Consider the following 69862-nt stretch of genomic DNA (forward strand, 5'->3'; position numbering starts at 1 on the left):
TGGTGGCTCACAACCATCTGTAGTGGGACTGATGCCCTCTTCTATGTACATGAAAGTAAAATGCTCATATGTAAAACATGCAAATAATTAAGAAAAAGTTTAAAATTCTGTCCTGTAATCAATGTTCTGCTTTCATCGTTGTGTTACTCTTTACTCAAGCAAGAGGGTGAAGGAGGAGATTAGAAAAATGGAAGTGGAAGGTAGTGCTGATCTCAGCGCCTGTGCTCCACAGCACAAATACTGTGACAGCCTGAGCCTCCTCAGAATTTACCAAGCTCACTATTGATGGCCTTGGGAATCTCAGCAGGCCAAGGCGAGGCGAGGGCGACACCTGGGGGTAGGGTGTGGAGTTACCACGCCTGAGTGCCTCTTGAGTCGGTCACCCACATTCATGACCGCATCTGCCAACACCATGCTTGCATCAGAGTGACCCCACTGTTTCCCTGCATTCTGCTCGGCTTCAGTCGTGATTATCCTCAGCCAGGTTCAACCGGAGTTGGCTAATCAGAAACTTTTAGGCTTTATTCAGAATTTTAGAAAGTGTCAGGATGAAGCCCTACTGGAAAGTAAGGCAACTGCCCCTGCAGGCCAAGGGAGCAGATCTGTCCTGCCAGGGTGGGTTGAGGCAAGGCATACTGTCAACCTGCCTTCTCCTCTGGCCTCAGCTGCCTGTGTAAACGTCACTGAGTGCTGGGAGCTGGGGCAGAACGTTAGGCGACCCCTAGGCTTGAGCCTCAAGAGGTTGATTTATTTTGCTGTGATTTGCACGAGGTGTTATATTTACCTCAAGTGGAATCCAATCATGACAGTGAGCAAATCACCCAGGAGGCTGAGGCAGGAGAATCTCTGGTGAGGACAGCCAAGGCTACACAGAGAAATTTATGTGTTGAAAAACAAAAAAAGAATGATCCTCAAGCTGGAGAGACGGCTGGGCCATGCAGGGCACTTGCTGTTCTTGAAGAGGCTCCAGGGTGTTAGAGGGTAATTGTTTTAAACTTCACTCTTCGTGGAGTGGACACCATGCAATGATGCTCTTCTGGGGCACAGGCACCATTCCGCTTTCCTGTGACAGTTCCTAGGGAAAGCCTCCATTATCGCCTGGTGTGCTGTGCGGCTGGGGTGTGGGTTCTTGCCTCTGAGTCTGAGGTGGGGAGGGTGTTTTTGAATTTGATGCCAGACTGGGCATAGCAAGACCCTAAAACAAGAAACAAGACAGAGCCCTCCGCTTCCTTCCACGCTGCTGTGTCCTTCCCTTCCCCTCCCTGTGAGACACTGTGCAGTCTGATGTCACTGTCAGTCAGCGCTGCCTGCGTGTGCCTGTGCGCAGTGAGTGCACTAACGATGTCGGCAGTTCTCCTCTCTGCTCTCCCTCACCCCTTCTGACTCACATCCTCGCTAAGCCAGGAGCCTACAGGCTCAGTTCTGCTGTGTCTGCACCCACCTCAGCAAGTGCTGGAATCCGGCATGCACGGCCATGGCTGGCTCTGTATTTGGTGTGGCAATCCAAACTCAAGAGTTCCTGTAGAGTGAGCACTCGGCCTCGCTGGGCCGTCTCCTTAAGACATAATTCACAGGGCCAACACGAGGGCTCCACAAAGGCACTGCCATTCGAGCCTTGTGATGTGAGTTCAATCCCTAGAAGCCATGCAAAGTTAGAAGAAAAGAAGCAACTGTACAGAGTTGTCCTCTGACCTTCACGTGCGCGCACGCACGCGCACACACAAACACACACAGAGAAGCACACAGAATGGGCTCATGTAAGATGTACAGTTCAGTGGTCTCTAATATGTTCATGAATGTGCATAGCCACCAACACAGATATTGAATATTTTCGCCATCTCAAGAAAGGAATGTGGGGCATAGTGACTTTTAATAAATGGTAGTTCAGAGCTGTCTAGTACCCACTAGACAGTGGTTATACATTGAAAGGAAAGCACAAAATGACGGAATCCCTCAAAGACCACTGAGGTAAACACTCGGCTGGCGCATTCATGTGGACACAGGCTCTGTGTTTTTGCATGTGGGATGTGGGAATATTTCTACCACACTGTAGAAGGGAAATCTTACCAAAGAGAAAGAACATTACTGGTCAGAGTGAGTAGCTGTGCTTCCTAGGACACCACTGGCCTGGCAGGTCACAGCTAAGGAAGCAGTTATCAAGTGTTTAGTGTGTTTGCGTTTTTAAATAACCACACACTTGAATGTGCCTTTCACTCGGGTGCTGCTGGGCAACAACCATAGTGATCTGGGAGTCAGAGTTGACCGGCAGCATTCAGACTGGTAATCTCCTTCCTGTTCCAACAGGTTTGGCAGATCCCGGAAAATGGACTGACCCTTTCCCTGACTGAACCTGTGGTGATTTTAGAAGGTCACTCAAAAAGAGTTGGCATCGTGGCCTGGCATCCGACGGCCCGCAATGTGCTTCTCAGTGCAGGTAGGAGCCCGAGGTTGCCTTGCCCTTGCCTTGTGATGGGCAGCGACTGGTGGGACTCCGCCTAAGCCCCCAGGAGCTGTGGCGGGCTCTAAATGCCTCAGTTTCTACACTTGATGTGTGTGCTCTGTGGCCTTTCCACACGCCATGTTGTCCTCTCCCGCAATGTGGATAACATGCCATGGTGTCCTCTCCTGAGGTGTGGGTAACATGCCATGGTGTCCTCTCCCGAGGTGTGGGTAACGACCCCACACTGCCCTCTGCTGGCAAGGTTTCACTTAACAGCTCAGCTCCCAGCTCTGGACACTGATACCCTTCTGAATTTTCTGTTAAACTGCTCCCCAGTGAACCCTGGCACCCTCCATCTCTACTTGGCACTTCTCATGACCTGATTTCCAAGATTTGTTCATTCATTCCTTTCCCTCCCTCCCTTTCTTTTCCCTAAAAGCAACGGATGTGGTGGTGTAGTAAGGTTAAGGCTAGCCTGCTGGGACGTGACTCATTCATGAAGTGCTTCAGAACCTTGTTAGGGAGCCCGTGCTGGGCAGTGCTGTTATCCCAGTGCCAGGGAAACAGAAAGAAAGGCAGCTCCCTGGGTCGGAATGACAGGCCAGTGAGAGAGAGATTACCTCAAAAAAGACTCATGCTAACCTCTGGCCTTCACACAGTGGGGCCACCCACGTGCATGCGCACGCACATACACTCCCATGTAGGAATACAGAAAACAGTAAGGTCAGCTTTTGGGGTACTAGAAATAAGGTGTTCCTTGGTTATAGGTATTTGTCAGAGCTTACCCTAGATATATGTAATGACGTTGTGAATTACACCTTAATAATACTGGTTCATTTTGTTTTAACATGGTGTTGCAGTTGGCCAGATTAGTTTTTTTTTTTTTTTCTTTTCTTTTTTTCAGAGCTGGGGACCAAACCCAGGGCCTTGCGCTTGCTAGGCAAGTGCTCTACCACTAAGCCAAATCCCCAACCCTCAGATTAGTTTTTAACTAAGGCCAGGGTCTGTTTGTGGTGGGTGAGGTTAGGAATGTAATGCCAGGCGTCTCCTGATGTGAAAGGCCTGTTTACAGGAGACATCGTAAGGTGCCAACTTAGGCACTGTGACCACCCCTGAGCCCTTCTGATGATCTCGAGAACATGGTCAGGGGCAGGGCAGCCAGCTGAGGGACAGCTTGTCGGGAGGGACCTGCTATAGCTCACTCTTTTCCTGTTCTCCCATGCAAGCAGAGGAGACTGACCACCTGGCTCCATTAGTCCAGCTGACCCCCAAAACGAGACTTCTGCTCTTCTGCGCTGTTGGGTTGACAGAGGGTCTCCCGGGGCTGCTTAATAGTGTTCTTTAACAGAGAATGTGTCACTCTGCCTAGTAGGTAGGGCCTCTGATCGCCAGCACCTTCCTTCCCCTGCCCCGTGCCCCTGTGGGGCTGCGGCTTTCTTGGGCATGCTGCGTGGGCCTCTCTCACCCTGTGACTGATCTGCTTGGCGCAGGCTGTGATAATGCCATTATCATCTGGAACGTGGGGACAGGGGAGGCCCTCATCAACTTGGACGACATGCATTCAGACATGATTTACAACGTGAGCTGGAGCCGCAACGGCAGTCTCATCTGCACAGCGTCCAAAGACAAGAAAGTGAGGGTCATCGATCCCAGGAGACAGGAGATCGTAGCGGTGAGTGTCCTCAGCACTCAGCCCTGGTGGCCGATCTGTAACCTTCCCCGGGCTCTGAAGACTGCCACACTGTCCTTGTGGAGTGAGTGCATCAGCTGAGCGGGGAGGTGGCTGCCCGAGTCTCTTGTCTCTCTAGTCATGTCCAGCCTTAGCTCAGCTCTGTCCCTTCATGGTGGCCTTAGTCAGAATAGCCCTGGCTGGCCCTGGAGCACAGACATGCACTGGCCTCTGCCTCCCCGGTGTAGGGACTAAAGGTGTGCATGGGCAGCAGTGCCTTTCAGCAGCTTAGAGCGCCGTAAGCTTTGCAGACCTGGGTGAGCTCACTCAGACTGTCTGGGGTCTGCGCTGACTGCACCCCAGTTGATGCCCACCTGACCCAAGAACACTATCCAGGTGCCCTGCAGACCTGCAGGAGGCCCTGCTGTTGGCTTAGAGACAAGCGCTGTCTGTCCACCGAGCATCTTCCAAGGGTGGGTGCTCGGGCATGCTCACTAACTGGAAAGGCTGGGAGCAGCTGTCCGTATGTCCTGTGACGCTGGAGAGCCTGTAGCTGTCCCCAGCCTGCGGCTCACATGTATGGCAGAGCCCTTGCTTGTGCTTAGTGACTGCAGTGTGTGGGGGGGCAGCAGCAGAACATGGTGGGAGCCGGCTCCTCCGTCTGATGCTGGGGCGTGGATGTGACCAGACCACTTAGTGATGCTACTTTCCCTCAAGGCACCATGGCCTCAGGGTCCTGCCCAGGACAACTCAGGCTGGGCCTGCAAGGGGTGGGTAGGGAGTTTGGGGTGGTGGGGGCAGGGGTGTCTCAGCATGGACTTCCCACTCACCTTTCCACAGTGTAGTGAAATCTGTGTCTGCTCCCCCTCCTTCCCAGGAAAAGGAGAAAGCACACGAAGGAGCCAGGCCCATGCGCGCCATCTTCCTGGCTGACGGCAATGTCTTCACTACTGGTTTTAGCCGTATGAGCGAGCGGCAGTTGGCACTCTGGAACCCAGTAAGCCAGTTCTCTCCCTTTCCGATTCTGTCAGCTTGAGTGGGGCTTTGGGCTAGCACGGGGTCACGGGCTTCTCGGTGTGATTCGCTAAGCTCTTGCCGTCTTAAGTTAGCAGGAGGGTCTCATCTTAGGAATGCACTTGTGGAGCTCCCAGGGTTTCCACTGATGCTGAGATCTGGGACATAAGATTTGTGTGACTCATGAGGACGGAGCACACAGTCCTCCTGAGGGAAGTGTTCAGAATGGGCATATGCACTTTACGCTCCCTGAGCTGCATGAGGCATGTGAGAAGGAAGTGGTCCACAGTGCCACCTGCTGGGGTGTGAGATGGATTGGCTTCTCTGTTCTGTAACTTTGTCTCCGTGTATTAATCTTGTAATAAGAAGGGGGCTGGAGAGATGGCTCAGGGGCCAAGAACATTGCTATAGCAACTGTCACCTACCGTACTGTCCGTCACAGCTCCAGCTCCAGGGGATCGGATGCCCTCTTCTGTCCCTGCAGGAAACTGCACTCCTACACAAATGGTTGGCCTGGAACTCCCACGTTGTCCTTTAAAAACCAAAATCTTTTTTCAAAAAGAAAACAGCTCAAAGGAGAAAGGGTTTTCGTGTGGACCCATACTGATGTCTGTGTTGATGGCCCATGCTTGTCAGGGAGTTTGATTTGCAGTGTTTACATGTGTGAGGTCACCCATGTTGTTCAGACTTTAGGTTCTGCTGGGAAATGAGGCACTTATAAGAATTTGTCTTATTTTAAAAGTGTACATGCATGTGCGTTTATGTGTGTTTTTTAACTTGTTTTCAGAAAAACATGCAGGAACCAATTGCTCTTCATGAAATGGACACTAGCAATGGGGTGCTGCTCCCTTTCTACGACCCGGACACCAGCATCATTTACTTATGTGGGAAGGTAAGGAGCGTGTGTCTGACATTAGATCAGTGTAGGAGGGCGGGGCTCATCCCTCAGGACCTGGAAGCTAGGCAGTGTAACTAACACGTCTAATGCTTTGTAAAGTGTGAGTGCGTGTGTGCACGCGTGCATGCATGTGGGTGTGGGTGTGCGCATGTGTGTGCGTGTGCATGTTCACGCGTGCTCATCCTCTTTCAGACCAGGTTTCTGGCATTGGGTAGCTTGCCAAAAATAGCTGACCACTGTAAACATGATGATTACAAGTTTTTGCTTTGTTTTTCATCTGTCTGTCTATCTATCTATCTAGCTAACTAGCTAGCTAGCTATCAGTGTGCTCTGCTGCATGTACACCCCCCATGCCAGAGGAGCGCATCAGATCCCACTACAGATGGTCATGAGCCACCATGTGGTTGCTGGGAATTGAACTCAGGACCTCTGGAAGAGGTCCATCTCTCCAGCCCTTACCGTGGGGTTTTACACACTGCACTGAGAGCCTTTGGTGCTGTCCAGAGTAGAGGAAGCTGCTAAAACACTGATGCTTCTTCTAGAGAGACCCTGTGTTCATCTTCCCTGGTTGTCTGTTGTTGCTGTGGCCAGGGATTGAGGCCTGGGATGGGCAGCTGCTTCTTGGCTTTTGAAGCCAGTGCTCAGGACAGTCGTGGGCCACTCATATCCTTGCCCTGTTCCTGAGCTGGTTTCTAGGCCCAGGAGCCTTCTACAGGAAGTGCTGGGGAAACAACAGCTTATAATTCAGGCGAAAGTGTTTGGAGAGAGAGCAGTGGGCAGCCACTGAAGTTAGAGTTCCATGAGTTCTGGGTGGTGTGAGTACTGCCCACTTAAACGAAATGTCTCCTCTAACACGGGCCCTGACTCATCTCGGTCCTCAGGGTGACAGCAGTATCCGCTACTTTGAAATCACGGATGAGTCCCCATACGTGCACTACCTCAACACCTTCAGCAGCAAGGAGCCTCAGCGAGGGATGGGCTACATGCCCAAGCGGGGGCTTGACGTCAACAAGTGTGAGATCGCCAGGTAAAGAATCGAACCCCCCCCCCAGGTGTCTAGATGTCAGCACACAACAGGTCAGTGTGTGTTTGCGGTTGACTGTAGCTTGCGACCTGTCCTTGCAGTGGAGCACGGCAGCTGCACAGCACGCCTCAGTGGCCTTCGTGCTGAGTCTGTAGGCTGTGTTCCCTGGAAGGCAAGGGAGCAAGAGCCTTGCTATAAAATGTAATGCGGTGGTGGGTGTCCCCCTGCCAAGGTGTCCCCTGAGAGAGCACGCCATGCCACAGACCTGGTATAAAGGAGGTTTATTTGGAAGGGGTTAAGGCAGACAGGCAGGAACAGAGCTGTGAGGGCAGAGAGGGACAGAAAGGAGGGGAGCGAGGCCAGCGGGGAGCGTGTGGGGTTGGATGGTTGGATGGATGGATGGATGGATGGATGGATGGATGGATGGATGGATAGATAGATAGATTAGAGTAGATAGATAGATAGATAGATAGATAGATAGATAGATAGATAGATAGAAAGAAAGAAAGAAGTTCTGCGTGGATGGCTCAGTCAGTAAAGCTCGGGTCTTACAAGCATAGGTTGAGCTCAGGTCTGCAGAACAGAACCCCTAACTAGTTATACACTGCAGTGCACACAGTGGTCCCAGCCAGCCTGGTTTGTGTGGCAGTGTCCCAGGCCACTGTGGGACCTTGTCTGGGACAAAAGGTAGAAGGCAGGGGTTGGGGATTTAGCTCAGTGGTAGAGCGCTTGCCTAGCGCAAGGCCCTGGGTTGGGTCCCCAGCTCGAAAAAAAAAAAAAAAAGAAGAAGGGGGCTGGGGATTTAGCTCAGTGGTAGAGCGCTTCGTTAGGAAGCGCAAGGCCCTGGGTTCGGTCCCCAGCTCCAAAAAAAAGAACCAAAAAAAAAAAAGAAGAAGAAAAAGAAAATAAAAGTAGAAGGCAGGGCCAGCAGGATGGCTCAGTGGGTAGTCATTTGGCACACAGACCTGAGGTCTGGAGTTGGGTCCTAGGGACTCTAAAGTAGAATAGGGGAGCTGACTCCATCGTTGTCCTCTGACCTGCACAAGCAGAAGTGGCAGTAAGTTGTAAAAAAGGACAAGAAGGCGAAAGGTGCCTGCAGACCAGCCCCGGCAGTTGTCCTCTGAGTTCACGTGTGTGCCAAGCATGCAGTGCCTGAGCTGGCAGGGCCCAGGGGCTGCCTCCTGTGAGGTGTGTGCTCTCCTGTGTGGGGACACAGCGAGTCACTGAGGCGTGGCTGTGCCTTCCCCCATACCCGGCACTTGCCGTTGCTGCAGCCATCTCTCAGGCTTCTCATGCTTGCTGCCCCGGCTGCGTGGACAGCTGTCTGCGTCCTCTGGAATGGGAGCACCAAGCCGCTCAGCCTGCAGCAGCAGCAGCTGAGGTGGTCAGTGGAGAGAGATGCGCTTCAGGGCCCACAGTCATTGCAGCCTCTGGGCTGTCACTCACTGCTTCTCTCTGCAACTTTGCCTTTGTTTCTCCTTTGAAGATTCTTCAAGCTTCACGAGAGAAAGTGTGAACCTATTATCATGACGGTCCCCAGGAAGGTAAGTGCCGGGGTTTTGGTTCTGGTTTGAGTGTGTGTGGGTGTTAGCCTGCATGTGTTCTACCTGCTGCTTGAGAAAGTCAGAAGTGTCCTGGAACCAGGAGCGCCATGAGGTGCTGGGAATCAGACCCAGGTCCACTGCAGGACAGCAAGTGTGTGTAACCACTGAGCTGCCTATCTTACTTAGGGCTTCTGTCACTGTGACGAGACCTCATGAGGTTTACCATGGTCAGATCACCTCACTGCTGAGCCCACTGCCAGGGCAGGAACCTGGGGCAGGGGCTGAGGTAGTGAATGGGCAGGGACTGCCTTCTCCTCAGTCCACCTGCCCAGGGCTGGCCCCACCCACAGTGGGCTGTACCTTCTTACATCAATCACCAGTCAAGAAAATGCACCTGCAGGCCAGTCTGTTACCTGGGAGTGTTTTCCCACTGAGGCTCCCTCTTCCAAATGCCGCTAGTTTGTGTAGAGTTAACAGCCAGCAGCTCCTCAGCTCCCCAGCTCTGAAGAACTCAGATCACCGTGCATGTGTGATGTGCCTGCCTCTTCCCCGCCATTCCAGCTGTAGGAGACAGTGAAGGCCGGGGACGCTTACCCTGCATACACGCAGCACTGGACTGGGACCTCAGCCTTTCTTCTTGCTTACCACATATTCCCCAAATGCCTTACAGTCTGACCTCTTCCAAGATGACCTGTACCCTGACACAGCGGGGCCAGAAGCAGCACTTGAGGCGGAGGAGTGGTTTGAGGGGAAAAACGCAGACCCCATCCTCATCTCTTTGAAGCATGGGTACATTCCAGGCAAGAACAGGGATCTCAAGGTCGTCAAGAAGAACATTCTAGACAGCAAGCCAGCTGCAAACAAGAAGAGTGATCTCATCTGTGCCCCTAAGAAGACCACAGACACAGCCAGTGTGGTAAGGCGTGTGCTGGGCCTGGGCTGGGCCTGGGCCCCCATCCTCTGGAGACAACCCCCACCCCCACTCCCACCCCAGTTGCTTGCTCCCCAACCTCCCCAGAGTGTGGTCCAGGGCGGTGCTCAGCACTGGGCGACTGTGGTGTGCTAGGCCAGCCAGCGCTGGCTTTTGTAATGCTACTGTGCTGTCTGAGAGTGGTCAGGACCGAAGCTGGGCTTTCTTAAGTGCCTTTTCCCAGCAAAACATCACGGGTCACAGAAACCAGGAAGTGGGTGTTCCTGGAGAAGGAGGTGACATGAGACGGTGTTACACAATGCCCTATTGACCACGTGAGGCTAGCAGTACCTTGGCTAGAGCTTGGGTTCTGGGCATCCTACCACCAGAGGGCACTGCTGCCTCGGGAAAGAATGGGTGGAGGGTTGTGGAGAACCTAGCAGAGCAATGGCTGAAGTGCCTTAGGCCACAACTGAGAGACCAGCATCTACCTTGGTGCTGTAAGGTTTCCAATGAGTAAGTTTAAGTGAGAGACACTGGGCCCTCATCAGCATCCGATCCGGGCAGAGCTGCTCCGACAGGAAGCAGGGTGAGTGGGCTGTAGGCCTGGGTGCATCCAGGCCTGCCCTGGCCTGGCTCTGGAGTGGAGGCTCTGCCCAGTAGGTGCAGGTAGAGGACTGGGAGCCAGCTGAGGCACTGTGTTTTCTTCGTGAGCTCTTGTCTGTCTAGAAACCTCCATGGTGCCTCAGGAAGACCCGGTGTCCTAGGGAACACAGCTCTGTCCCGAGAGTGCGAGAGGGAGGCACTGAGTCTCCACTCTGCTATCAGAATTAACAATGGGATGCACTTCCCTAATGCCGTCTGGTCACCTTGTTCTGCTTGTTTCTTAGCAAAACGAAGCCAAGCTGGATGAGATTTTAAAAGAGATCAAATCCATAAAGGACACAATCTGCAATCAAGATGAGCGCATTTCAAAGCTAGAGCAGCAGCTGGCCAAGATGGCTGCCTGAGGTCGCCACCCCCACAGCCGGCAGGGCAGCTGCTCACTGGCGTGCTCCAAGGGAGGGCAGAAGGGAGACACTGCCATTTGGAGACATTCCATTTCAGATCTGTCAGCCAGCGATAGGCCACATTCCAGTAAGAACTCCATTCCTCTCCCAAATTTCCGAAAACACGGAAGCCGAGCTTTTCACGGGAGCTGTTGGTGTTTGGCAGGTCTGGTGACTTGCTGAGCTTCACCGCGTCGGAAATGCCGGGTACTCTGAATCTTAGAAAGCAACCCTCCCCACCCAGCGTCCCCCCCACCCAGCGTCCCCCACCTGACCAGCCCGAGGCCGCCTCTGCCTGCCTCTTCCTTTCTAACATTGCCAAACCGGAAGTCGCTCTTCTCCTTTGTATTTTGCTACTTTGCAGTATTCGTGTGTGTGTTTTTTTTTTTTCCTCAATTCAAAAGGGACAGCACTGTGTACGTTTATAACTAAATGAAGATGAGATGATTATTTTGTATAAACTCACGAGAGGTTGGGGATTTAGCTCAGTGGTAGAGCGCTTGCCTAGGAAGCGCAAGGCCCTGGGTTCGGTCCCCAGCTCCGGAAAAAAAGAACCAAAAAAAAAAAACCTCACGAGAACAATCAGCACAGCCACACAGGGCTGGCTCACAGCACAAAACCTGGGCGTCTAAGCCTGTCCATAGGAAGACTTGAGAAATCACGTGGACCCACACACTGCCCTCATCCTGATGAGTCTTCGATCAAAAGTTCATGCCCCCTCCCCCCGCCTCTCTTTACTACAAGTTGGGTGGTTGCACAGACAGGACTCAGCTCCTTGATTGACGCTGTGCCTCGGTGATTATACTCTAACCCAAACGAGCTTGCGTCTCTGCAGTTTTGTTCTCCACAGACGGTTGCCCCGTCCCTTCCAGCAGTGTGGGTCACTTCCGGGCTGTTTTGGACAAGGGCACCCAAGGCGAGCAGATATCCGTGTGTTGAGAGTCCTTGTCCACCAAGGTAGCTCACCTGGCCCTTGGGTCTAGTATGGGGCTTGAACCCAGGCACTTTGTACACAGCCTCTGCCCCAGGCGCCATTTCCCTTGCTCTGGTCTTCCCTCCCTCCTATGCTGCCTCCTGTCTCAGGCTCTTGAATGTTACAGCCGAGGGAAAGGTCCAGAACAGAGTAGAGAGGGACGTTCAGAGAGGGCCGTGGCTGGTCACGCACAGGCCCCTCTGTGTCAGAGTGCTCCCGACTGGAGCACAGCAGTTCCCTGGCCGTGGCTGGTCGAGGGCAGCTGGAGCCCAGCCCTAGCTCACAGTCTTACGTTGCCTGTCTGTGACAGCAGGCAACCCGGGCAGTGATCATGAAAGGCAGGCCTTGGCAGGCGTTGGTGCCAGTGTGGGCACAGTGCTGGCACAGCAGTGCACAGGTCATCAGGACGGAGGCAGAGCAGCAGCACGTGCAGCGCATGCTCAGAGCCTGCACTGACTGAGCTCTGTCGTAAGAGAAGCTCTGAGAAGACCTAGGTGGGTCGCAGGCTCCGTGGGTTTGTGTCCATCTTGTGTTTTAGTGTTGGGTGGTGAGACGTAGAGAAGACTGGGAACACTGGCGTTGTCTGCATGCAGGGAGTGCTGAGGACCTGTGTCAAGATTCACAAATGTTCTGGGGTCAGTTGAATTAATTAGGTAAACAATTGTAGAGGCTGGTGATGCAGCCAGAGGCGATGTGGTTCAGAGAGGAAGGCGTGACTGTAGGTGTGCCAGGCTGAGTAGGCACCTGACACGCTGTGGTGGCTTCTGTTTCCCTGTTTTGTCTTAAAGCCGTGGCACCGGAGGAGGGCAGTGAACTGCTCCTACGCCCACTCTTATAGAGTGGCCATAGTGTTCTGTCAAACACTCGCTTCCGTTTTCAGAGATAAAAGACATTGATTACAACCGTGTGCTGTGCTTCTTTCCCGACTCCCTCAGCTGTCTCTGAGCAGCCACACCCCTGCTGGACACAGGCGCCCTGCGCTGCAAGGAAGGTGTTCAAGAGACACCGGTGCTGTGGTCTGGATTCTCACACACAGAGCTGCTGGGCAGACCCCGCCTCCAGCCTTGTGGGCCAGTGTAACCTGAAGCCAAGCCCACCTTCTGGTCTCTGACCTAGTTTGGGGGAAGGACAGTAATCCCACTGGGAGTGAGACACCCAAGCTGGCCACTTGGCCTTCTGCAGGGACACCATAGCCAGTGTGGGGAGCTCCCTGGATTTTGTTTTTCTTTTAAGACAGGGTATCATGTAGGCCAGGCTGGCCCCTAATGTGGTGAGATCTTGTGACCTCAATCTCCCGAGTGTCTGGATTTCATGCCTGCTTTACGTGGTGCGGGGGATCCAGGACCTCTACCCATGTTCAGCAAGCACTTTACATACTGAGCCACATCCTCAGACAGACTTGGGGTTTGTTTTCCTTCCTGTTGTTTAAGACAAGGTCTCAGAGCCCAGAGCGATGCATACCTGTAAGCCCAGCACTCAGAGCAGAGGCAGGGCCAGCCTGATCTAAATAGTGAGTTCCAGGACAGCCCGGACTACTTAGACCCTGTCTCAAAAAGATTGTTAAAAAAAAAAAAAAGACGAGGTACAGTTACCACAGGCCGTCTTTGACCTTGCTCTGTGGCTGTAGATAGCCTTGAGCCTCCTGCCTCTGTGTCCTGAGTGACAGGGTTGGGCGGTGCTCTCACAGCAGCGTTTTCAGGGGACGGGAAACCTTGGCTGTGCTTTCACTTAGCAGGTCCTCCGTGTCCTGATTGTACCTTTCGACTTCCCCTTTTCTGTTACCCCATCTCCCGATGACACTTCAGTTTTCATGCAGGAGAAACCCCCTTGTTTACCTCCCTTGGTACTTAAGATGAGCAAGAACCGGAAGGCCCTCCCCAGGTTCCTTCCTCCCGAGAAGGCGGGCAGCCGCTGGGTCACAGGCCAGGCAGGGGAGGGAAGTTGGCGGGCCTCTCTGAGGACCCCAGCTGTGGGGAGAGGCCTGGTGGTCTGTTTACGACTGACCCATTGTCTGATTTTGGCCACCTTGACTCTTTGCCAGACCTAACAGCATCTTGTGTCGTCCCCAGACAGCGGACCAGACGCTGTCTAGAGAGAACTTACTTTTTTAAGGTCACTTCCCTCCCTGTACTTAGTGCTCCGTGTCCTGTCCAGAAACACTTTTTGTTGGGTCTTAGAATCTTAACTCTGAGTGGCCCTTTCTCCTCCCAGCGCAGTAAACAGTCCTGTCATTGTCACTGGATCATGGACACAAGTCGTAGTCAAGGGCACACTTTTCATTGGTGTATGGGGGGAGGTTATATGTTGCCCCTATAGGCTACTGTTAGGAGTCACCTGTGCACAATGACAGTGCCTTTCTGGAAGGCAGGCTCACAGCTGGGGCCAAACTTAACTGTTTGTAGTTTCTTAGACTTCCCACGTGAAAGCTTCTCTCCGACACACCAGTGAGACATGAGGTTGAGGATTAAGAACTGTCCCCACAGTTCCTGGTCACACTCCCATAACACCCAGTGGCTACTTAGTCATTTCAGAAAGGCACGGAGTTAGAAACGTTAGAAAAATAATAAGTTACAGCTGGGGCTGGAGGCAGTACACAGCAGATAGGATTATCTGCTGTCACCCACATTAGGTGGCCTGGTGCTGGGCAATCTGCTGTTCCCATCTGTCCTTCAAAGGCACCAGCACCCGTGCGCGGACTGATGTACACATCACAAATACACATAAAGATAAATCTTTTAAAAATGGAGAGTAAGGTACAGTTGCTACTGTACGTGTATATAACTGGCTGGATGTGGTGGCGTACACCGAAATCCCAGCACTCTGGAAGAATCAGAGTTCAAGGCCAGCCTGGTCTACACAGAGAAACCTTGTCTTGAAAAACCAAAAAAGCTAAAATAACGACAGGTTGGTGGGTTTTGATGTGTTTTGAGCAAAGGTCTCGCTCTATGGCTTTGCCTGGCACAGAACTCACTCTGTGGACCAGGCTGGCCTTGAACTCTCAAAGATCCACCTGCCTCTGCCTTCCCAGGTGCGAGTACCCTGTTGGTAGTTACAATTTAAAGTATCAGGCAGAAACCCAGAGGAAGACTTTAGCGAAAAGAATCGTGAAATTCAAATCCCAGTGTCCATGGAACACACTGGGGCAGGACAGCCGACTCAGCAGCTGAGGGTGCGTATTGCCAGTGCAGAGGAACCAAGTGTAATTCCCAGCACCCACATCGGGAATCCAATGCCCACTCCTGGCCCCTTTGAGCACCCAAACTTTGCTGCACACACCCACAGAATGCATGTTATTTGAACACGCCATACATTTCAGCCATTTTACTGAGTGCTGGGAGACCTGCGTGATAGAGACTGCTTTGCTACAATGTAAAACCCTGCTGTCATTGTTTGCAAAACCAGCTCAGGGAGGAAAGGGCTGGTTCGGTTTCAACAGCTTATGCATCATCCAGGGTAGGAACTGAAGGCAGCAGGAACCTATTGGTGAGGGTCTGTCAGGGTGCAGAAGCTCACAGACTGTGGTCCAGCCAGCCCAGCAATGGCTGTCACCTGAGGGAAAGCCCAAGAATCCAATAGCTGTGGTATGAGTGAGGCTGGATGTCTCAGCTGGTCTTGGTTCTACATCAACATTCTGAAGAAGTATGTGAGGCCAATGAAAGAACTCACCAGCAGCCGGTTATATGAGAACAGAGGCAAGCAGGCAAAAAGAAAAAGCTTCCTTCTTCCTTGTCTTTTGTATAGGCTGCTACTAGGTGTGGCCCAGATTTAGGGTACATCTTCCCACCCCAAATGATCCAATCAAGAAAAGTGCCTCACGGGTGTGCCCACACAACAGTGGTCAAATTGACACAGGAGAGCAGTCGTCACAAGCCAAGAGGCAGGAGTAGGTGCAGAGGCCGTCAAGTGCTGCTTACTGGCTTGGTCAGTTTATTAAACACCCTAGGACCGTTAGCCCACCCATAATCGCTGTGCTCGCCTATGTGGATGTCCATCATGAAAACTCCCAGACTTGCCTGTAAGCTGGCATTACGCAACTGAAAATCCTGTTTCCCAATGACTCTAGTTGGTGTCAGGTTGACCAAGGGCCCCTCCTCACTCTGACGTACAGACATAACACTGTTCAAGTAGGATTTTTTTTTTCCCTTTCTCGTTTGTTCCCAAGAAGGCTTGCTAAATATAAAACGATATAACTGTATAAAAACACAATAACGTAAAACATCCCCACTTTTAGAAGACCCACAGCCTTTAAAGTGTCAAGTCTGAACCGGTCTCTAGAAACCATCCAAAGCGGAGCTGGAGTTGGCTGGAGTTAACTTGTACTTGCAGAGCTAGGATCAGTTCCCAGCATCCACCTGTTGGCTCACAACCATGTGTTAACCCCAGTCACCGTAACCCTGACCTCAGTGGACGCCAGCTATGCACGACGTGCACAAATAGACCCACAGGCAAAATTCTCGTGGGCAAAATAGTAAAACAGTAGATTTTTTTTAAAAAAAAAATCTCTTATAAAGTCTCCTTCGAAGTTCAAAGACTCTAAAACATCCAAAATCTCTAAAATTTCCAAAGTCTCTGTAAACTCAAAACAAATACTTTTTTTTTACTCCCAAGAGGATGGACCCAGCACATAGTTCTGATGAAATCAAAGCCTAACTGTGAAAAATTCAAGGCTTGACCTCTAGGACCCACTCATGGTCCCCTGGGCTCCACGGACCCAGGCGGCTTGTCCAGCTCTGCCCTCTGCAACAGATGACAGTTTGTCTCATAGGCTCACGCCAACTCCACGCCTTGGCTGCTGCTGTCTGACGGTGATTCCACAGTCCTGGCATGCATCTCCAAGATGTTGGGGTCTTTACTGCAACTGAGCTGCACCTCCATCCATAGCCTCTCTGGAGGACCGTTCGGGGAGCCTGACCCTGCCACATAGTGTCAGGTCTCAGCTGCTCTCTGTGATCCTTTGATCCTTTCAAAACCAGATGCACCTGGGAAACTCTGGCACATTACCAAGTCTGGAGACCACAGACTTTCTGTGTGCTGACTCAGAGGAAGTAACCCCAAGATTCATGATCCTCAGTGATGCTGGTCTCTTCAAATCACTGCTGCTTTCTCAGCTCCAGATGACCAGCATCAATTGGCCCAGGAACACAAAGGTTCACTTTGGTGGTGCTGGTCGCCTGGTACAGCTGATTCTTCTGCTTCTGCTGACCAGAACGGCAGATTCTTAAAGCTCAGTGTACCAAATGACCCCATAAAAGCGTTTAAGGGACTCAAACTTCCCAAGCCAGGAGAACAAGCATTCAAGACCCAAACCTAAAGGGACTATTTCGGATTCCAACAGTTACCCCTTCTACACCCATGATGATTGCATGTGCAGCTAAGACCCTGCTGGGTCTTCAGAGAAGGGCTGTGTCCATCAGCTGGTCTGGAAGGGTAGTCTGCCCTGCCAGGCACAGGCTCCAGTGGCTGCCTCAGGAAGGTTGTAGGAGGCATGGATTTTTTTTTTTTGCATGTCTTGTTTGCTTAGAGGTGTGTGTGTGTGCATGTGTGTGTGTGCATGTGTGCATGTGTGTGTGGGTGTGCATGTGTGTGCATGTGTGTGCGTGTGTGTGCGTGTGCATGTGTGTGCATGTGCATGTGTGCACGTGTGTGTGTTGGGATTTTAATTCGTAGCAGCATGCTTGACTTTGCCCACACTAGAGCTTCAGTTGTGGGGAGAGACCGTTGGCCACTTTCTGCTGTTTGAGCCCCACAGTGAGCTGGAGAAGACTTGCCCTGAGGAAATGACCTACACTGCGGTCTCCAGTGTAGAGAGCTTCAGGTGCTGCCCATGTGGGCATCCAGACTGTGGGTTTGAAAGGGAACCTTCAGTACCAGGTTCCTGTTTGAGGAGGGGAATGGAACCTGGTGAGTGGAGGGGGCAGTAGCCGTTTCCCCTTCAGATGACTCAGATAAACCCCCAAGGCCCTGGGGTGGAAGGGGCTGGGGGTGAGGATGAAGCCCTCCCCTAGCTGAGCCTTCCAAAGCAAAGTACCACTTTTCTTACTCTATTTTATGACACCTTTGCATCCTCCCCTGCAACAACCCCCCAGTACATGGAAAATCTTGGGAATATGTAGATAGGCAAAGACTATCTGACTGGCCAGGTCTAATTTTTTTCAAGATTTATTTTTATTTTTTAATTATTATTATTTGAGTGTGAATCATTTGCGTGTGTATGTGTGTGTGTGTGTGTGTGTGTGCCAGCCACAGGCTGTCCTAGTGTCTACAGAGGACTCAAGCTGGCGTTAGAGACAACTCTGAGCTGCCGTGTGGGAGCTGGGAACTGCACCCAAGTCCTTTGCCAAGCAGCCAGTGCCACCCATCTCTCCAGCCCCCTTATAGTTGAGCAAAGCCGATGTGTGCTGAACCTCATCAGTGGTCTAGCCTGGGAACCAGTGGCTGTTTATAGGCCTGCCAAGAGAATTGTTACTTATCCCACGTCCTTATCTTGGTGACCCTGAACATGAGGAACACTGGGGTTAGGAGAAGGACACCCAACACGCACACACCCTTCCGAGAATCCCGTCCGCCCTCCTAACATTTTTCCTTTCTGAAAGATGAAGTTCTATGAACAGTGTGGGTGCATCTGAGCCCAGCCATGGGGCCCACCAAGCCTGGAACTATCGCCGAGGCCACATAGAATCCAGCCTGTCTCTGTGACTCGGCGGCTTTTAAAGTTTATCCACCACGGGGCTAGAGAGAGGGCTCGATTTATGAAGTGTTTGATGGCCAAGCTTGGGGCCCTGAATCCCACAGAAAGGTTGGGCATAGCAGCATACGCTGGTGGGTGGTAGGACTTGAGAGTCCCCTAGGACTTGCAGAACCCTTGAGTTCCAGGTTCTGTGAGACTCGGTCTCTAAATAAGTAAATAAATAAGATGTGGAAGCCGATTGAGGAAGGAGCGCCTGTGCCTGTGGTACACAGACACACTTGCAGGTGAAACACACGCACACACACACACACACACACACACAATTTCACCTGCACCTGTGGTACACAGACACACTTGCAGGTGAAACACACACACACACACACACACACACACACACACACACACACACACACACATTTCACCTGCACCTGTGGTACACAGACACACTTGCAGGTGAAACACGCACACACACACACACACACACACACATTTCACCTGCACCTGTGGTACACAGACACACTTGCAGGTGAAACACGCACACACACACACACACACACACACATTTCACCTGCACCTGTGGTACACAGACACACTTGCAGGTGAAACACACGCACACACACACACACACACACAATTTCACCCACACCTGTGGTACACAGACACACTTGCAGGTGAAACACACACGCACACACACACACACGCACACACACACACACACACAATTTCACCTGCACCTGTAGTACACAGACACACTTGCAGGTGAAACACACGCACACACACACACACACACACACGACAATTTCACCTGCACCTGTGGTACACAGACACACTTGCAGGTGAAACACATACGCACACACACACACACACGCACACACACACAATTTCACCTGCACCTGTGGTACACAGACACACTTGCAGGTGAAACACACACACACACACACACACACACACACACACTCTGCACCTGTGGTACACAGACACACTTGCAGGTGAAACACGCGCACACACACACACACACAATTTCACCTGCACCTGTGGTACACAGACACACTTGCAGGTGAAACACGCGCACACACACACACACACAATTTCACCTGCACCTGTGGTACACAGACACACTTGCAGGTGAAACACACGCACACACACACACACACACACAATTTCACCTGCACCTGTGGTACACAGACGCACTTGCAGGTGAAACACACACATACAATTTCAAAAATAAAATAAAACAGTTTTTTAAGCCCGGGTTGCACTGGGATGGACAGACTTAGCATCTGACTGACCATCCGGGTATTTCCGAGATCCCCTTAACGACTGGACAAGCCTGTCCAGGAGACGCTCAGGCCGGAAGGGCTAAAGCTGCAAGACTGAAAAATGCAGAGCACCAAGGCACTGCTCATTTCTCCAGTTCTGATCCACTCCTGTACCAGGGGTCTAATCAGCCTGTGTCTGCCTCCCTCCTGAGTAGACCCGAGGCTCCATCTAAAAAGCCTTTCTTCTGTAGCTCCCCTCTCCAGGTGGTCAGATGGGAATTCCAGACCAGTGTTATTTCCAGGGGACATTGACACAGCAGCCAAGTTTATTGGTGCTGGGGCCGCCACAGTTGGTGTGGCTGGGTCAGGGGCTGGCATTGGCACAGTGTTTGGTAGCTTGATTATTGCTTATGCCAGGAACCCGTCTCTCAAGCAGCAACTCTTCTCCTATGCCATCCTGGGCTTTGCCCTGTCTGAGGCCACGGGATTCTTCTGTTTGATGGTCGCCTTCCTCATCCTCTCCGCCATGTGAAGCTCCATAGGGTCACCTGGCCGTCCCTGCTGCTTTGACGCCATGCCAGTCCTGGTGTTGGGGTGTGTTGAGCTTTACCATTAAACAACAACCTTTCTTTTAAAAAAAAAAAAAAAAGAAGAAGAAGAAGAAGCTCAGGCCAGCTCTGGTTGCCTGGTGCTTCCTCCCTGTTTAATGAAGTCAGTGGGTTTCAGTTTCCTCTCCCAGCCCTCAGTGGGGAATGACTCGGGCAATGTACAGTTAAAAGTACGGGGCAGACACAGCCATGCGGGCCATGGCGGTGTCCCTGGAACTCAGTGTGGCCAGGAGCCTGTGAGCCCTCCCCGCACCCCATCCCGAAATCGGCTAAAACGTGGAAGGCTGGGTTCAGGGCAGGGATGAGTACTCAGGAGACACGTGGCCGCCAAGCAGAAGCCACAGTTCCACTTTTTTTTTCTTTTTTTTTTCCGGAGCTGGGGACCGAACCCAGGGCCTTGCGCTTGCTAGGCAAGTGCTCTACCACTGAGCTAAATCCCCAACCCCACAGTTCCACTTTTGAGATGGGTTCTGTCAGCAATGACCACTGATGAACACCCGAGAGTACCCGTTCCCCAGGAGGCCCAGAAACAGACCTCAGTTCCCAGGCTAGCCCACCACTGGCCTCCAGCACCGGTCAGGATTGTAATTCCTGCCCCACACCCCAGTGGCTCACAATTTGTGAGGGGCATAAAGATATTGCACCCTCCCAAACTGATCATAGCAGGCTGGGATGCAGGGAGGAGCTAAGATTTCAGGGTCTAATTAGGCACTTTTGTATCTTTGCTACCTACCAGCAGATCACTCTGGGCAAGATACTTCACTCTCCTGGACCTAGTATTTCTTACCTCTAAAATGGGGTCAGCCGTTAATACCTCCTTATGAGATAAGTTTAATGGTTAAAGAGGCCAAGACAGGGCTTGGCTATTTCTTAGTGTTGGGTGCTGTGCTAGGATAAGGAAATGATGCACCAAGTAAAATAGACAGGGCTTTCCTCCCAAAGCTTCCAGGAAGACAGGCACACATCAAGCAGGGGAAGAACTGGGTGCTCTGGAATCATGGGAGTGGGGGTGGTGGTGATGTGGGAAGGCTTGGGGAGGCACAGGAATTAGCGGCGATTGATGATTAAAAGGAAAAAAAATGCCCCAGGCAGAAGAAACACAAGCCACAGCCTCAGAGATGAATACTGTGTTTATAAATAAAGTTTTATTGAAATGCAGCTCATCAATTTGTTTATACAGCCGGTGTTATGACTTTTTTTTTTTTTTCCTGGAGCTGGGGACCGAACCCAGGGCCTTGTGCTTCCTAGGCAAGGGCTCTACCAATGAGCTAAATCCCCAACCCCGGTGTTATGACTTAACAGGTCGCCTGGGGCTGGAGAGATGGATCAGTGGTTAAGAGCACTGACTGCGGGGGTTGGGGATTTAGCTCAGTGGTTAGAGCGCTTGCCTAGGAAGCACAAGGCCCTGGGTTCGATCCCCAGCTCTGAAAAAAAAAAAAAAAAAAAAAAAAAAAAAAAAAAGAACCAAAGAGCACTGACTGCTGCTCTTCCACAGGTCCTGAGTTCAAATCCCGGGAACCACATGGTGGCTCACAACCATCTGTAATGGGATCCGATGCCCTCTTCTGGTGTGTCTGAAGAGAGTGACAGTGTACTCACACGCATAATATAAGTAAATCTTGAAGGAGGAGGAGGAGGAGGTGGTGGTTCACTGTCTGGTCCTCTCCAGAAAAGCTCTTTTGTAGGTAATGGGTTGCTCTCTGGGAGTTCATTCTATAATTCCTGAACAGTCTGACAGACCCTTCCAGAGTCCTCCACAGAGATCTGGAAGCCAATAGGATTGGTGCCAGTCACTTGGCAGCCGCAGGAAGGAGCCTGGTTGTTAGGAAGCAGGTGGTCGGACTTGTAGGAGCCTGACCCTGGTGCGTGTGTACGTGGTGGGGGTGGGGGGCAGTAACGATAAAGTCTATAAAGTCCTCGACCTCCTCAAGATCTCCTTCCTTTATGAAGTAAATACGGTGCTGAGGGTAACACAGCCCCACGGCTGAGGGCTAGCACACGAGAGGGCTCTGGGTTCAATCAGTAGGACCTGAAAATTAAAACACATGAATATGACATCATCATGGGCATTTAAAATATGTGTATATTTAAATAAAAAAGTAGGGAAAGGGAAGGGCTGTCCATACCCCTTCTGGGGACAGCCACATGAGCTCAACACCAATCAAGCCCTCGGCGCCCATACAACTAAGCTTTGCTGGTTACATGTGTCTGTGTCTGGCTTTTCCCTTGAGGGGTGGGACCTGCTTTAGAGTATCCCCCACCCCCCTTTTATTTGTTTTGAAGCAGGGGCTCACCGTAGCTTCCTTCCTGAAGTTCAGTTCATAGACCAGGCTGTCCTCAAACAGAGATTCACCTGCCTCTGCCTTCCGAGTGCTGGGATTAAGGTGTGCGTCATCGTGTCTGGCCCTGTTTGTATATTCTTTGACGTAGAGCCTTGATCTATCCTGGAACTAGAGGTCATCCTCTGGCCATCGCCCACAGAGTACCAGAATTACAAGTGTGTGCCACCACGCCCAGCTCCTCAAATCTCTTATGCAAATGATTGCTGCTGTGGTCTACAACGGATTTTGAATCTTTTCAAGCTCCATTTCTAAAAAGCAGAGCAGAGGCTGGCCTGCAATCCCAGCTACGCGGGCAGTAGGATCGTGAGTTCAAGGATTGCCTGGGCCGCAGACTGAGTTCAAAGCCAGCCTTGGGGAATTAGCAAGGGCCTATCTCAGCTGGGAAGGGGAGCGCTTGCCAACATCCGTGATTGGTAACAGGGATTCCTGTGCACTTTGAAAACCCACAGTATGCTAATGGAAACTGAGTCGAAAGAAAAGGAACATTTTTGTAAAGTTTATTTAAACAATGATTCATAAATTATTAAGCTTGGGGCTGACAAGATGGCTAAAGGTGCTTGCCAACAAGTCTCATAGCCTGAGTTCAATCCTTAGGACTCAGAGGGCTCCCAAAATTTGCCCTTTGACCTGTACATGTGTACATGCACACACACACACACACACACACCACACTCCACACACACACACATACACCACACACACACCACACTCCACACACCAAACACACACCACACATACATACACCACACACACACACACACACACACACACACACACACACACACCACACACATACCACACACACATACACACACACATACACACACACAACACACACACACATACCACACCACACACACCACACCACACACATACATACATACATATACGCACACACACACATATACACACCACACACACACACACCACATCACACAGACAGACAGACCCACACACAGACACACACACACCACACACACACACACACACACACATAGTAAAAAATAAATCAAGAAGCTTCAAGCCAGACAGCGCTCAGGAGCCCTGCCAAGGGGACTTGGAGACACCAAAGGAAAACTGAGATCTGACTGTCTTGGAGGATTCCTACTGATTGATCAGAACTGTATTGGCTACTTCTGATTGGTTGAGTGTGAGTTCGGACTGTCTTTAAGGAGCTCCAAGAAAAGGCTAAGTCTTCGCTTGTGTCTGTTTGCAAATCAAGCAGGGCCTGTCTGTCCGTGACCACCTGTCTGTCTGCCCAGGGTCTTTCAATCTGCCTCCTTCCAAGTTTGCTTTAACAAGCACGAATATGGTGTCTAACACCTGCGCCACATCTCACCTAGGGACAGCCTTCCCTGCGTGGGACTTAGGTGTTTCCCTAATCGTTCTTTCCGGCTGGGTACCAGGTCTCCTGGGCTCCATTCCTAGAGTCCCAGAACTGCTCAGAGTGAGCATGCACCCCACAGGTGTCAGGTACAGGGGGATGTGGCTTCATGGCCTCAGAGAAAGCATGAACTGGAATCTACATGAACCTCTAGGAAGCAGGTCTCCCTGCTTGACAGACTCTGACAGGGATGGGAGGCCTCAGCTTCTGCCATGTAAGCAGGCTGGGGTGAAGCTGGGTGGCAGAGCACTTGCTGGCCAAGAACAGGTGTGACTCCCTCCCCTGCTGCTCACGTCACAGCCCAGATCTGGGTCCCGTTGGTGCAGCTCATCTGTCTGTCCAGGCGGGCTCAGCTCTGGGCTCCAGCGCTGGCTTCCTAAGGCAGCTGAAAGGTCCTGACATGGCTGACCGGAGCTGGATCTGTCTGCCTGCCTGTCTGTCTATCTGGTTAGTTGGTTGGTTGGTTTTGTTTTATTCGCTTGCTTGCTTTATTTTAAACACTTTTATTTTGCGTATTTACGTTTTGTGCATATATGTGCATGCACACACACACACGTTTGTGTGTGTGTGTGTGTGTGTGAGAGAGAGAGAGAGAGACAGAGAGAGACAGAGACAGAGACAGAGAGAGAGAGAGACAGAGAAACAGAGAGGCAGAGAGAGAGAGGGAGGAGAGAGAGAGGTGGGGGGGAGGGAGGGAGAGGGAGAAGAGAGAGAGAGAGAGAACAGCTTTTTCAGGATTCAGTTTTACTCAGCAGATTCCGGGACTTGAACTCAGGTTATCAGGGTTTGGCGGCTCGCCCTGGAGTGTGCATTTGCTGGAGGGTATGTGGTAATGGTCTACTGACCTGTTTACTGGCTGGCCTCACAACCCATAGACAAGAGGAAAGGCATGAGACTAGGGCTGGTGTCCAACCTGCGATGTAGGAATGGATAAGGGAGAAATCTATTGTGGAACGGCCCTCCCTGCCCAGGGAGTCCTTGACTGCTACTAAAGGGCCTGTTGGATTATTCATGGAGAGGTTAAGACAGGGTCTTACTCTTTAGCCCAGGCTAGCCTCAGACCCACAGTACTCCTCCTGCCTTGGCACTGCTGAGATTAGAAGTGAGAGAGTCACTACACTTGGTTATGCAGGACCTTGTAAGAGGAAAATCCTCCTATATCCCCAGAGGAGGAGGACCCCAAGGCCAAGCTGAGCTGTAGAGACAAATGCATGTGACATACACGAGCGTGTGAGCACACACACACACACGTACAAACCTATGTGTACACACACATGTATACACACACACACACACACACACACACACACACACACACACACCACTCCACCCACAAGCCCCAAAGATGTGGATACTCTGCAACTCCTAACCCTCTGCCTCCCATTCTCCATCTCAAATGGAACCGAGACCCGCCCTTCCATCTGGCCTCTGTCTCCCATGGCAGGGTTCTTTCTGTCTGCCTCTCTCCCGTGCCCATGGAATGACGCCATGACTCTTCTCTGAGGTCATCTGCAGAGGTCACCTCACCAGTAAGGCCCCGTACCTTCCTCGAATTTTTCAAGATTGTTATCAGCCCCAACACAGCCATCACGCTGCCCACCCAACTTTAATCAGACTTGTCACCAAAGCTGTCACAAACAAGGGGGTGTGGGGCGTCACGTGACCAGCCTGAGTAACCGCATTCTCGCTTCCTTCTTCCACACCCTGCCGTTGGGGGTTGGCGGATTGGGACCACAAGCATCTGGCAGTGTGGACGGGGCCTTGTCACTGAGGCAGAGTCACTTCTGGGCCCCGAGGCAGCTGCCCCATGCTCTGCTGGGCACGGTAAGTCTGGTTTGCAAAACCATGAGGAGGGAGTGGCTGGGGGCCCAAGGGACCAGAGGCTCTTCTTCGAATTGGTGGTACCTGGGCCCTTCTGAGTGGCACTGACACTCTGGGCCGAGGTCTCCCAGGAGACCGGAGCTTCTCCACCCTTAGCTGGAAATGCTCACCCAGCTGCCGTCTGTTTACCAGGCCGTGCCTGCTGCCTCGCAGTCTCTGAGTGGAGACTCGGAGAAGTCCAGGCCCTCTTCCTAGAAACTATCCCACCCTTCCTTTCATCCACGGGAAACTCAAGGCCAGTGCTGAGTCTAAGTCTCAAAGAGTCCAGAAAGAGTGTGGTAGAGTTTGTCTTGAGTTTAAAGGCATGAAACATTCTTTGGGATTCTCTCTCTCTCTCTCTCTCTCTCTCTCAAATCAGATATGGTCTCCATTTGTTCATTAAGTTGGCCTGTAACACTATGTAGCCCAGGCTAGCCTCTTGCCTTGGCCTCATGCTAAGCTCACAGGCAGGCGCCACCATACCAGCCTTCTTTGATCATTCTACATTTTTGTTTTCATTTAGCATTAATAATAGCTATTGCTATTGTTATCACTATTGTCATTATCTCTCTGTGTGTGCACATGGCATGAGCACTCGTGTGCACGAGCAGGCATGTGTGGAGGTCAGAGGATAGCTCAGGGGAATCAGTTCTCTTCCACTGTGGGTTCTGGGAACTAAACTCAGGCCGGCAGTCGTCCCCAGCAAGCATTGACCCTGGGAGCCGCCTAGCCTCTACCCTGACCCTATGTTGTTGTTTTGCTGCTTTAATTAAATCAGACTGAGAAAACAGTACTTGTTCATAGGAAATTGTTTTTAAGTTGATCTTATTCTTTTTAGTGTTACACATATGTGTGTCTTGAGTGCTTGTGTGTTTGTGCGTCATATGTGTGCAGTGTCTTATGAGGCCCTTGGGACTGGAGTTACAGATGGATGTGAGCGCTGGAGATCCAACGTGGTCCTCTGGAAGAGCAGCCAATGCTCCTAATCGCTGAGCCCTCTCTTCCAGGCCCAGTGTTTTCTGAGACAATCTCATGTAGCCGAGGCTGGCCTCAAACTTACCGTGTAGCGGAGGATGACCTTAATTCTGTGCTTCCATGTTTCGAGTACTATGATTGTGGGCATGTGCCTCTGCCACGCCTAGTTCACTGATGCTGGAAATCAAAGCCAGAGCTTCCTGCAATGCTGGGGGAGCGCCCACTTCGCTGGTCACATCCCTAGTCCATTCTGGGGAGCTTGTACTTGGTAGGGGCTGAAGACCCATCCCCCACTCCTGCAGATTTGTGTTGTCTTTGCTGAGTGAGGTTTGGGGTTTGAACCCAGGCTCTTTTGCAAGCTCAGCAAGTGCTCTGTGGTTGAGCATCCCCTAGCCCTTTGCCCTGAAGAGGACTCTGGGTGTTTGCTGGTCTCCTTTTCCCATAACTATTTTCCATCTGTAAAGGCCTGGCCTCTTGGTGTCCGAGGGTTAGAGAGGTGACTTTCTGGGTGCCTCCGTTGGTACCACACCCTGTGGGGAGGTTCCTTCCTCACCAGCTTGGCCAGTAGCCAGAGAGCTGAAACTGGGGAACAGAAGGGACTGGGACCTCCTGCCGAGCTCTCCAGAAAACCTGGGCTGGGTCCTGGGTGGGTCACCAGAGGGGCTTTGGGGTCACCCAGATGCTCCTGGTGGATGGTACAGTTGTTTATAGGTGGGAAAACCAGGCTCCGAAAGGAGAGGTAGCTACACATGACGTCATGGCCAAGAAGGCACTGAGCTAGGATGTAGCACAGGCCTTCTGGCTGCAGGACCCTGGACCCATGGTGACAAGGTCTCTCAGTCCCCTTTGCTGTATAGAGCAGGAAGCAGGGAGAGGAGGACACTGGAAGGAGACGAGCTGTCTGGGCTTTGTGGGATCCGTGCCTCTTTAGAAAACCAGGCAAAGCTCTCCTTCAACTAAATTGTGCTAAACCACAGGTCTCATCTGCTGCTGGCTGGTTCCAACAAGCCAAGGCTGATTCCTGGAGTTAAGGCGCCCCCAATTATCTAACACTGTGTGTGTGGCCTTACGAGGGGCCACGGGATATTAAGGAGATGCACAGGATATCTACTAGTAAAAAGTTGCAGGGCCCAGGAATGGAGGTGCACACCTTCAATCTCAACACTTTCTAGAGGCAGAGATGGGCAGACCTCTTATGAGTTTGAGGCCAGTCTGGTCTGTCTGCATAGTAAATTCCAGGGACATACAGTGAGACTATGTATATAGATGGATAGATGGATGGATGATGGATGGGCGGATGGATGGGTGGATGGATGGATGAGTGGATGATGGATGGTGGATGGATGGATGATGGATGAATGGATGGATGGGTGGATGGGTGGATGATGGATGGATGGATGGGTGGATGATGGATGGATGGTGGATGAGTAGATGGATGGATGATGGATGGATGGATGGATGGAGGGATGGATGTGTAGATGGATGGATGGATGGATGGATGGATGAGTAGATGGATGGATGATGGATGGATGGATGGATGGATGATGGATGATGGATGGATGAGTAGATGAATGGATAGATAATAGGCTCAAGTGTCAAGACACACAGCTCTAATCTCAGTATTTGGGAGGCAGAGGCAGGAGACTCAGTAATTCAAGGTCATTCTGGGCTACAGCAAGTTGTAGGCCAGCCTGGGCTGTACAAGCCTACCTTGGAGCAAACATAAAGTGGGAAAGGGAATTGTCCTTGATAGGTTGGCAAAATAAAGGCAGAGGTGTCAGCTGGCAAATACGAAGAAGCTGGAAACGATGGCAGAGACGGCAGAGACAGTGTGCGTGTGCAGCGCTGGGGGTTCGGGGTGCAGGTGGCTGTGTGAGCTTAGGGAGTTCATGGCTTCACTGGAATGGAGTTTTAGGAACCAAACGTCAGGAAGGTTTACAGAATGGAAGATGCTGGACCAGGCCTTGAGTGGATCCAAATGCTCCAAGAACAGATGGTGTGGGACTGAGATGGGCTCTGAGGGGGGACTGCCTGGCTTCGAGCCCTGCTCCTGGCCACCCGCTGCAGACACGCTGGGCATGCAGTGGGCCTTGGAATGACAGCTCCCATCCTTCAATGGGGGAATGCACCAAGGACTCACAGACAGACAGGTTTAGAGCAGCGCCCAGCACATAGGCGTCACTCGGAAGATGTGACTCATGAACCTGAGGAGGCCGAGTCTGAGGATGGTGTCCATAGAGACGGGCTTCTGGGTCTCGGTTCTCTAAGGAAGCCAAAGGTCAGTCACGGTCCCGCCCCGAGGTTGGGGATTTCCCAGGACGAGGCAGGGGTTAACAGGGAGGCCCTTGGCCCTAAATGCAAAATTCGGAATTATGACAATGAGCCATGCTCAACTTCAGTACCAGCACTGAGGAAGCAGAGGCAGTTGGATCTCTGTTAGTTCAAGACCAGCCTGGTCTACATAGTGAGTTTCCAGACTAGCCAGGGCCCATAGTGAAACCCTGCTTCAAGATGATGATTTTTTGGGGTTGGGGATTTGGCTCAGTGGTAGAGCACTTGCCTAGGAAGCGCAAGGTCCTGGGTTCGGTCCCCAGCCCTGAAAAAAAGAAAAAAAAAAAGATGATGATTTTGGTGGTGGTGGGGACGACGACGACGACGAAGATGATAACTGACTTTTATTGCGCGTTTACCGTCTGCTGAGCATCTCACAAGGACCACCCCCCACTCACCCTCGGCAGCCCAACGAGGAGTGGATTCTCTTCTTGCCTCTGCGAGCACTGACCTCATCGACAGTACGGCTTATGACGCTCTGCCCTCGTGGCAACTGTTAAAGTGTCAACCACTCTGGAAAACCCACATTCTGGGTTTTGAATTTGATCCACCCTGGGCTACGGATTCTTATTTATACCCTGTAGGCTGGTGTTAGACAATGTTGCCCAGCTGTAGGCTAAGGTGAGCCTTCCCATCATGCTTTAGGCGGGCCTGGTTACTACCTAATAACATTTGCCAGGTCAGGTGCGATGACATTCATTCTGCCGTGGACTTACAGGGATTATGCTGTAAACTGAGGCATGGATGGGATATCCGTGCCTCTTAGAGGTAAATTGAGCTGTCCGAGGTCACACAGATTTGGACTGTGTCCCACCCACCAGGATATTAACCCCTCCTGGGACCTGGGGGTGCCTGTGCCTCAGTCTCCCCTGGTTGTTGGTCCAGGCTTTGCTTGGTGTCTGAGACTTTGAGATGATGTGCAGGGTCCACAATTCATGAAGGAATGAGACCCCTAGAAGCTTGTTCTTCATAACCGCCAGGGGTTTTTAGGGAGGTAGTTACTGGTTAGGGGTGAAAGACAGGAAACAGGCAAGCATGTAGAGAAGTCGGATGTGGCTGTCTTTACCCTCGGGGAGTTCAGCCCAGCCCCACTATTGTTTTCCTGTCATCTGAAAAGAGAAGGGCAAGGTGTCCCTCCAAGGCTTGCTTTCCTCTTCTGAATTCTGCCGCTTCTACGCTTCTGCGGAGGAGATGGGGGAGTTCGTCCCCACCCACGGTGGAGGTGTGATGTGGGCTTGACAAGAGTCCCTCACACTGGCGAACACACAGAGATCTCAGGAGATTTCCACCAGCGAAGCTCCTGGAGGGCGGACTCCCGCCCACCTGCCGCGGGCGTGGCTCGCACTGGAGCTGCGAGATTCTGTCCCTGCAAAGGACAGATGCTGCAGTGTTCCAGGGTCTGTCCTTTTGGGGTACACAGACCACAGGGACCAGCCTGGAGTGGCCAGTGGCCATAGTTTGTTGGAAACTGAGGGATTTCCGTGATGTCTGACTTCCGGGTCAAGCTGGGCTTCCTGAGGGAATCTCATCTCTTCCTTTTCCTGTGCCGAGCAAATGTTCTTTTTACCACAGAGGCGCACTCGCGGCCGCGGAGGCTTATCTATTCCCCAGCTCTTGATTTATTTATTTACTTTTACACCTGAACCTCTTCCTGCTTCTGCCTCCCAAGTGCTGGGATTGCGGCTGTCCATCCGCGCGCCTGGCCACATTTAAAAAAAGAAATTATATGAATTAATTCATCTACTTATTTATGCGAGACAGGGTCCTGTTGTGTTTACCGGGCTGGTCTCGAGGTCCTGCGCTAGGGTGGTCCTCCAGAGTGGCTAACACGCCAGGAGCCTCCACCCCCACACACCCTAACCCCCCCACCCCCCCTTCCTTCCCTCAACAGGGAAGAGCTCTCTGTTCCCGGCTGCCCACAGTGGCAGCAAGCTCATCTCCATGGCCTCTGAGTCTGAGGCCTCCCTGTGTGTCCCCCCACAGAAGGGGCTCCCTGATTCCTTCCCTTCAGAAGCCGACATCTGGGACTCTCCGTGGGACACCTTTGAAGCAACGTCACTCATTTTCCATATGAGGCTGCTGAGGGTCAGAGAGGGTGCTCAGAGTCACTGTCCCTAAGGTGGGACTGTCTTCACCTTTGGTCTCCTGTGTGCGCAGGGGACTGTGGGTAGAATAGATGGCCGCCTATGGAGAGAGCTCTTGACTTTCAGACCCTCCAAGCTGCCTTGCCCCCAGAAACTCGCCTTGGTAGCGCCCCCACCCTCTTCTTCAGGAAGTGGTTGAGTCTCTACCTTCCAGGAATCGTGGGGGAGGTGTGCGCAGGCGCGTGCGCGCTCGCACAGAGTTGGTGTCGTAATGATGGCATGGACCTCGGCACTGGTGGCTTCTTCCTGTATTGTCCTCCCCACAAACCCCTAGGAAAGTGGGGTCGAGGTGGAGCCAGGTATTCGTCCCTAGGAGTAACCCTGCTCAGAGAGGCAAGCACCTTCTCCAGGTCACACCGCTTTCAAGATGCAGTGTCTGGACCTCCTCCCACCCTGCACCATAGTCTGCTGCCCTTTCTAGGACCTTGGTGGTTCCTGAACAATGTGGGGTCTGGCTCTTCCCCCAATCAGGACTCAAGCTCCCAAGCAGCCCCCAGGCCTGAGCTGAGCCCTCTGCCAGCGTCTCTGCTCTTTCCCTAGGGCGGTGTTCTCCGGGTAACTGTCCTCGCAAGTGCCTTATGCTTTTGTTTTTACAGTTTCCTTGTTAGGTGTAGTCAGGCAGGGCTTGATGGTGCACACCTTAATCCTAACGCGGGAGGCAGAGGCAGGTGGATCTCTGCGAGTTCAAGGTCAGCCTAGTCTACAGACAGAGTTCCAGGAAACCTTGTCTAAACAATAAAACAAGCAAACAAACAAAAACTCAAAACAATGCATTAAAAAGTCAGTGCATTTATAAGAGCACTCTGAAGGAACCTGTGAAGGAGCTCAGACTGAGCAGAGTAAAGAAAGGCCCACAGGTTAGAGTCATCCTGTCCCTCCCACTTGCCTGCCAATCACGCAAGTAAACAAGAAATGACTGATGGGTGTGGATGCTGTCTGCAGATGAGACACTATTGGAGGGTTGTATCCCACTAAGGGGCTCTGTGTGCAGGGTATCAACCAATACCCAGAGCCTGCCACTCACCACAGGGTTTTAAAAGATCTGGAACTGGAGTTCTAGACAGTTGTGAGCCAGATGGTTGTGAGCCACCACGTGGATGCTGGGAATTGAACTCAGGACCTCTGGAAGAGCAGTCAGTGCTCTTAACCACTAAGCCATCTCTCCAGCCCCTCAGGCCATCCTCAAAGTGATGGTGAGGTGGGTCTAGTCATCCCCATCCTCCAAACAAGGACACAAAGGGAACAGGATAAGAGAGGGATGCACTAAGGGAGAGATGCTTAGTGGTTAAGGGCACTCGCTGCTCTTCCAAGTGACCTGAGTTCAGTCCCCAGCACCCACATGGTGGTTCACAGCCATACACGTAGTGCACAGATGCACCTGCAGGCAGGCAAAACACGTGTACACAGAAAAGAAAAATAAATCTTTTTTTTTTTTTTTTTTAAAGAAAAGTGAATGTAGTAAATGAGTCGTCCTTTGCTGGGCTTAGAGACACAGCCCTGCCGTGCAGAGGCAGGAGAAATTGCTCAGTGCAAGGCCAGTCTGCATTACAAAGTGAATACCAGGCCAGCCACAGTTACTCCGTCCCAAACAGAACAGCAACAAAAACAGGTCAAACCCCCATTTACTATGCCCCAGTGGGTTGGTTTGCCCACAAATACATTTTCTATTCTTTTTGTTTATTATTATTTTTTTTTTCTATTCTGAGACAGGATTTCACTACATGTCCCTGGCTGGTCTTGAACTCACAGAGGTCCACCTGCCTCTGCCTCCAGAGAGCTGGTGTGTCTCCATACCCAGTTCAGTTTTTTTTTTTTTTTTTTAACTTTTTTTCTTTATTTCATATGAGTGGAGCCAGGGCTTGGCACATACTCAGCAGGCTAATGCTGAGTCACAACCCTCGCTTGCTTCTGCTTTGAGGGGGTTGCTTCTTTTTTTGTTGTGGGGAGGGTTCGAAATGGGGTCTCACGTAGCCCAGGCTGGCCTCAAACTCACTGTGTAGTGGAGGATGAGCTTGAACTCCTGAGCCTCCTGTTTCTGCCTCCCCTGTGTTGTGATTATGAACATGTGTAACCCTGCCCAGACCCTTCAGGCTTCTTTAGAAATTTAAAAATATGTAAATATTAGTGCCTTTCTTTCTTTCTTTCTTCCCTTCTTTCTTTCTTCCTTCCTTCCTTCCTTCCTTCCTTCCTTCCTTTTTTCCTCTTACATCCTGACCACACTTTCCCCTCCCTCCTCTCCTCCCTTTATTTTTTTTTTTCCTCTTGAAACAGAATCTCATTAAGCTACACAGCCTGGCCTTGACCTCAGTAGGTAGCTTGGCAGTCCTGCAGTCCTTCTGCCTCAGGCTCTCAACAGTGGGATTGTAGTCGAGAGCTTAGCAGAAATAAAATATTTTAGGGACGGAGAGACAGAGTTCTGGGTGGTTTAGAGCACTGGCTGTTCATTCGGAGCTGGGTTTGATTCCCAGCTCCCACATGGCAGCCAACAGACAACTGTGTCTTCCGTTCCAGAGGATCCAAACCCCTCCTCAGACACCGTGCATACACGTGGTGCACAGACATCCGAGCAGGCCAAACACGCATCCACACAACAATAAAATAAATAGATTGAAAAAACGTATTTAATATTTAACCGCGGATCATGGTAGCTCTGACTGATAATCTCAGCACTCTGGAGGTTGAGGCAGGAGGATCACTAGTTTAAGGACAGCCTAGGGTGAGACTCTTGTCTCAGAAATATAACGAACAAATAAAATCGAAAAGTAAATGGAGGGGCTGGGGGTGGGGTGGGGAGGAAAATAAAACTTAACCAAAACCGCTGGGAGGGTAATGACTCTTCTCTGATGGTTGGCTGGCATTGCTTGTGTGAATAAGCACAAAGCTTCCAGCCAAGGGTCCCATCTCAGGAGATGTCTGCCGCCACAGTGCCTGCCCCAGACCAGAGCAGCACTGTCCTGAGGTCCTCGGCGGGGACAGGCTGACACTACATCTCTGCCCCTGTCTCCCCAGGTACCATGTTCCCACACTTCCTTCTGCTGCTGACCGTCTTGGGCCCTGGCAACAGCCTTCATCTGCAGGAGCCGTGGGGGCATGAAACCATGGAAGCCCTGGGCCCTGTGCATGTCCGGGAACGGAGACAGGTGGCTGGGGATGATGATTTTGAATACCCCGACTACAGCATGTATGGCACAGATCCCCCAGAAACGTTGATAAGTGTCCCCCACACGGTGGCGGCTCACCTTGAGCTTCGGACAATGGTGGCCGTGTTAGAGCAGAGAGTTTCCGCCGGGGCTGGAACTTCTGAGGCTGTCACTGCGCAGGTTGCCACCACTGGCCCTGCTGACCCGGATACAGAAAGGCCAGCTGTTGGGAGGCCGAGCACTGAATCTGTCACACCGTGGAGTCTAAGCCCAGTGAAGATGACTACCCGGCCAGCACCCAGGGAGGCAGAGACCTCACAGCCAGCACCCAGGGAGGCAGAGACCTCACAGCCAGCACCCAGGGAGGCAGAGACCTCACAGCCAGCACCCAGGGAGGCAGAGACCGCACAGCCAGCACCCAGGGAGGCAGAGACCTCACAGCCAGCACCCAGGGAGGCAGAGACCTCACAGCCAGCACCCAGGGAGGCAGAGACCTCACAGCCAGCACCCAGGGAGGCAGAGACCTCACAGCCAGCACCCAGGGAGGCAGAGACCTCACAGCCAGCACCCAGAGAGGCACAGAGACCTCACAGCCAGCACCCACGGAGGCAGAGACCTCACAGCCAGCACCCACGGAGGCAGAGACCTCACAGCCAGCACCCAGGGAGGCAGAGACCTCACAGCCAGCACCCAGGGAGGCAGAGACCTCACAGCCAGCACCCAGGGAGGCAGAGACCTCACAGCCAGCACCCAGAAGGCAGAGACCTCACAGCCAGCACCCACGGAGGCAGAGACCTCACAGCCAGCACCCAGGGAGGCAGAGACCTCACAGCCAGCACCCAGGGAGGCAGAGACCTCACAGCCAGCACCCACGGAGGCAGAGACCTCACAGCCAGCACCCAGGGAGGCAGAGACCTCACAGCCAGCACCCAGCCAGCACCCAGGGAGGCAGAGACCTCACAGCCAGCACCCAGGGAGGCAGAGACCTCACAGCCAGCACCCACGGAGGCAGAGACCTCACAGCCAGCACCCAGGGAGGCAGAGACCTCACAGCCAGCATCCACAGAGACAGAGACCACCCAGCTTCCCAGGAGTCAGGTTGTAGAAAGTCTATTTACAACATCTGCAGCCACAGAAGCCCCTTCCACGGAACCCACCACCATGGAGACCCTGTCCACAGAGGCTAATGAGTCTGCCATCTTCCTTGGGCCTTCCATTGGCCACTTACCTGACACCGGGCTGAAGAAAGGGCTGATTGTCACCCCTGGGAGTTCTCTGGCCCCAACCCCGCCTGGGACCTCGGACCTCATCCCGGTGAAGCAGTGTTTGCTGGCCATTCTCATCTTAGCTTCCCTGGCCACCATCTTCCTTGTGTGCACAGTGGTGCTGGCCGTCCGCCTCTCCCGTAAGACGCACATGTACCCAGTGCGGAACTATTCCCCCACAGAGATGATCTGCATCTCATCCTTGCTTCCCGAGGGGGGTGACGGGGCCCCTGTCACAGCCAACGGGGGCCTGCCCAAGGTCCAGGACCAGAAGACAGAACGCAGTGGGGACCCAGATGGGGATGACCTCACCCTGCACAGCTTCCTCCCTTAGCCCACCTGAGCAAGACCCTTGCTGGTTCCATGATTACCCCATCGGTCATGAAGGCCATAGATTTGGGCCTCCTGGGTGCACAGGACTCTTTAGGGAAGGGACCTTACGCCAGTCCAATCAGGGTCCAGAGCCCCCAAGGTCCTGAGCTTCCTGCTTTGTTCATGGAGCCTGGAGGCCTCCAGGACAAGGTCTAGAGTAACATTAACATTCTCCACCTCTGGGTTGGGGATTTAGCTCAGTGGTTAGAGCGCTTGCCTAGGAAGTGCAAGGCCTTGGGTTCGGTCCCCAGCTCCGAAAAAAAAAAAAGAACCAAAAAAAAAAAAAACAAAAAAAAACAAACAAACATTCTCCACCTCTTTTCTGTTTTGTCTGATATCCCCGGTCCGCATTGCCTCCCACTGCTGTGTATCCCCCGCAGGTCACTGGATTCCTGTCCTTCCATTAAGAAGGACTCAGCTCCCTTCCCCCACTCCCAAAGCCATTCTCTTGGTTGCCATGGTTGCCTGATAAGAATGAAGCATTATGGGAGGCCACCATGTCTGTCCCTCTGTCCCCCGTGAGGGGCAGCTTGGCTTTCCCAGGCCCCTGGCTTGGAAGGATGGTCCTTCCTTTGGGTCTGTGTGAACCAGTGAGTTTCCATCCAGCGACAGTGACGTCACACTGCGGCCTGGCCCAGCACAGGTTTTCAATAAACCTATGATACAAATGGCAACTGACTCCTTCACACACCCAGGCTGCCACCTCCAGCCCTTCCGGAGGGCTTTTAGGCCATTGTCCATGCCACTCTTAGACAATGGAGACTTCTAGTACACCTCCTGGCCAACTGCAAGAGGACACTAGGGCTTCCGCTGCATGGGGGTAGCACACGCATACCTATCACCCCAGCACTAGAGAGCTGGAAGATCAGGAGTTCAAGGTCATCCTTGGCTAGATCACAGCCTGGGCTCCATGAGACCCTATCTCAAAGAAAACTAAAACTGGGGCTGGCTGGCTGGCTCAGTGGGTGAAGGGGCTTGCTGCTAAGCCCTTTGACCTAAGCTCCCTGGGGGCCCTCATGGTGGAAGGAGAAGGCTGACTCCCTAAAATTGTCCTCTGACATCCACACCCCTATGTAACAAACAAACAGAACTAAGGGAGTAAACAAATTAGAGAACTTTATTGAATACACCCTTCCCAAGCTGGGCCAAAGGAGGAGGGTCCCTTTGGGGTTGACCGATTTTTTTTTTTTTAAGATTTATTTATTTTATGAATATGAGTACACTGTAGCCATCTTCAGACACACCAGAAGAGGGCATTGATAGGTTCCCATTCCAGAGGGTTGTGAGCCACCATGTGGTTGCTGGGAATTGAACTCAGGACCTCTGGAAGAGCAGGCACTGTTCTTAACCTCTGAGCCATCTCTCCAGCCCCCGAGGTCACACTCTTAACCTCATCCTGGGGACAGCAGAGACGGGCGGGCTCACTGGTCAGCTAGAGTTTATCCTACCTCTCAAGAGAAAATTCCTTAATGATGACAGCTGAGATTGTCCCCTGGCCTCCACGTGTGCACATATCAGCACAGGTGTGGACACACACACACACACACACACACACACACACACACACACACACACACACACACACACACACACACACAGGCACCAAGCTGCATCAGCCTCTGTGAGTTTCTTGACCCCTACTTGCAGGGCAGTGAATTACAGTTTTGTCAGCTTTAACACCTATGTTCCAAGAGCCCGTCAACCCCAGCCAGCCAGGAGGGCTGCCCATATGTGGGCCACAATGGACAGTGGATACGCCCACCTCCCTCCAACCCCACTCAACCGGAACCCTTAACTCCTACTCTTGCCCTGCCCCAAGTGAGTCCTTCTTCTGATCATTTCCACAGACCAAAAGAGATAACTGCTTAAAACACACAGCACCCTGTCTCCCAGGAGAATGAGGTTTTGTTTTTTTTTTTTTCAGAAAATACTCTCTGGGGCCTCTTTGGGAAGAAGAAGCCTTGCCCTACCTTCTGAGGGTGTGACCCCCAATTCCAGGGCTGGAAGAAAAGACTTCATTATGGGAGAGAGGAATGGAGACAGGAAGAATGGAGACAGGGGAAAGACAGGAAGTAACGTGGCTGGTGATGGGACCCTCAGGGACAGAGCAGGGAGTGGGAGGGAGATGTCCCCCGCATCTGGAGGTGCAAATGTCTGCTGCTTCCCTGTTTCCCTCTGGACCTTCAGATGAAGCCAGCTGGTGGACTGAGCAGATCCTGGGTTCGTCTCCCCTTTGGATCAGAAACAGTAGAGGGTGGGGCTGGAGAGATGGCTCAGCGGTTCAGAGCACTGACTGCTCTTCCAGAGGTCTTGAGTTCAGTTCCCAGCAACCACAATCATGAGGTGGCTCACGACCATCTGTAATGGGGTCTGGTGTGTCTGAAGACCACATTATATTCATTAAATAAATAAATCTTAAAAAAAGGAAAATAAACAGTAGAAGGGAGGATTCACAGACCTGGAAGCTACAGGACTTGAGGGCACCTGAAAAGGTTCCCCGGGGCCCTCATCTTCCTGAGAATGCTGTTTAACTGGATGAGGGGAACAGCCGCCAGGGGGCGCCAGCCACCCGCTCCTGGAGGGAGGAGCCAGCCTGGGGTTTTGAGCGTGGATGCTCTTGGCTTTTCTGGTAATACATTCGCCAAACGACTCGTTCTCAAAACGTGACGCCTGACCCTTCGGAAGAGTCCAGGTGTCCCTTGTTCATGGCTTCCCATCCCCCGACCCCTCTCGGTATGCCCCTGACGATGCAGAGCCTGAGCCGGCCAAGGCACCGCTCCGCAAGCCCACACACGTCTGCAGTATGTCTAGAACCCCTTAAATAGCCTTCGAAGGAGACCCTCAAATGTCCCCCATTTCACAGAGGAGGAAACAGAGGCACAGAGAAGTGAACCCCAGCCCGACCTCCATCACACAGAGAATGTGGGAATCCAGGCCCTGCTGCTCTTACCATGACATCATTCCAAGTTCCAGATCACAGTGGGCTTCTAGGGGAATTCTGTGCCCCAAAGACTCACCCTGCTGACCTTCCCTGTCACCCAGAAGTCTCTCTTGTTGTTCCTTAATTGTCCTCGAAACACAGAAAGGGCAAGGTTACTTGGAAGGGTGACTGGAAGGTAAAACCCAGTCCCTCTCCGTCGAGAGCTGGAGCCTAGCACACAGAAGGCTAGCATTTATTCTGCACTTACTGCGTGCCTGACACTTGTATTATCGCACTCACGTCTTGGGGGGTGGGGACTGCAAATAGGGGTGCGGAGACCCTCTGAGCTGCTGCCGGGGAAACTGGAACTCAAAAATCGGGAGCACACAGGTTGTGTCCAAAGAGGTAGGGAGGGGAGTCAGGCAAGAGGAGGGGGTCAGCTAGGAGGAGTGACCAGGCAGGAGGTAGGGTCTGGCAGGAGGAGGGTATCAGGCAGGAGGTGGGGATCAGTCAGGAGGTGGGAGTAGGGAGAGGAAGGGGGTAGGGGAGGAGGAGGGGGTAGGAGAGGAAAAGGGTTCACGCAGGAGGAGGGGTCAGGCAGGAGGTGGGGACAGGCAGGAGGTGGGAGTAGGGAGAGGAAGGGGGTAGGGGAGGAGGAGGGGGTAAGAGAGGAAAAGGGTTCACGCAGGAGGAGGGGTCAGGCAGGAGGTGGGGATCAGGCAGGACAAGGGGGTCTGGCAGGACAAGGGGGTCGGGCAGGAGGAGAAGGGTCAAGTTTATGCTCAGTCCTTGTCTTCACCCACTGAGTCAGGGGCAACCCCCTCCCAACCCCCGCATGGGTGTTGACAGCTGATCTGCGCAGGAGCTCAGGTTTTTCTCCACGTGTGCCACTCACACAAGCCACAGGGTGTTAGAGCGAGTACTAGCACGGACCCAGTAGTGTGTGTGAGAGAAATGAACAAGGCGAGGGAGGGGAGTATCCAAAAGAGAAAGAGGTAGCTGCTGAAGGGGCAGGGTGGGGGAGACTGAGGATTCCCGCAGCTGATCCCAATGGATGCAGATGAACAGAGAGAGAGTGGAGACACACTGGCAGGATGCTGGAGTTAGAGAGGGTGAGAGGAAGAGCTAGCTAGGACCCCAGGGCTCCCATGTGGGCCCTTGGGAAAAGCTGCAGAGGGCTGGGATGAGGAAGGGAGGAGTCCCTAGTTGGGTTTCAGTCTTGAGGAGTATAAAGGCCTTCCAGGTGCTTCCCTGAGGCAAATGCTGTTTGACACCATCAGCCATCAGCTGGAAGGCACAGGGAAACCCCACTGGGGGGTCAAGCCACACCAAGACTGAAACTGAAAAAAAACAGCACCCAGCTGGAGAGGTGCTGGGGTGCTCAGCATGGTTCATGGGCCCTCAGAAGTGTCTGCTTCGGAAACCAGTTCCCATAAGGCTCTCCAGTCACTGTAGAGCTTGGGTATCCCACTCCAGACATATACCCAAGAGAATGCTAACACATACTGATCTGAACCGGTTCACCGGCTGGTTGCAGCCTCAGTCTTAGCCAGTTCAGCAGGTGAAGGGGTAACTAGGTTGTGGTAGGCCCATACGGTGGGATAGTACTCAGAATAAACAAAATGGATCCCAGCACTCCTGCTGACACGGTGACCTCTGAGCTCGCTGATGACAGAAGCCAGGCTGTATGCAGAAGTGGGTGTATCCAGGAATACACTATCCAGGAAGGGGCTGGAGAGACAGTTCAGCATTCGAGAGCATTGGCTGCTCTTGCAGAGGACCTGGATTCGGTTCCCAGATCACGGGAGCTCACAACCATGTGTAACTCAGGCTCCAGGGGATCCAGCACCCTCTCTGTCCTCTGCGGGGACTCCACTCATCCACACATGCCCGTACAGAAACACATTCATCCACGTGTATAGTTAAAGAATTTAAAAACGATCTATAAAAGTTCAGAAGGGCTGGGGAGAGGGCTCTGTGAATAAACGTCTTTGTTGAGCAGAGGATCCGAGTTTGAATCCCCAGAGTCACATGATTGTTCCTGGGATCTCAGTGCTCCATGGTGACCTGGGAGGCAACGACGGAAGAATCTCCCAAACTCAAGGGCTCAGCTCCCCGTCCTCCTTTTTAATACTTAAAAAAATATGTATTCTATTTATATGAGTACATTGTAGCTGTTTTCAGACACACCAGAAGAGGGCATCAGACCTTATTACACATGGTCGTGAGCCACCATGTGGTTGCTGGGAATTGAACTCAGGACCTCTGGAGGAGCAGTCAGTGCTCTTAACTGCTGAACCATCTCTTTAGCCTAGGGATCAGTACCCTTATCAGAACTGCTTCCAGACTCTGAATAAATCTAGTTACCACTCTGGCCTCCTGTGTGTCCCTACACTTCTTCCTAGGAAACCCTCCTTCCGAGGATTTCACTCCATCCTCACCCTGGTACTGGACATGGAGATGAGCTTGGTCCCTCCTCCTGCAGGATGGGTGCCTCTGTGTCTGTTCATGTCACCCAGAGGCCACTGTTTACCTGTTCTGATATTCTGCATCCCCTGGGTTAGGAAGGATACGGACAGCCTGAGACCCAGCTAGGTGGTCCCTGGGCAGAGGGCAGAAGACATTGCCACTCCCACCCACCTGTGCCCCACTGCAGATAGTCAGTCCCAGCAACAGGGATCCCTTGCTGCTAGCAAAGTGTGATCCCTTGCTGCTAGCTAAGCCAGTTATCACGCTCTCCCACTGATTCCTCACCCAGGAGGGTCCTCGAACCTCCATCACTGTGGGGAACTCAAGTGGCAGGACACAGAACATTGGTCACATTGCAACCAGACAAGAGCAGGGAGAGGAGGTGAACTCACTCAGCTCAGTTCCCTTTTCCCAGACTTGTGCAGTTTGAAATCCCCTCCTAAGGAATGGTGCTACCCACAGTGGAGGGTTCTCCCTGATGGAGGAAATCTCCTGTAGACATGCCCATAGGGCAACCAACCTAATCTAGTTACTTTGTTTTTGAGACTCCCTTCCTAGACAGATAATCAGAACTATAAACAGTCACTTATCTAAAGCCACACAGCCTGAAAAAATCAGAGGTCTGTCTGTCTGTCTGTCTCTGTCTGTCTATCTGTCACTCTGTCTCTGTCTCTGTCTGTCTCTGTCTCTGTCTGTCTCTGTCTCTGTCTCTGTCTCTGTCTCTGTCTCTGTCTGTCTCTCTCTCTCTCTCTCTCTCTCTCTCTCTCTCTCTCTCTCTCTCTCAGCATAATGTTTTTGTTGTTGTTGTTTTGTTTGACCAGGTGTAGTGGCACACACCTTTAACCCCAACAACAGGAGGCAGAGACATGTGAGTTCAAGGCCAGGTTGGCCTACAGGGACAAGAGCTACATAATAGAGAGATCTAGTCTCAAAAAGAAAAAACAATACATAAATTAAAATAAAAAAGTAAAAAGCACAAAACTATGTAGTTTAATCTTTTCAGAGTTTAATTAGCTCAGGATTAAGCACTTTTTTAATATTGAAAGAATTTAAATCTTTTTTGTCATTTTCTGTTGTTGGTTGTCTTTTTTGTTTGTTTGTTTGTTTGCTTGTTTTTTGGGACAGGATTCCTCTGTGTAGCCCTGGCTATCCTGGAACTCACTCTGTAGCCCAGGCTATCCTCAAACTCACAGAAATTCATCTGCCTCCACCTCCAGAGTGCTGGGGTTAAAGGCATTCACCATCGTCACCTGGCTTAAACATTATTTTATGTGAATGTGAGTTTATGTGTCCCACACACCAGAGGATGTCAGGTTCTCTGGAACTGGAGTAATAGGCAGTTATGAGCTCCTTGATATAGGTGCTGGGAGCCAAACTCAGTCTTTGGCAAAAGCAGTAAGCACCCTTAACTGCTGGGTTAACTCTCTAGCTCCTAAAGATCTGAGATCAATTATGACCACAGTCTAGCTCCCTGATTGATGGCTGGGGACTCCCCAAATTTCTAAATTGCCTGACTTTTCAACAACAGAAAATTGCTCTCGGGTTATAGAGATGGCTCAGTGGTTAAGAGCACTGACTGCTTTTCCAGAGGTCCTGAGCCACATGGTGGCTCATCTGTAATGGGATCGATGACTTTTTCTGGTGTGTCTGAAGATAGCTACAGTGTACTTATAGATAATAAATAAATCTTTTTTTTTTTTTTTTTAAAAAAGAGGGGCTGGAGAGATGGCTCAGCGGTTAAGAGCACTGACTGTTCTTCCAGAGGTCCTGAGTTCAAATCCCAGCAACTACATGGTGGCTCACAACCATCTGTAATGAGATCTGATGCCCTCTTCTGGTGTGTCTGAAGACAGCAACAGTGTACTCATATACATGAAATAAACATTAAAAAAAAAAAGAAAGAAAGAAAAGAAAAGAAAATTACTCTCTCAGAGAAACTTGAGTCCACAGAAAAGTGGGGAAAGGCCACTAGTGTACTCTTCCCTCCTGTAGTGCCCATCTGGCAAGAGAGTAAGTTGCCTAGGGTGGGAAGAGCCAAGAGGTCACCCAACCAAGTCTACCAGCTTTGGGTTAAACTCTAGAAGTCTGGGAATAGGCTACCACCCTCTCAGCACCCCTATTCCATGTTCTCATCTGTGAATTGGGAGTGTATGTTTGCTCCCACTAAGGGGCAGGAAGCAGATCTGAGGCTCTGATGTGTTATATGGCAGGCATTGACTCCAATGAGTGATTACACCTAGCAGTAGGATACTGCAGCTTGAAGAGGGAAAACCAGGAGGTCTGGAGCCTCTGCCTGGAAAAAAGCAGGAGTTGCTGTAGCTTTACTGTGTTGAAAAGGACCCCCAAATCCATGTGTCAATAGTATTAGGAAATGGGGCTTTTGAGAGGTAATTCAAGTTCAGAGAGGTCATAACCGTAGGGTGCCATGGCAACATTACTGACTGTGTAAGAAGAGGAAGATAGAGATCTCGCTGTCCTGGAACTCACTACATAACCCAGGCTAAACTCAAGCTCACAGAGATCTACCTGCCTAGCCTCGAACTCATAGAGATCCATCTGCCTCTGCCTCCAGAGTCCTGGGATTAAATACATAAACCACCACGCCCAATCCTGTTGAGCTTTTAAGGCCACCATTTTCTCATATCACATTCAGTTCCCAAGCACAAATAGGGCATGTTTGTGAGCAGGAGGAGAGACTTGTTTTTTTTTTTTTTTTTTTTTTTTTTCGGAGCTGGGGACCGAACCCAGGGCCTTGCTTCCTAGGCAAGCGCTCTACCACTGAGCTAAATCCCCAACCCCGAGACTTGTTTTTTGTTTTGTTTTGTTTTGTTTTCTGTTGCAGCTTCTGGTGACTGAGGGGACTGCAGGTGACCAGGAAACATTTGGGGAATGTTTTAACAGTTGAAAATGTAAGTGAGGCAGAATCTCAGTAGTATACTGAGCAACTTAAAATGATGTTTTGAAGAAAATAATATGGAACCTAGTCATAATGGTTCATGTTTGTCATTTTAGTACTCAGGAAGCTGAGTCTGGAGGATTGCTTTAAGTTCAAGGGTAACCTGGGCTGTATAGCAAACATTATGCCAGCCTGAGCTACAGAGTAAAACCTGTATTACTAGCAGTAACAAGGGGATTGTAAGAGGATTCCTGGGGTAAAGGCCATGAGTCATCTTACCATACAAGCCTGAAAAATGTGTTTGATCCCCCCAAAGCCCACAGGAAAAGTGGAAGGGAAGAATTGATTCTGCAAAGTTTTCTTCTGAACTTCACATGTGCACCATAGCACGTGTGCACCTGTACACACACACACACACACACACACACACACACACACACACAAGTACACAAGTTAAAAAGATGAATGAGGGAAATGTCCATGATATCTATGTTAAATAAATTCTGAGCTTGTTTTCTTAAGATTTCTCATGGTCAGAAAAAGCACATTAGTGTGAAGACATTGGGGATCCAGCTTTGCATGGTACCAGAGCCCACACAACTGGTGAGCCATGACAGCTTCACCTCTCAGGCGACTGTGGCTACCCTGTAGGTATTTTTGGTTGTCACAGCTAGGATGATCCAACAGCTGTAGAGGGGCACAGCTCAACAGAGCACAGTGTCCCCTTACAGGCTGGTTCCCAGTGTCTGTGGTGCATAAGTAAGGATCTGGCTCTGAGACTCCCTTCCCAATGATTTCTGGAATCCCTTTGGCTTCTTGGTCCTCATGAGCTTTGTTGAGGAGTGGTCTCTTGGTAGTGGGAGGTTACAGCCACCTCTGCTGGTAGCTCTGGACTGCAGAGCCCCCACCATAGCCGAGATTAGTGGGAGATGAGATCTATCATGGGGGTTTGACTGGAGACCTCTCATTCCCCTAGGGTGGCTGATTCTGCACTCGTGGTTGTCTGGCCTTGACTCTGGCCTCTGTGTCTCACAGAGGCACAACTTCAGGTGATATCCCCTGAGAGTTCAGCAGTCCCCATGGAGACCAAATACAACGGTTCATGAGTGTGACCCACTCAGCTCTTCTTTTTTTAAAACTTTAGTTTATTTTTTATATATACTTTAAATTTATTTACTTACTTTATATCCCAATATCAGCGTCCCCTCTTCCCCTAGTGCCCGCTCACATAAGTCCTCCTCCCATTCCACCTTCCCCTTCTCTTTTGTTTGTTTGTTTGTTTGTTTGTTTGTTTTATATAAGTACATACTGTAGCTGTCTTCAGACACCAGAAGAGGGCATCAGATCCCATTGCAGATGGTTGTGAGCCACCATGTGGTTGCTGGGAATTGAACTCAGGACCTCTGGAAGAGCAGACAGTGCTCTTAACAGCTGAGCCCCCTTTCCAGTCCCCCTTTCTCTTTCGAGTGGGTGTTACCTCCCCCACTAACACACGCAGGACCCCACCCCCCAACCCACCCCTGCACATCAAGTCGCTGTGGGACTAGACACATCCTCTCCTTCTGAGGCCAGGCAAGGCAGTCATTTAGGGGAGAGGGATCCATAGGCAGGCCACAAGCTCAGAGGGACCCTCATGAAGGTGAACCTGCTCATCGGCTACCTATGGGCAGGGGGTCTACTCAACTTTTCAATGGAAGCTTCTGAGGCCCCAACCCTACTCCCTGTTCATTTTCAGACACACATCTGGTCCAGGTGGTTAAAGGAAGGCCCCGTGCTCCTCCCTCTGAGTCCCCATTCCTCAAGCCTCCTGCTCCTTGGTGCACAGCATTCTGCCTCAGGACCTTTGCACGTGCCATTTCTGATGTCTGCTACATATGGGCCTCTGCACGACTGACATCTTTGAACTTTTTTTTTTTCCGGAGCTGGGGACCGAATCCAGGGCCTTGTGCTCGCTAGGCAAGCGCTCTACCTCTGAGCTAAATCCCCAACCCCTATCTTTGAACTTTTTAAGTCTCAGCCTGAACTCCACCTGCTCAGATAAGGCCATTCTAGCCACCAGGGTTGACCCCAGCAGCCTCTGTCCCTCTTGCAGGCGCTGTGGATTTGTTCTATGGGACGGCTTAGTTCATACTCTCTATCTATCTATCTATCTATCTATCTATCTATCTATCTATCTATCTATCACAGTAGGAATACAGAAACAGAAAACACCTATGGATCCATAGGAAGGGAAGCTTTGACAAAAACGGCTGAGTGGAAACGGGACCCTTGAAAGTCTCCAAGTCAGAGTAACTGCCTTAAATCCCGACTCTGATGCTTACTTGGAGTGTGGGTAACACCATCTCTGGGTCTCACTTGCTCTCCTTTGAGGTAGAGAGGGGGAGGACTTGGCACTGATCTGTGCCCATCCCCCAGCTGTGAAGCAGGCCAGACCATCACAGGGGCACCATGGGGGCCTCACATCCTTCTCAGCCCGTCTGCCTCTGTGGTTTTAGGGAGCCAGACCCCGCCCTGCTGAGCGCTCTGTCTTTTGGCCTAAAATTAGCTCACAAATTCTTTGGCTGCCCGGCCTTAGCTTCTAAGTGACAATTCAAACCAGATGTTTGCAGCTGCTGGGCCCCATACCCCCAACCCCAACTGACCCACACTGATAGCCCAGGCTCAGGCTCAATAGGTTAGACCCAAGCTTGAGGATCTGTCTGTTGCTTTACCTGCCCAGGTCCTGGGTCTGGGTGGGCAATGGGAGGGCTGTGGGCACAGCTGTCCAAGAATAGGACATTTCTCTAAAGATACAGGGGTGAGGGGCTCGCTGAGCGTTTAAGGAGGGTGTGGGGTGCCTGAGGCTTCCTCTGCCTTGCGGGGCCCTGCTGGGTGCTACAACCCTGCTTCTGGGACCTTCGCCTTAGTTCCCCGAGAAGCCTCTATCACTGTGACAGCTCCTCATCCAAATGGCAAGAGCTCACAGCTTTCCCACAGGGACCTTGTCGGACAGCAGAGGGAACAGCCCTGGCTGGTCGGCCGCTCAATGAGAGGTGTCCCTGCCAAGCCACAGACCTTCAGGGCAGGTAGTGTGCTCTTGGTGACACCAGCTGCTTCCTTGATCCCACCCTGAAAGCCTAGCTCCACTTGGTAGGTGGTCTGGATGTCCTGGAAGGCTCCCCTGTACAGCTGCCCCTGGGTAACACTTGACCCAGAGGTGGAAAGCAGGGGGCTCAGCTGAGTCAGAACTATGTGGTCAGGAACCCAGGCAAGGACCAGAGGCCTGTATAGCCATCAGGGGTTGGTGTAGAGCCATTACTCTGCCCGGAGATGGGACTCTGAATATCCCTTTCTCTAGGTCTTTGAGAGGAAGGAATTGTGGTTATACAGAGGCTTGATGGAAGAAAGAGGTGGCCATATTTTACATACACACATGGTTGATGTGGAGGAGACCAAGTCCCTTTAAATGTCCCGAGAGCTCCATGACACCAGGTGACCACAGTTACCAGGATCTCTGTATCACTCTCCTTCCTGGACCATTTCTCAGGACATCGCCTGGACTCTCTGGTCACCTCTGGCTGTCTTTGCTTTACCCCTACACTGTCGCCAGCCCAGTACCACTGAGACACCATCAGGGCATCTTTCAAATGAGGTCCACAACCTCTGACCAGAATGTAGGTTCTACACGGACAAACTTGTCTGTGTGGCACTTGGAAAATAACCAGAACATATCATGAGGTGGGCAGGGAAGGATAGGGAAGGAAAGGGAAGGGAAGGGTAGTGTGGACAGATGAGAGGGGTATAGCGAGGAGAAATAGAGGAGAGAGACATCCTGTGACCGGGAACTTCACATCCCTCCCCTCGCTATTAGACCTACAGGGTCTGCATTTCCCATGGTGCTGACCGGGCTGTCGGGGTGTATGTGCGGAACAGGGAGGTTGGTGACTAGCCTGAAAAAACCCAACATGAGTCTGGTAAACGGGAAGTGTGGCCACCAGCTGCACTTTGGCCACCCCCGTGGCCCCCAGTGAGTCTCATAAAGTGTCTCCTTCCACGGCAAGAATGTAAATGTTTACAAGCCAGCCACAGCTGGCTGGCCACCCGGCCACAGGAAGTTCTGAGACCCCGGTCCTTGGGCTGTATGTGTAATCCCCAGGCGGAGGGATGTGGGTTCTTAAGAGCTTTGAACTGAGTCATAATCTGGCTAGGCCATGCAGATCTCCAGTACACGATTGTACCTTTCCCCGATGCGTGAGACCCAGACCTAAAGGCCACAATATCAGAATCACCCTGTTCCTTGAGCCCCTTGCCAGCCAGAAATCCCCCAAAGGTTACTCAACCGACGTCTAAACCAACAGCTGAATCTGCCCTTTGTCCTAGAACCACACGGACTGTGTTTTCTTGCTCTGTGTGTGTGGAGAGTTCAGTCTGTCCTTGTTGTTGTCCAGCTATGGGCTACCACATGCATGAGGGGCAAACTTTTTGTCGTTAGCTTGTGTGTGTGTGTGTGTGTGTGTGTGTGTGTGTGTGTGTGTATGTGTGTGTGTGTGTGTGTGTGTATGTGTGTGTGTGTGTGTGTATACATTTATTTATTTATTTATGTTTGTTTGTTTATGAGAGATGCTGTCACATAGCCCAGGCTGGTCTTGAATTTTCACTGTTTTTTTTTCTTTTTCCAGCTGGGGACCGAACCCAGGGCCTTGTGCTTGCTAGGCAAGTGCTCTACCACTGAGCTAAATCCCCAACCCCTGGTCTTGGACTCACTATGTACTCCAGGATGTCTTCGAACTCCTGATCCTTTTGTTTCCATATTTTATGTGATTATAGACATGTGCCACCACACCCGCTTTCTGCATCGCTGTGGATGAACCCTGACCCTTGTGGGTAAGTGCTCAGACCCTTGAGCTCTAGTGTTCTTTTTAGCTGTGTGAACTGGACACGGTCTATCCCCTGAGAAGAATCAGGGATTGTCTTGTTGATTGATATAGAGGAGCCCAGCCCACTGTGGGCAGCACCATTCCCTAGGCTGTGTGAGAAAGCCAGTTAAGCACTGGCCTGAAAACAAGTCAGCAAGCCATATTCCTGCTTGAGTTCCTACCCTGGCTTCCCCTCATGATGGCCACAAAAAAACAATCAATGCAGCTACCTGCATCTCCAGCTTGTCATAGCCGGTCTTGATGTCACCTTGATTAGACTGACAAATGTCTAAGGAGGCAGGTGAAACTCCACCTCTTATTGGCTCTGAGGTCATCTCCAGAGGCCATTAGATCCCAAGGGATGAGCTCGTGGGTGAGCTGGGAGTAGATGACAGGTCAAGCTTTTGGGATGGTGAGACACTTGGTGTCTTCAAGGCTCTATTTTGCCCTATTCTGTGTTCCTGTTCACTTCCTGTCTGTGAGGTAAACAGTTTGTCATTGCCACAAACTCCATCTACCCCGACAATCTGCACTGAAGCTTTGGAGATCATGAGGCAGAACAAAAACTCTCCCCTCTTAAGTTGTTCTGTCAGGTGGTCCCCTCGAGATGAAAATTTACTAATAGGAACCACACATGTGCAGAATTTCCTGCCGAGGGCCGGGATGCTTCCAGTTCAGGGTCTGCTGTGTAGAAATCTGCCCCCGACACTTGTCTTTGTGTGGGTGTGTCTTCATTCCCTTGGGCACATACGAGGGGGGGGGTGTGCAGATCGCTGCCTCATGGGCCAAGTTTGCAATCAGCTTTAGGAACTAAGACCCTTGTCCACCGCACCCAGCTGTTTCTCTCTTTCACCAGCACACGATGGAAAAATAGCAGATCGCAGGATGCCCAGAGGTCGAAAGCCACCGTGGTCCAAAGGGAGAGACTGAGACAGAGCCTGGCTGTAATGTGCTCTGGTTTCCAAGCTGGAGGAACATGTAGGTGGTCGATAAACAGATGAGCAACGAATGAACGCAGGTTGCTTTCTGATGAGAAAACTGAGATCCAGGGTGGTTGCATAGCAACCCCAGAGCTCTGGTCCGGTTAGACATAGCCGCCACCATGCTACTTGAGAGCCCCAGACAGAATGCCACTCCAGGGTAACCCTTCCACAGGCCAGGCTTGGGCTGTGGTGGTGCTGCAGCCTAGGACTCCCTAGCCACATGAAAGGCTCAGCTATTTTTGCTTGGAAGGCAGGCCCCAGTGCTCAGGGTTATGTAATGAGATATGGACCTGGACCCATAAGGGGCTGGGAACTGTGCTGGGCTGGTACTGCAGGAGCTGGAGGGACCATCTCAACAGAGTTCCAAGCCAGGGGCGTTCCCCGGCCCTCCTAAGCTCCGCTGGTCAGGGCTGCTGAACAGGGTCGTGTGGCTGCTAATTGCAAGGGTTCAGGGCAGGGTCTCCAAAGCGTTTTCAGGTTGAGCAGAAACCCTGGCACTTTCTGGGCCCCTGAAATTACGGGTTGCAAAGTGAACAGCCCAGCCTGTGCGCTACACCGCAAGCCTGCCCACGCCCCATAGATGCCACTACAGGGCCCCACACGTGTCCCAGAAACCGCGGGACGTGGTATGAGGTACTGAAGAGGGATGGGATTCCCTTCGTAGTGTTGGCTGACCGGCGCTTGAAGACGCAGGATCAGACGGCAGAGGCCTCATTCAAACAGCCAGTGTCGTGTTCTTTGAGCCCCATTTTGTTCCAGGCAATGTCCTAGATCAGTGGTTCTCAACCTAGGTGTGGCAAACCCAAAAGGTTTTTTTTACAGATAATTACACTGTGAGTTATAACAGTAGCAAAGTTACCCTTGTTAAGAAGCAATGAAATAATTTTATGGGTGGGAGGGGGGGTCACCACAGCATGAGGAACCTTATTAAAGGGTCGCAGAATTAGGAAGACTGAGAACCACTAACATAGATGTAGAGTGAGGATTGGGCACCAAACAGGCAAAGTTCTTTGTCCTATGCTTTGTCCCGGCTCACCCATGCTGGCCTGAGGATAATCCAGAGCTGCCCCAGTGGGCACTGTGTGTGCTCCCAACCACCTCAGGACCTTCGCACATCCTGCCCAGCTGCTGGGAGCTGTCCTGCCTTCCTAAATACTTTCTCTCCATCTTTGAGGGCAACACCGTAGTCACTTCCTACGGTGGAAGCCTGGGACTGGACTAGAACTACCGTGGCACACAGAGCCCCGAGCAACCCCTCCCAGCTCTTGGCCCAGTGTGCAGTCAGAGGTTCCCAGGTCTCCTTTGGCTTCACTTGCTTACTGTGGCTCTACCTCTTGTGAGCTTGGGCCCATCTGCTCATCACCGGCTCCGAGGACCTGACTGTGAACTGGGTACCACAGTCCCCAGATGTTATGGGCAGAACAAGTGAAATTTGGAATGTCTCTAGGTGGGAGCCTGAGGGCTGGCAGTGAATGACCACTGGCATCTGACTGAAAGAGCCGTGTTTAGCAGGGAAGCGCTGTGCTGTGCTGTGCTGTGCTGTGCTGTGCTGTGCTGAGCTGTGCTGTGCTGTGCTGTGCTGAGCTGTGCTGTGCTGTGCTGTGCTGTGCTGTGTGCTGTGCTGTGCTGTGCTGTGCTGTGCTGTGCTGTGCTGTGCTGTGCTGAGCTGTGCTGAGCTGTGCTGAGCTGTGCTGTGCTGTGTGTGCTGTGCTGTGCTGTGCTGAGCTGTGCTGTGCTGTGCTGTGCTGTGCTGAGCTGTGCTGTGCTGTGCTGTGCTGTGCTGTGCTGTGCTGTGCTGTGCTGTGCTGTCCTTGTCTCTGCTCTTGAGTGGCACCTGCTGAGCATCTACGTGTAGGATGATGTCATACAGGTGAGGCAGGTACAAGATAGAACGAGGCCTGTCATTGGACGAGAAGGAAGGATGGGCGGGAGAAAAGTTTGAGGGTAGAGGAGACTGGAGGAGAAGCCGCAGACAGAACACGGAGGCTGACGTTAAGATTCCACTCTGTATTTACAGGTTGTTATGAATGTTCTTAAGGGCTGGATGTGTACAGGGCTTTGTGTGTCTAGGTGGGCAACTATATCTTATTGTTGTTGTGTTGTGTGTTTCTGTGGCAATTTGAGTTTGGGAGAGTGTGTGGTGACAGAGTTGGGATGTGTTTCTGGCAAGATATCTACCAGATATCTAGTGGGGATAAAAGACAGCCCTTAGGGCTGGAGAGATGGCTCAGTGGTTAAGAGCACTGACGGCTCTTCCAGAGGTCCTGAGTTCAATTCCCAGCAACCACGTGGTGGCTCACAACCATCCGTAATGGGATCAGATGCCCTCTTCTGCTCTGTCTGAAAACAGCTACAGTGTACTCACATAAAATAAATAAATAAATAAATAAATAAATAAATAAATAAATAAATACAGCCCTTAATATAACTTACAACAACACTACAGGTTATGGGTGTGGTGCAAGATGAGGAATGGTATGCCTATGCGTGTGTGTGTGTGTGTGTGTGTGTGTGTGTGTGTGTGTGTGTGTGTATGCGTGTGTGTGTTCCCACAGTCCCTTTCCTGAGGCATGTGGAGGCAGGAGAGGGGCTGTGCTGTACGAACCGCCCAGTTAGAGGTGGGGGTCACTGACCTGGTGGTGGCACTTTCAGAGGTTTGGAAACAGAACCTGGTGCATCAGAAGGGGCTCTGCGGCCAGCCTTCCATTACCCCAGGGCCTGCCACTTGACTGTGAGCCTCAGTTTCTCATTCTGGTACAGGCACCATTTCCCCACATCTCCATAAACACCAACAGAGATGTGTTCAGGCACCACAGCACCAGGCTCTGCAGGGTGAATATTGCCCAGGTGGCAGGGTGTGGCTGCTCAGCCTCTTCGGGTTCTGCATCCCCAGGCTCAGCAGAAATGCACTGAGCATTCAGGTGAGCATTTGCACTGAGCATTCAGGTGAGCATTTGCACTGAGCATTTGCACTGAGCATTTGTGCTGAGCATTCAGGTGAGTATTTGCACTGAACATTCAGGTAAGCATTTGCACTGAGCATTTGCACTGAGCATTTGCTCTGAGCATTTGTGCTGAGCATTTGCACTGAGCATTTGCTCTGAGCATTTGCACTGAGCATTTGCACTGAGCATTTGTGCTGAGCATTTGCACTGAGCATTTGTGCTGAGCATTTGCGCTGAGCATTTAGGTGAGTATTTGCACTGAGCATTTGTGCTGAGCATGTTCAGACTTTTCCTTCACACTGTGCCTTCCGCGGCTGGGTGGAATGACTGCCTGTACCCACCCGTCACACAGCAGAAATCAGTCACCTGGAGGCAGCTCAGTGTCCCACCAGCATGCAGCCTTGGGTCCCGTGCAGGAGGCTGAAACCCCAGCACTCAGGAGGTAGAGGTAGGAGGATCAGAAGCTCAAGAGCGGGCTTTGTTGTGCGTCAGATTTGAACCGGCGGGGCTGGGGATTTAGCTAAGTGGTAGAGCGCTTGCCTAGCAAGGGCAAGGCCCTGGGTTCGGGCCCCAGCTCCGAAAAAAAAAAAAAAAAAAAAAGAACCAGATTTGAACCGGCAGAAGACTCTTGTCTGGAAAGAGAAGAAAAGAGAAAGACAGGAAAATGAAGAGGAAGAAAAGGTCATCAAGCCGCACCGAGACAAGGTAAAGGGTGTGGGGTGGGGCGGGGTCAGGCAAGGGTCTGCAGAGACTCTTTGTAGAGTTGCAGGAGGGACTTGAGCATGCGTGAGCGCTGGCCTCTGAGTCTGAAACCAGCCCTAACCAGCACCAAGGTAGGACCTTGTCTTCCTTGGGGTGGAAGACAGGAGTGTGTAGACCCTTGATCTGGGGCCCAGATTGTCTGTACCCCAACCCTTGGTCTACCCTGCAATTGTGCCATGAAGGCTTCCGTGGTGATGGGTCCGTAGTGTGTCGAGAAAGCTTAGCTGAGGACATGATTGCCCTCTGTCGCCCCGGCGAGCTTTCACCCAGAGGACACTGAGCTGACTGCTAGAGCATTCTGCACGGCTGCTGGACAAGGAAGGAGGGTGAGGCCTGTAGCTAAGGCATGTAGGAAACTCCCAGAAGCCTCTTGGTGCTGAGAGTTGGGCCCTCCCTTGAAGACCAGAGTTCTGACCCAAGTCCTCAGTCCGTTGAGAACAGGGCTTGCTCCCTGGGAGGAGGAGGCCCTGGGGAGGGCTGGCTGCCCCTGAAACTGATGACCAGTCTAAGATGGGGTAGGCAGGGCCAAGGGCATCCTCACCCCATTGTTTTGAAGTAAAGGGAGGGGGTTCAGACCTGCATGCTTATGTATGTCTCTGGTAGACATCCTTCTCTTCCTCCCTCCACGATGGGGTGTGGGAACCAATTCAAGGGAGAACAGGGAACCCTCCATCTTGATTTCCAAAGGGCTGACCTCTTTTGGACAAGTAGGGGCTGCTGGGACTATGGCAAGGCACAACCATACTGGGAAGACCCAGCTCCTAACTGTCCTGGAGGCTAGCCCTGCACCTCCCTCGACGTCCCTCATGCCTCCTGGTCACACCAGCGCCTTCCTGGCCACTGCCACTGGGCCACTTCCCGTAGTGCCTTCCCAGGTCCCCTCTGTGGGATTCCAGGGTGTATTAGCCTCCCTGCCTGGCTCCCCTGTGGCCCTCTCCTGACATGAAACCCCCTCTGGTTTGCAGAAGGGCGATACACAGCCCCATGATGAATCTTGGTGCACATAGCTCTGGAAGCCTGTGAGCTCCAAGAGACAGGGCTGTGTCTGTGTCCTGTCTGGCTGGGTCCTGCTCAGCCTTGACCTTCAGTGTGGGGATGCATCAGCCATTTACTGAAACAAACAAGTACATGAGTATGTGAGTGAGTGGATGAATGAATGAATGAGTAGATGAATGAATGAGTGAATGAATAAGTGAGTGAATGAATGAATGAGTGGATGAATGAGTGACTGAGTGAGTGCATGAGTAAGTGAATGAATGAGTGGATGAGTGACTGAGTGAATGAATGAGTGGATGAGTGAGTGAGTGGATGAGTGAGTGAGTGAATGAATGAGTGAGTGGATGAGTGAGGGGATGAGTGGATGAGTGAGTGAGGGAATGAATGAATGAGTGAATGAATAAATGAGTGAGTGAGTGAATGAGTGGATGAATGAGTGAATGAATAAGTGAGTGAGTGAATGAATGAATGAGTGAGTGAATGAATGAATGAGTGCAAGGTCCCATGGATCACTGGTCCTTGGTGTTTCAGGGTCATTTAATTACCATCCTCAGGACCCAGTTGCTGTATTTGGACTCCCCCTCTCTACTTTTGTGGAATGGGCTCATAGTTTCTGCTCAAGCTGCCCAGTTACTGGGGCTTTGTGATGTCTCTGATTTCAGGATGCCAGTACCTCAGGGAGCTCCCCCTATGCCCTAAGAATGGGGAAACTGAGGACCGGGGAGGAAGGGCTGGAGCGATGCCTGAACTCAGCACCCTCAGGCCCCCCTGAGACACCCCCATTCCCACTCTGCCCCCTAAGCCTGGAAATCCTGAGTCACAGCTGGAATGGGCCACGCCACGGAGATTTTCCCTTCCCACTTCCAGGGGCCCCAGAGCCTCCTGACCTCATCCTTCAAGGACTGTGGGGGATGGGCCAGACCTCAGCTCAAAGTTCTGGAGAAGCGCTCCTGGAAGCCCCTCTGTCTGTCAGTCTGTCTGAGCCTGCCCGAGGGACTTGAGGTCAAGAAGAGGCAAGCTTGGAGTGTGAGGAGGGTGGGACTGCGTGTGGCCCAGCATAGTCCCGCCCCGCACTGTCCCCACCCCAAGCCCTCTTAATGAAATCAAGCTGGCCCTCCAGCCCAGCGGGGAGAAGGAAGGGGGAGGGCCTGGAGGCCGAGGCGGGCAGGCACCAGCCAGAGCAGCTGGCGGCAGACAGTCGGACCGAGACAGTTGGACCGAGACAGTCGAACGGTCTAACGGGGCCTGGCTTGCCTACCTGGCAGCTGCACCCGGTCCTTTGCCCAGAGCTGGTAAGTCCCGGCCTGCTGCTGCTGGTGTCTCTTGGAGGACTTCACAGAGTCCCTAAGTGTGTGTGTGTGTGTGTGTGTGTGTGTGTGTGTGTGTGTGTGTGTGTGTGTGTGAGAGAGAGAGAGAGAGAGAGAGAGAGAGAGAGAGAGAGAGAGAGAGAGAGAGAGCACGTGTGTGGTTAGATGTGTGTGCATGGATGAAGGTGTTGTGCCTGTAGTTGGGGTGTGGAGAAAGTGCCAGGGTGATATTTCCAAGGCCAGCGTGCTGATATACACCAACTTGTATTGTCCTGCGGGCTGCTGCTGTAGGCACCAGTTGGTATACGTGTGTGTGTGTGTGTGTGTGTGTGTGTGTGTGTGTGTGTGTGTGTGTGTGTATGAACCTGCTGCTCTCTGTGTACAGAAGCTGGGGACTTCGGGAACTTGCTGGAGTGTCTTGGGGTTATGTGTGAGTCTTCGAGTCTGTTGTGGGCTCTGGGCTCTAGCTGGTGCTGGTGCTGGGGTGTGTGTGTGTGTGTGTGTGTGTGTGTGTGTGTGTGTGTGTGTGTGTGTGCCCGAGCGCGAGTAAAAGCTGGTGTGTAGGCTCTGAGACCTAAGGCTCCTTCTAAGCCTCTTCTTGAGGGGCCCAGGTCCCTGTCCTTGCAGGCCCCAAGGGAATGGGCTGGGGATACGATGCTTCAGCTGGAGCCCCTCCCCCCAAGTCTCCTAATTGAAACCGGGTTTCTGTGGCCTGCCTCTCCACCACTGGCCATCAGTTTCTGAGTGATGGCTTAGCTGTCTCAGGTCCTGGGGTACCAGTCCTTGGGGGTGGATTCACCTCATCTGCATATTCACCGGCATCTCGATTTAAAACAGAAGCTCCTAAGACAGAGGGTCCGGGAGGGCGTCCTGGGTGACTGCGTCCACTTGCTAACGTTTATTACGCACTAGGCACTGTCGTGATCTGTCCCCATTGCATAGACGTGGAAGCAGAGCTCAGGGGGCTGACGTGCCCCACCTTTTGGGAGGCCACATCAGGTAGTTCTGAGCCACCTCTCTCTCCATCAGGGCTCTGTTGGGCAGGCTGTTTTCAGTCCCACTGAGTCCCCTCTGGTGTGAAAGCAGAGGGTTCAGCAGCCTGACATCCAGAGTCCTTTGTAGGACAGACCAGGAGCCAAGCAGGCCCTGCTCTCCCCAGCAGGCAGGCAAAGGCCAGGGCACATCCGCAATCATTTCAGACCTGTTCAGGTCAGTTCTTCCGTTCCACAGAGGGGAAACTGAGGCCCGGAGAGTTTGGGGAAAACACTCAGGGTCCCATGACCATCTCCTACAAGCTTTGGCTAGCACCACGCAGACCTGAGTCCCCTTGCTTAGCTGCCTGCTACCTTTTTCTGGAGCAAGGCGAGACTGAGGAGTTGCGGGGAGCTCCGAGGGTTGGGACTTGCTCTTTAGAGACAGGAATGGTTTCTGCTCCTCAGTCCGTACCCCTTTGGCTGATTCCACGGTGCCACAGAGACACCAGTGCTTTCTTGAATCCCCATTGTGGTTTACACATGTGTGTCTGATCTTTTGCTGGGGGCGTCGGGGTCCAGAGCAAGTGAGGACAGCCATGGATCTGCCAGCAAGGGGAAAATGCTGGTTTATCCTGAAGCATTCCATTCCCGAATTCTAGCTTTTCTGTGGGACCGGCCCTATGCTGGCACTTCCAGAATGTTCTCTCGCACAACCCCGACAGTTCTTTGAGTCTCAGCGTGGACTCATCCTACTGCTGCCCATTTGCAGACGGACAAAGTGAGGTCAAGAGGAGACAGCTGGCAGGTTTAGACACGATGGAGCCAGGTAGATCTAGCCGGCCTGGTGGCTTTTTACTCGATGCATCTGGGGACAGCCTGCCTGGGGACCGCTCCAGTGCTCTGGCACTGTGGTCAAGGTCTCTCTGGAGCAACAGTCCTTACTCGCCACAACTATATTTTTAGACGACATCATAATATATAGCTCGGGATGGTTTTGAATGTGCAATCCTGCCTCTGTCTCCAGAGGGCTGACCCAGGGCTGTGGTGTAGTTCAGTGGCATGCGTAAAGCTCTCATCCCGTTCCCCCCAGCACCACCCCCCAAAAAGGGAGCGGGTGTGCCAGGTGAGTAAAATTCCAAGAATGAGAACTTGAGTTCAGGCCCAGCACCCAGGTAAAAAGACAGGCGTAGTAATGCATGCCCGAGATCTCAGCCTTGGAAGGTCAGAGATAGGGAGCAGCCTAGCCACTTGTGTGTATGTGTGTGGGTGGGGGGGAGGGTTAGTACCCCAGATTAGCCTATGGCTTCCACATCCACATACAGCGTGCACTCTCATAGCCTGTGGATGCCACACCTGACTGAGGATTCAAATCCCGGCCCAATCAACGGATCTGTCCCTCCTTGAACATGCCACTGTCCGGTCTGAACATGAAGGCGTTGCTGCTGTGGGACTGGATCTCATTCTTCATGGGGCCCAGGCCATCACTATGCCTGAGCCTGGGAAATCAGCAACAGAGCACTTGTGGCTCCCCCTCAGGCAGAAAGGGAAATGCAAACAGAACAGGCCCCCCGGTAATTTAGCCACTTTAGAAAAGTTATTAGGGGTTGGGGATTTAGCTCAGTGGTAGAGCGCTTGCCTAGCAAGCGCAAGGCCCTGGGTTCGGTCCCCAGCTCTGAAAAAAAAAGAATAGAAAAAAAAAAAAAGAAAAGTTACATTTATATCTTTATAGGGGGCTGTGGGGTGCAGCCATGGTGGATGACTAGAGGTCAGAGGTTAACCTGTAGGAGATGATTCTCTCCTTCTACCCTGTGAGTCCTGGAGATCAAACTCGGGGGATCAGGCTTGGCAGCAAGCTCCTGTCCCTACTGAGCCAGCTCGCTGGCCCATTTAGCCTCTTCTGATGTTCGGTCCTTTGCTGTGTGAACCAGTTGGACTGAATTGGCATCAGGGAGCACAGCAAGCTGCCTCTGCTGCAGATCCAATCAAGGGAGAATTAAAAAAAAAAAAAGTAGGCTGTAAGAATTTAACGATAAAAAACGGACGGTACAATGCTCCCCAGGATGTTTGCCGTGTTGTGAGTCGCCCGGAGCTGACTGGAAGGGCCAGGAGGCTGAGAGACACTCCCTGCAAACTGTACTGATGGCTTTACTTGGCTCCTTTGGGTGGGCGTGGGACACCCTTGCTTTCTGTGATATGGAGGGCTAGCCACACATAACTAGAGAGCATGAGGCCCCCAGGACAGTCACTAAATGACCAATCTCATTCCTACCTCACTCCCCAAATCTCTGACACACAAAGTAATGCCACCTGCCTCATCCAACAGGACATGCAGCCCACGGTGCTGGGGACCTCAGCTTCCTGCTGCAGTTCAGAAACTTGCTGTGTGGCTTGTCTCCTGCTTGGGGCCTCTGCCTCTGTCTCCCCATCTCAGTCCAGGAAGGGAGAAAGGGCCTTCAACCCTTCTGTCTTGGACCTCTAGTCCCAGTCATCCTCAGGAACCAGAGCCCTCGGAGAGGGGAGTGGGAAGGACCTGCAGCAAAAGTTTGAACCCCAGATCCCATTCCCACTGGCTGGGAGAGTTAGTGTAAACTTGGGCAATGAAGAATTTATTAATCAGCCTGCCTGTCTGGGCCAGATGGGATCTGGGGGGTTCATGCCGGGAGCAGCCTTCCAGGGGGGAGGGGCGCATCTGGTTCCCATTTAGTGGCAGCAGTGGGGAGGGGCTGCAGCCTCGGGGAGGGGCTACGGTGTTAGCGAGCTTTGTCTCCCCAGGAACTGCTTCCCCTGGAACCTCTCGTGGGTTTTTTTTTTCTTTTGGAGGCTCATAGTGAGGTTCAGTCCTCCGTGGGTTTGGGGGGAGGGGTCACAGATACCCTCAGCCCCACCCTGGTATTCAAGCCTCCTATAGAGCCTGCAGACCTGGCAGCTTCAAATCCTAGAATCCTCTGGAAAAGGAAGTGGGTGTTTTGGAAAAGCCTTTGCAGGAGCTTCTAAGACCTCGGGGTAACAGCGCCCTGGGGCCACTTCCTGTACAGAGTAGCCCCTCAGCTTCCTGGTCTCCCCCCGCCCCCCACTCCCCAGAGTAGAGGCCATTGCTTCTTTTATGCCTTCCAGATCTCTCTGGATAAGTCGCTGGATCCCCCTGAGCCTCAGTTTCTGGAGCTGGACATGGGTACAATCATAGCTCTTCTGGGGTGGGTAGCTCTCGGGCTTCCACCGCAAACTTCTAATTGGACAGGGAGGAGATGACTCAGGTGTCAGAAGCCATAGCGGTGCATGCCTTCAAGGCCGGGGACAAAGGATTCTGGGAACCTGCTGCCCAGACAGCCTATCCTAACATGTAAGCACCAGGTCCCAGTAAGAGACCCTGACCCGAAGAAGAAGTAGAGGGTCCCCGAGGAGGAAGGACATTTGGGGTTATCCCAATGCACCCCTCCTCCCACACATACACACAAAGGCACTTCCAATGGTACCTGATGCCTTAGGAAGCCATGAGTGTAGCTAGGATTGGGAACTACTCAGCCACACTGGTACAGCAACCATTGAGCACTTAGTGTATACTCAGGGCTCGAAACCCCGAGGACAGAGATGAGTAAGATGCAGTTCCTGTCCCTCAGGAACACCAGATGGAAGCGGGACAGGTGGCATCCCGTGTAGAAGGACCTGGGAGTGTGTGTGTTGCTTAGATAAGTGACTTGTTGGAGTGTGTTATGGCTTCCCGGCCGTCCCCGTCCCCAGGAACTAGCTAACCACGCACTCCGCTGCGCACTGGAGTGACAGGAGACTCAGCCTGACTTTTCTCTCTTGCTCTCTGCCTAGGTTCTGTGGGTCAACATGGTCCCCTGCTTCCTCCTGTCTCTGCTGCTACTTGTGAGGCCTGCGCCTGTGGTGGCCTACTCTGTGTCCCTCCCGGCCTCCTTCCTGGAGGAAGTGGCGGGCAGTGGGGAAGCTGAGGGCTCTTCAGCCTCTTCCCCAAGCCTGCTGCCGCCCCGGACTCCAGCCTTCAGTCCCACACCAGGGAGGACCCAGCCCACTGCTCCGGTCGGCCCTGTGCCACCCACCAACCTCCTGGATGGGATCATGGACTTCTTCCGCCAGTATGTGATGCTCATTGCGGTGGTGGGCTCGCTGACCTTTCTCATCATGTTCATAGTCTGCGCGGCACTCATCACGCGCCAGAAGCACAAGGCCACAGCCTACTATCCGTCCTCTTTCCCCGAAAAGAAGTATGTGGACCAGAGAGACCGGGCTGGGGGGCCCCGTGCCTTCAGCGAGGTCCCTGACAGGGCACCTGACAGCCGGCAGGAAGAGGGCATGGACTCCTCCCAGCAGCTCCAGGCTGACATTCTGGCTGCTACTCAGAACCTCCGGTCTCCAGCTAGAGCCCTGCCAGGCAGTGGGGAGGGAACAAAACAGGTGAGGGGTGGGTCGGAGGAGGAGGAGGAGAAGAAGGAGAAGGAGGTGTTCAGTGGCCAGGAGGAGCCCCGGGAAGCTCCGGTATGTGGGGTCACTGAAGAGAAGCCGGAAGTCCCAGACGAGTCAGCCTCAGCAGAGGCTGAAGGGGTTCCCGCAGCCAGCGAGAGCCAAGGGGAACCAGAAGGGTCTTTCTCCTTAGCCCAGGAACCCCAGGGAGCAGCTGGTCCTTCCGAAAGGTCCTGTGCCTGCAACAGAGTCTCCCCTAGTGTGTAACAGGCCCCAGAACTGTGAGGCCTGACTGTTGGGTCCTGCTTGGTCAAGAAAGGCATTCAGCTTTGACTGCTTCTTGACACCCTGCCTTGGCCATTGTGGGTGCCAATCCTAACCCTGAATGGGCAGAGCTGTTGGCCTCTGGTGTACCCCAGGAAACACCACCCCAAGTTCCAGCGCCCTTAATGACTCTCACCATCCTGGGGGCTTCACCCCGAAGCACCACTTCTCTGGAAGGGGAAGGTCAGACACATCCCAGTTGGAGCCGCAATGAGGCAGTCCTCAGAGCAGAAGGGGAACAGGCCAGAGGCTGGCTGTGACATACACAGGAAACACCTCTGCTTGCATCTTGGCTGTGGAGACAAGAGGGGCTGTTGATTCAGATGGGCCTGCGGTGTCCTCTCTGCCATTGTGCCCTGCAGGATAGCAAGGTGCAGTCCGTGTCTGGTAATGCCAGGGACTGCAGAGTCCTTCGCATCTCCTGATCACCGCAATGTCTCTGTCACGCTGCCCCTGTTCAGTGGACTTGATTAGTTAGGAAGCTTCTGGAAGGGACCCCTACTTATATCACGGAGTTTCCCCATGGAAACACAAACTCCAAATCATGTGACTTTAGGAGCCACCGTGCCCCTCCAAAAACTGACGTGGCTACTCTAAGGGTTCCCACTGGGCTGGCTTTGCTACGCTTTCTTCACATTGCTTCATTATTACCAGGAGGTCTCATAGCTACAAAGTCCAATCTCACAGCACCCAGTCTGGAAAACACTGTTCTCAGGTTTTCTCCAAGGCACCCTGCTTTCTGATTGGTTCAGAGTTGGAATGTGGCACGCAGGGCGTCCGGCTCACTCAAGTGTCACGTGACCCTGACTTGGGTGTGTGCAAGACATCTTGCTGTCAATGCTGGGGTGAGGGAGAAGCCAAGGGGGTGTTTGGGGGGGGGGTCACAGCCATTCTGGATTCTGACGCCCAGCCTGGAGCAGGGGCCTGGCCCATTCTACGCTCGCACAGTGGTCTGGCAGCCTGAACCCACGCCGTTCCTCAACCCTTGACAGTGCTGAGGCTCTGTCCTGTTGGTGATTTTGGGGTTCCCTACACCTGCATTCAGGGCTCCCCGAGACGTCAGCTCTTCAGGTGTGGATATATGACACACTAGCATAATAAACCTTGATCTGGCTTGAGTCTCTCTGGACTATCTGGGGCTGCACAGGTCTGCAGGGATGGGGTGTTTATGGGCTGGGGGCAGCATTGGGGGAGGGGATCAGCCAGGTCCGAGAGCTGAGAATGTGTGTGGGTGCTCATAGGTGTTGGACCACATACATACCTAGGAGTCCTGGAGGCAGTGTGTCAAACACACAGCCTGGATTTGCAGCCGGTGTGGCCATACCACAGCCACCTCTTTGTGCTGTGGGACAAGGCAGGGGTGCAGTCATGGCCACTCATTGCCTGCAGGTGGGTGAGCCTCAGCTGGGCCTCAGGGACAATGCTTGCTCACACCGCCCACCCTTGGTAGATCTTTCGGCCTTTGATCCCCCATTTCTAGCTTCCTCTTTCCCTTGGAGGATCCCCCACCTGGGTGCTCTGGAATCCAATTGTGGATGGAGGTTGGAAACATATGCTAGGTTCCCAGGATGGAGGTGCCATGGCAGCTGTCTCCTACAACCCTGACCCTTCAAGGATCCACCATCCAGTTTGAGGTCCCGGGCTTGGTTTACAGAACATAATGACCTTTTGTGTTGTGCATCTGAGAGAGGACCGGCCTCTCTCAGCCCGGCTTAGCTTTCTCTAAGAACCAGGAGAGTTGACATGAACACCCAAACACCTCCCATTCTGGTGTGCTGTGTGGCTCTGGCCAAGTGGCTCAGTTTCTCTGGTGTGGGGCTGTGTCCTTATTGACCGGCTCTGACTGGGGCCGGGAAACACATAAGTTCCCTCGGGTCAAGACCCTGGAGGGTAATTCTCTGGCCAGCAGCCTCCTGCTAATTCCAGGAGAGCTCCCCGGAGAATGTGGGGGGTCCAAGGCCTTAATAGTAGTGTGCGTCTCTGATCCTGGAGGGGGAGGGATTAAGGAGGTGGCCTGAGTGTCAGGACAGGGGCCCAACTTCCTGGTGCCTCTGAGCTTTTGCAGTGTGGTTCCCGAAGACACGATTCTCTGGTCCTTCTGTACCTCACCAGAGCTAACTCAGCATCAGCCTCCAGTTCCTGCCACTCAGTGATGGCAGTGGCCTGTGGTGAACAAGGTACCCGGTGACTGGACCCCCGCCCTTGGCCAGGACCACTCTCCGTACCTGACACTTTACTCACCGAGACCCTCGGACTCTGAAGCACTGTTATTACTTCCACAACCCAAAGAAAGAAACAGACCCAGGGCAGCACTGCCAGAACCCATGTCACACAGCCCAGTGGAGATCATTCTGAGTGTTCAGTAAGGGAGGGTGGAGGGAGGGAGGGATGGACAGAGGGAAGTGAGGGATGACGGAGGAGGAGGCATGATGAATGGGTGGATGCGTGGGTGGGTGAATGGGTGAGGCAGGGAGGAGGGAATGGCTCCCTCAGGGAGGAGACAGTGGGGCTCCACTCCTACTTAGAGCCCTCTAATTTCTCCACATCTGCAGGGATCTACCCAGAAGGCCCGTTTTTGTGGGCACACCCAGGAAACCAGAGAGGGAGAGCATGAGTTGTGGGCTGGGACCACAGAGACAGAACTGGGCTTGAAGGTCAAGGGAGACACCCTCAGTGTTCCCCAGGGGGTGGGGGGGTGTTGAGGTCTGTACAGGCTGTCCCTGTCCTGTTAGTGACCTGTTCATCCCTCTCCGGCCCGGCCTGCTGCCACTGTGTGTGTGTGTGTGTGTGTGTGTGTGTGTGTGTGTGTGTGTGTGTGCTTGAATGCATGCATGTGTGTATACGTGTGAGCGTATGTGTGCTCGTGTGTGTACTTGTGTGCATGTGGGCTCATGTGTATGTGTCTTGTGTGCCCGCATGTGTGTGTATGTATGCATGCATGTGTGCACACACACATGTGTGTGTCTGTGTCTCTGTGTCTCTGTGTGTGCACGTGTGAGTATATGTGTGCTCGTGTGTGTATGTGCTTGTGTGCATGTGGGCTCATGTGTATGTGTCTTGTGTGTGCCCATGTGTGTGCATGTATGCATGTGTGTGCATGTATGCATGTGTGTGTGTGTGTGTGTGTGTGTGTTGCTGGTGACCTGTGGTGGAGGGGCTGAAAAGCCTCAAAGGGAAGCAGGCACCCTCCTTCCTCACCCTGCCACTCTGGTCAGCCCCAGGGACAGGCCGGTCACGTTCAGTAGGCAGAACGTAGCCTCTGCACACTGGTGTGCTGTGTGGCTCTGGAAGGAAGCCTCTTCCTTCCCGTGGAGGAGTCAGAACTTCTGTCTCACTGTCAGCTCTATCCCCAGCCATGTGGCCCTGAGCACACCCCACCTGTCTGGGTATCTGATCTAGTGTGAAGAAGGGGGTATTTCATCCCGGGGTTAGGGCCGAGGTGTAGCCCAGCGTAGAGTGGTTGTCCGGCACGAGCAAGTCCCCTAGTTCCAACCCTGCAGGGAAGGAAGAGACAAAGCCCACTGAGAGCAGCACTAGCCCCACTTCCTGGCAGGAAGACGAGAGATACAAAGTCCAAGAGAAGAGGGGGTGAGGCTCCATCCCCCTCACCACTACCCTGGCTGTCAGATGGCTTGTGCACACTTATCAGAACCCTGCCCCTCCCCCAACTGACGATGTCTCACGTAGCCCAGGCTAGCCTCAAGTTCACCATGTAACTGAGGATGACCTTGAGCCTCCTGTGGATGGCAGGACCCACACCTGCCTTTGCAGACATTACTCTGGACTTCTTTAAAACCCTACCTCACCTCTTCATGCCTCCTTCTCACCCTGCCCCAGAAGTCACTAGATTCTGTTTATTTTCTTTGTTTCTATATACATGGAACTGTATGATGTCTGCTTTCCTGAATGGCTTCTCCTACTCCACGTCAATATTTTGGATGTGGTGTGTGGTAACAGTCACCCTTTTCCTTGCTGCGTAGGTTTCCCCTTTGCATGGATGTACCACAACTTGTTCATCCAACCACATGATTCTGGGCAGTTGGCTTGCTTCCAGTTTGAAGTGACCAAAACTAGAGTTTGTGTTATTCCCTCACTGCCTTCTGATGGCACCCGTGGGAAGAATGGGGACTCACAGCTAATCGTTAACCTCCAGAAAGGATGCAAAAGCACATTTTAGTGCAATTGAAAAGACAGGCTAGGGCCCATGACAGAGCTCAGTGGGCAAGGAAGCTTGCTGACCCACGTGATGGAAGGAGAGAACTGACTCCCTCATACTGGTTGTCCTCTGACTTCCACACATGCACACCATGATGTATGGACACAGACACACAGAGAGACACGGACTGACACACAGATGTAAAAGTGGAGGAGGATCTATCTGTAGGAGCAGAGAGGATGAGGAGGTGGGGGTAAGGAGGGGTGAGAGAGGGAGGAGGGAGTGTTATGAGGGTGATTGACATGCACTGTGTACAAGTGTGAAATTGTCAAAAGTGATAAGCCACTAAAAGCTCATTGTCTCAGTTAGGGTTTTACTGCTGTGAGCAGACACCATGACCAAAGCAACTCTTATAAGGACAACATTAATCGGGGCTGGCTTACAGGTTCGGAGGTTCAGTCCATTATCATGAAGGCAGGCGTAGTGCAGAAGGAGCTGAGAGTTCTACATTTTCATCTGAAGGCTGCTAGCAGAATACTGGTTTCCAGGCAGCTAGAATGAGGGTCTTAAAGCCCACGCCTACAGTGACACATCTCCTCCAACAAGGCCACACCTCTTCCAACAAGGCCACACCTCCTCCAAGGCCACACCTCCTCCAAGGCCACACCTCCTCCAACAGGGCCACACCTCCTCCAACAGGGCCCCACCTCCTCCAACAGGGCCACACCTCCTCCAACAGGGCCACACCTCCTCCAACAGGGCCACACCTCCTCCAACAGGGCCACACCTCCTCCAACAGGGCCACACCTCCTCCAATAGGGCCACACCTCCTCCAACAAGGCCACACCTCCTCCAACAGGGCCACACCTTCTCCAACAGGCCACATCTACTCCAACAGGGCCACAGCTTCTAATTGTGCCACTCTCTGGGCTGATCATATACAAACCATAACACTCATGTTTCCGTATTTGCATATTCCAAGTGTGGCTTTAGTGGTGCGCCAATATGCAGACAGTATGCCCCGGAACTCTCCTTACAGCTAACGCGGTGTAAGTATGCCAGGGGTCCCTGAGATCTGAGAGGAAAATGGAGACTCAGAGAAATCGAGTCCAAGATCATGTGGCCACTACGGAACTTTGAATAGAACTGTGGTGGGTCCTCACTGTTGCCTGATGGGACTTGGAGTCACCCGGGAGTCACACCTGCAAGCCCCTCTGTGAGGATGTTTCCAGAGAAGTTAACAAAGTAAGGCCCACCCTGAAGATAGCAGCACGTCCTGTGGCCCGGGGTCTCAGAACAAAAGCCTGGGGTGGAGTGAGAAAGGCAGCTGAGTACCAGGGTTCGGGAGCAGAGTGATGTGTCTCAGCACCACCACGGTGTGGGGGACTGTATCCTTTCAAATCACGAGCCAAGGTAAAGCCTTCCTTAAGCTGTGCTTGCTGGACACTGTGTCAAGGCAAACCGACTACAGGAATCAACAGAGGTGGAGTGACCGCTCAGCGGTTAGGAGTGCTGGCAGGACGAGGTTCGACTCCCAGCACCCACGTAGTGGCTCGTCCATCGGTATCTCTGTTTCCAGGAGATTCTGTATTTTCTTTTGACCTCCAAGGGATCCTATGCTCACATATGCACGTACTCTCAGTCACACATAAAATAAGTAAATAAGTACCTATTTTATTTTATTTTATTGTTTCTTCCTACAAATAAATAAATAAATAAATAAATAAATAAATAAATAAATAAATAAATACCTAGGGGCTGGAGAGATGGCTCAGTGGTTAAGAGCACTCACTGCTTTTCCAGAGGTCCTGAGTTCAATTCCCAGCAACCACATGGTGGCTTACAACCATCTGTAATGGGATCTGATGCCCTCTTCTGGTGTGTCTGAAGACAGTGACAGTGTACTCATATATAATAAATAAATCTTAAAAGAAATAAGTACCTATTTTATTGTCTCCTTTTTCTCTTTTAAAGATAGGACTGCATTATGTAGTATTGACAACCCTGGAACTAGGTACATAGACCAGGTTAGCCTCCGCCTCTCAAACGCCGAGATTAAAGGTGTGCACCATCATGCCTGGCTAATAGATACATTTTAAAAAGAATCCCCTGGGGTCCCTCTGGCTGTTCTGGAGACAGATCAGATAGATCTAAAGCAGCCCGCCCCTTTTTCTGTGTGTGGGTACTTTGCCTGCGCAAATATGGGTGTGCCATGTGCGTGTGTGATGTGTGTCACTGGTGTGGGTGGAGCCCAGAAGAGGGCATTGGATCCTTTGGAACTGGAGTTACAGATGGTTGTAAGCCTCCATGTGGGAGCTGGGATTTGAACCAAGATCCCCCGGAAGAACAGCCAATGCTCTAAACTGCTGGGCCCCCTCTCTAGCTCCTTGTCTTTTTAGTACACTTGGTCACATGCGGCCCAGGGGGGTGCTGGGCAGACTTGTGCAGGTCCTGCTTTGGAGAAAGGATGGGCCTCTGCGAGAGTGAAACAGCAATTTGCCCCTCTTTCGGGAGGTTTTAATTCCAAGACTTCTCTGGCTGCTCAGAAATAGCAAGCCGGGTGGGGGTAGGGGACTTGGCGCCCGCTCTGGGCCCTGGAGACCCTTTACAGCTGTTCCCCCTCTTGGGGGTGGAATGGGGGGGCAGGGTTTATGATAGCAGCTGCACAGAGAAAAAAATAGCCAAGCTTGTAAACCGGCCTTCCCAGGAACACTGGTGCCAGAGGTGCCTGTGACGTCTGTCCTCCCTGGAAGGACTGTGGGGAGGGGGGGGAGGTGGGGGTGGGGCTTCTCCCTCAGGGCTTCAGGGTCCTCGGTTAATCAAGGGAACTGGAGGGGGACAGAGGGTTGAGCTAGATGGTAGAAGGCAGGGAATGTAGTAGGACCTGGGCCCATGCTGTTACTAGGTCTCTCTCTCCAGAGTGACATGGGGCTCGTGAGTGTGAGCGTTGAAGGCCATGGCACAGTGCTGGGAACACAGGGTTGGGATCTCAAAGCCGTCTGTCTCCCAGCTGTGTGTCTTTGGGCAAGTCACTTGTCCCCTCTGGGCTTGAATGGGCTTGTCTGAAATGGGAGCCACGGCCCAGGGTGGGAACTGAGTCTTTTTGGAGATCAGGCCTCCTGAGGGTGCTTGGCTGTAAAGGATGGGATGGAGAGGAGGCTGCCTCTCCTCTCTGAGGTACCTTTAGAGGCTCTGGGGCCTGAGCTCTCCTAGAGCCAAATTGAGAGTCTTAAGGCAGCTCTTCCTTGGGGCAGGCAAACGGTCTGAGGGTGGAGAGATCAGAGCTGGGGTTGTCATGGTAGTGTGGAGACCCTATGCACGGGCAGGGAGAGGGGATGAGAGACTAAGTAAAGACTGGCCCGCTGATCCACACATCCCTGTTCAAGGAGGTCAAGGGTCACGGCTCAGCTGTTTCTTGTCTCCCCTTGGGGATGAGGTGACCGTGGCCAGTGCTAGAATGTTGTCTGGGTCAGCAGCTGGAGACATGTCTGGCCATGTGGATGGGGGAGGCCTGCTGGGCCAGGCGCCAGGCTGTTTGTAGGGGAGTTGGAGGACCCTGGGGTTAATTTTCAGGGAACCTGGGTTATGTTCCTTCCTCTACAGGAGTCCAGGCACAGTTGGGGGAGGGTGTGAGGTGTCTGCCTCAGGTCCCCAAGGACCTGGGTTGAATCTTGGAATTTAATCCATGCCCTGACTTAGCAGTTCGTGTCCCCAACTTGGAGCCCCTGGATGCCATGCTTTTGAGTCTACAGGCTCTGCCTGGCTGGGAGGCCCAGCCTGGACCCTTCGGGGGGAATATTTCTGTGCCGTTACTGCTCACGGTAGTGGAGACTCTCATGAGGGTGCAGTGGGGCCGCCAGGCCTTGTGACTTTGCCTTCCAACCCTGCCAATCAGGAATGTGGCACTCCTTTCAAACCAGGCCC

The 69862-nt window shown here is 52.3% G+C and overlaps 3 protein-coding genes, 1 long non-coding RNA gene and 1 pseudogene across 4 annotated transcripts in view; 4 read left to right on the plus strand and 1 right to left on the minus strand.

Annotated features, from left to right (window-relative positions):
• Nucleotides 1–10995, plus strand: part of Coro1c (coronin 1C) — a 71605-nt gene extending 60610 nt beyond the window's left edge. Inside the window, exons 4-11 of the mRNA XM_032886457.1 lie at nt 2305–2434; nt 3931–4112; nt 4987–5106; nt 5911–6015; nt 6903–7048; nt 8532–8589; nt 9260–9505; nt 10390–10995. Of these exons, the coding sequence (XP_032742348.1) occupies nt 2305–2434; nt 3931–4112; nt 4987–5106; nt 5911–6015; nt 6903–7048; nt 8532–8589; nt 9260–9505; nt 10390–10509 (1107 nt within the window). The 3' untranslated portion in view covers nt 10510–10995. The remainder of the gene's footprint in view (nt 1–2304; nt 2435–3930; nt 4113–4986; nt 5107–5910; nt 6016–6902; nt 7049–8531; nt 8590–9259; nt 9506–10389) is intronic.
• On the minus strand, nt 10935–12417 carry LOC116885222. Its single transcript, XR_004385996.1, has 2 exons — nt 11118–12417; nt 10935–11009 (listed from the first exon to the last, which is right to left on the minus strand). It is a non-coding gene; the product is annotated as an uncharacterized LOC116885222 (long non-coding RNA).
• A 7157-nt stretch (nt 12418–19574) lies between these two features.
• LOC116885644 lies at nt 19575–20000 on the plus strand (annotated as a pseudogene).
• A 14121-nt stretch (nt 20001–34121) lies between these two features.
• Selplg (selectin P ligand) lies at nt 34122–35925 on the plus strand. The gene is made up of 3 exons (XM_032887018.1): nt 34122–34525; nt 35010–35159; nt 35201–35925. The coding sequence occupies exons 1-3, from the start codon at nt 34127–34129 to the stop codon at nt 35849–35851; spliced, it is 1200 nt and encodes a 399-aa protein (XP_032742909.1). The 5' UTR covers nt 34122–34126; the 3' UTR covers nt 35852–35925.
• A 24936-nt stretch (nt 35926–60861) lies between these two features.
• Tmem119 (transmembrane protein 119) lies at nt 60862–62900 on the plus strand. The gene has a single exon (XM_032886640.1). It carries the CDS (start codon nt 60871–60873, stop codon nt 61723–61725), a length of 855 nt encoding a protein of 284 aa, XP_032742531.1. The 5' UTR covers nt 60862–60870; the 3' UTR covers nt 61726–62900.
• The last annotated feature ends 6962 nt before the right edge of the window (nt 62901–69862 follow it).

This window comes from Rattus rattus, chromosome 16 (assembly GCF_011064425.1).
Source record: "Rattus rattus isolate New Zealand chromosome 16, Rrattus_CSIRO_v1, whole genome shotgun sequence".
Taxonomy (NCBI): domain Eukaryota; kingdom Metazoa; phylum Chordata; class Mammalia; order Rodentia; family Muridae; genus Rattus; species Rattus rattus.

Excerpts from the sequence above, each read along its gene's own strand:
- Selplg (XM_032887018.1), top strand. The coding sequence starts at position 34,127 with ATGTTCCCACACTTCCTTCTGCTGCTGACCGTCTTGGGCCCTGGCAAC. Across the intron at positions 34,526-35,009 it reads CACCGTGGAGTCTAAGCCCA|GCAGAGACCTCACAGCCAGC; the intron begins GTGAAGATGACT and ends AGCACCCAGAAG. Across the intron at positions 35,160-35,200 it reads CACAGCCAGCACCCAGGGAG|GCAGAGACCTCACAGCCAGC; the intron begins GCAGAGACCTCA and ends GCACCCAGGGAG.
- Tmem119 (XM_032886640.1), top strand. The coding sequence starts at position 60,871 with ATGGTCCCCTGCTTCCTCCTGTCTCTGCTGCTACTTGTGAGGCCTGCG.